Source organism: Engraulis encrasicolus, chromosome 8, assembly GCF_034702125.1.
Source record: "Engraulis encrasicolus isolate BLACKSEA-1 chromosome 8, IST_EnEncr_1.0, whole genome shotgun sequence".
NCBI lineage: Eukaryota > Metazoa > Chordata > Actinopteri > Clupeiformes > Engraulidae > Engraulis > Engraulis encrasicolus.
In genome coordinates this window covers 42,908,311-42,980,399 of record NC_085864.1, presented here as the reverse complement: position 1 = coordinate 42,980,399, position 72,089 = coordinate 42,908,311, and the positions used below count along the sequence as shown (strand labels likewise).

Below are 72,089 nucleotides of genomic sequence, written 5' to 3'. Positions count from 1 at the left end.
AAGGTGTGACTGAAATAATAATGATACTTAATGATGAAGTAATAATAATAATAATAATAATAATATTTATAGATTTTAATATAAGTAAAAAAAAATTTTAAAAAAAAAAAAACGATGCCTGGATTCCAGAACTGTTCTAATTGCAACAGTAGAATGCCAGTGAAAGATGGACATACACTGTGTGTGACATGTCTGAGCCCTGATCATGCACTAGCTTTAAGGGCAGGGAGAGCGGTCTCCCCTTCTCATCACATACTCTACTGAGTAAGGTGAATAAGGCTACATGAGATAATACACCATCCTCCCAGGCGTCCACGGACTCTGGTTCGATACCAGCTACTCAACCCTCTCCTCAGCAACTGTCTGAGACCTATGATGTTCTAGCAATAAAATGGCATCTCTGGTGAAGGGAAATTTGTCCTTGACATCCGGTCAACAGTGGTTGATGCAGCAGCTGGCTGAGCGCCATACAGCGCCACTAGGGCCTGGGCACCAGGCAGCCCCATTAGGGCCCGAGCACCAGGCTGCGCCATCAGGCACAGAGCGCCAGGTGGCCCCTTCAGTGCAGCCTGCAAGGGTGTCACCACAGCAGCTGTCCCCACAAGGTGCTGATAATAGTGTGGAGCTGCTATGAGTGCAAGCATCCGATAACCTTGATGCTGGATACATAGATGGCTTAACATCTCCCCATCATTCTGATTTGAGCTCAGACCTCTTCCCCCGGACTTTGTCAGGGACAAGACGACTGTGTGGGAGCAACCAGAGGCGGCTACCCCTATGCGACAGTGGGCACAGTTTGCCAACATCCACGGAGCAGATAACGTTGGTTTTTGGCAACTATTTCGCGATGGATGACTATTGCTGCTCTCGTCCTCCCTCCTACAGCTCTTGTGGGGAAGGTGGCCCTGCCGCACGTTTTCTCCCACACTCAATTGGAGGTGTGGGAAATGTGTTCTCCCAGTTCTTGGGTTGTTTCAACGGTACGGTTTGGTTACCGGCTACAGTTCAGGCGCCGCCCACCCATGTTCAAGGGTGTTCTTGTTTCTCATCAGCCAGACCCAGAGTGGCAGCTGGCCTTACAGAGGAGATAAATACTCTGTTAAGGAAAGGAGCAATAAGGGAGTTAAGTCGCAACGAACGGCGGAGTGGCTTTTATTTGAGCTACTTCCTAGTTCTGAAACTAGATGGTGGATTCCGTGCAATACTGGACCTAAGGCCACTAAACCAGTATTTACGCCCGTTGCATTTCAAATGCTGTCACTGAACCAAATCTGTCAATCGATTCAGTGCGGGGATTGCTTCACGAGTATAGGCCTCACGAGTATAGGCCTATTTCCACATTGCAGTCCACCCTGCTCATCGCCAGTTTCTCCGATTGCGTTGGAGGACAGAACTTTCGAGTTCAACGTCCTTCCCTTCGGCCTATCCCATTCACAAAATACATGGACACAGCCTTGAGCCCGCTGTGTCAGAGGGGCGTCAGAGTCAATTATCTATCTCAATTACGACTGGTTAAAATTTTCCCAGTAGAGTCAGCAGGCAGGGCAGGACACGGCAATGGTAATGGAATACTTGCAAATGTTGGGCCTGTCTCTCAATTCAGACAAGAGCCAACTGCCTCCCTCACAACAAATCATCTTCCTTGGAGTGAAACTGGACTCTGACGATGGTGGCATGTCTCTCGGATCAGAAGGTTATTGCCCTGAAACAATGCCGGTCACAGTTCATGGGACGGAGGAATGTGCATGCTCACCAGTGTCAGAGGCTGCTGGGCCTCATGGCTGCTGCATCCTAGGTGGTACGCCTTGGCCTTCTAGATATGGGTCCAGTGCAAAATGGTACCTGCCCAAGTACACCCAGTACTGGACAGGGGAAAATCTGTCCCTCTGCCACCTGTGTGCCTATGAGCCCTCCAATAGTGGGCCATACTCCAGAATTTGTGCAGAGGTGTACGACTAGGCAGAATCTACCAGCGCAAAGTTCTGACCACTGACGCATCACTGTCAGGCTTGAGGGCAGTCTTGAATGATGTAGGAACCAGAGGAGTGTGGCGCCCACCTTGGAAAACTGTCCACATAAATATTCTCGAGTTGAGACCGATATATCTTGCCCTCCGGCACTTTTTGCCAGTACTCCAGAACAAGAGTGTCTTAATTCGAACAGACAACATGTCGGCCATAGCATATGTGACCGCCAGGGAGGCCTGAGGTCCCAGGCGTTACGCAACATGGCCAGGGAACTCCTCCTCTAAGCAGGCACTCGACTCCACTCGATCAGAGCAGTGCACCTGCCGGGCACTCTGAACACAGCAGCATACCTGCTGTCAAGGGGTAAGCCACACCCAAGTGAATGGCGATTGCACCCGGAAACAGTGCATCTGATCTGGGGGCATTTTGGGAAGGCACACAGCAATCTTTTCGCCTCAAGGGAGTCGACCCACTGTCCACTCTGGTTTTCCTTAAACCAAGACGACGCACCACTGGGGGTGGACGATCTTCCCCCCCCTCTCTCCATGATTCCTGGAGAAGACCAGGAAGGAGAACCTGAGAGTTGTCTTAATGGCTCCATTTCGCCCCCAGGTGCCATGGTTTGCAGAGATTCAGACCCTCCTCTCGAGTACCCCATGGCAACTCCCATTGCGCAAGGGGAGAGTTGTGGCACCTGACACCAGCCGCCCTAAATTTGTGGGTCTGGCCGTTAGAAGGGACACCCTCCTCGCTCGGGGTTGTTATTCTCAGTTACAAGAACCTTGCAGTGTGCTAGGGCCCCATCGACAAGAGCCGTGTACTCTTAAAGATGGGCAGCCTTCAAAGCATTGTGCGAACAGTGGCATGAGTGCCCCCGGTCCTGCCCTCTAGCTTCAGTCCTGGAATTCTTGCAAAAGAAACTTGGTGAAGGCAAGTCCCCTTCGAAGCTAAAGGTTTTTCTCTCTGCAATATCCGCCTGCCATGAGCGAGTAGATGGCAAAACGCTCTGAGCTAATCCTCTGTCTATCCAATTCATGAGAGGAGCTCAAAGACTGGGCCCAAGGAGGCTTCAATCTGTGCCGCCATGGCAGTTCCACATTGTCCTCAGTGCTCTGGCGAAGCCCCCATTCGAGCCCGTTGGGAGTATCAACCTAAAATGGCTGTCTCAGAAGGCGATTTTTCTTCTCGCCATCACCTCAGCGAAGCGTATTGGAGAGCTACATGCGCTGTCCACTCATCCTGACTGCTTCCATGTTCAGCCAGAAGGCACCGGTGTGGTCCTACGCCCTAATACAGACTTATGCCGGAGATTCTTTCAACACAGAATCTCAACCAGGCGATTGTGTTGGACTGCTACCGCCCTCCTAACTCTGGGCCGCCTCATGGTCGCTCCTGAAGGGAGTCCTTTTACAAGAGGTTTGCCCGGTGGCCTGCTGGGCTTCACCAGGTTCTATAACCTCAACATGTTATCTCCCACATCCTTTGGGAATTCGGTTCTAAGCTTGTGACAGATGGTCACATATTCGACTGTGTTTAACTTGAGTTCTGTTAACCAGTCACTCTAGCCCTGTTGGCATGTGGACATTCAATAAGGGTTTTTAACTCTTGCATTGTCCAGTGTCTTTATTCAATTGTCGTATGGTTGTCCGCCGCGACGTTTGGGCATACATATTCCAGCCCCTTGGGCTAGCCGTCTGGCAGCCTTTCTTGAGTGAAACAGAACGTTGGGTTACGGATGTAACCTTGGTTCTGTGAAGGAAAGAAAGGCTGCCAGACTTCGTCGTCGCTCTGGACTTCGCGTTCAGGATTTTTATGAGGACGAAGTATGCCGCGCTGGGACTTATATACTGTGTACAGTAGCGCGGCATACTCACGTGATGAAGTTTTGATATAAGTGTACCTCAGAACTCGCGCATGCGCGGATTATATTCCAGCCCCTTGGGCTAGCCGTCTGGCAGCCTTTCTTTCCTTCACAGAACCAAGGTTACATTCGTAACCCAACGTTTTTGACACAGATGTTTGTGCTCGGAAAGAGGGGCGTTTGCATTGCCTAACGCTCCACGACATGGAACCGTAATTAGTTGACAGGCGACCCGCAGCGCATACAGCTCTTCCTCTAAACGTGGACCTGTAACATTTGGTTAGCTTTTCTCCTTTCATAACATTCACATTTTTCCTTTCTGCTTGGATAGAGGGGCGTTCGCATTACATAACGCTCCACGACATGGAACTGTAATTAGTTGACAGGCGACCCGCAGCGCAGCTCTTCCTCTAAACGTGGACCTGTAACATTTGGTTAGCTTTTTTTTCTTTCATAACATTCACATTTTCCTCCGCTTTTCTCCAGTCCACAAACTAGGATTCAGACGTCTGTGTGTAGCCTACGAGTCTCCCTTTTAATATTCTCAGCGAGTTTACTTCTGCCTTTTCAGTGAGTAGGCTAGTCAGTTTGTGCTGCGCACTGGAACATGGTGCTCAAACTACAAGTAGACAGCTGGGCCATTTGACATACGGTGTGTTACTCGTAGCCTACAGGGAGGTTCTTTCGTTGTCGGGCTCGTACCCCACAGGTGCTTTTCGTTGCGCTCAGAGAGAGCACAGGGGAGAACGCGTCTTTCGTAATTGCTTTGCAGTCGTGTGAATTTGGTAAACTCTGGCACGGAAGCTCACTGCTTTGTGCCTTGACTGTGAAGCTGGTATTGACAAATAAGCGCATAATTCACCTAAAGGGTGAACCCATAAGCGCATGATTCACCCAAACGGTTTTATTTATGTATTATTTGACAATGTTTAGATTCTTTCCCACATGCACATGATGCTGAAATGGTGTGATACTAAAGGTTGATACTAATAAATGTCTAGTAATTTGTAATGTAGCCAATTTGATAGCCTATGTGAAATTTGAAATCATGGTTCTTTTCCAAATCCAAGAATGATAAGCTTATTATAGCCTAAACTGCACAAAATAAAGCCATGTCTCGCCATTTTGCTGCCTGCCACATTATTTGGAGTGTCCATGATGACCAATAAACAAAAACTATATCCTCAGGAGGACGTTGACAGGAGGAGGCCAGGCGGCGTTTGGTGGGGGGGGGGTGGGGGGGGGGGGGGATGGCATAGTTGGAGCTGGCATAGAGGGACGCATCTGTTGTCCGCCTGTCTGCCTTGTTAAATGAAAAATGTGGGTATTTTACAGTGAAATTGACAAATTCTAATGCAAGAGGAGGGTCCTAGCTTTTAAATGCAACTTATTTCATGTTTTATGTGCTTCGGAGGCTGAGGCATTTAGGTTTTAATAGGCAGAGGACACCTTCTCCCCAAAAAGACTTAGGCCAGGTGCGTAGGAGTGGAACCACGGGGGGCCACCAACGTTGAAACATAAAATTGACCATTAGACAGTAACGTCGCAAATAAAACTCTGCAAAATGCGAACAGTGTGCGGGAGCGTTTTTTGTCCCTAAATGACTTAGGCATTCAGCTGCCATTTTTTTCAGGTGCCTTAGGCTAAAATGGATAATTCCATTCTATGATTGATGTCAGTTTGTAGCTAAGTAGTATTTCCAGTCTCAGAGAAGGCCTAGGGGAACCAGTGAAATGTAAAATTCAATTATTTAACTTAGGTGGAAAATGGGCATATTTCCTCAATGAAGCACACAATGTAATGGGGACCCAATTCTGGGCCCCTTCTCTCCCTGGGCCCAGGACAACTGACCCCTTTGTCAGCAATGCACCAGATGCGAAACTGTTGATATTCAAGGTCGCTTGGTGATGCTCCATGGAGGCTTTTACTCTGGGCTGTATCTTGCCTTTCATCTACAAAACAGTAAGTCTATAAAAAGGAAGGCAGAGGTAGACTATTAGTTAATAGTCAGTGCAATATTTTTGTGTAGTGGTGCTAAACAATATGAATGATTGGCAAAAGGACTCAGTGTATTGAGGTACTGTTGGCACTGTTGATTACTAAGTATAAGAAGTATTTCAAATATACTGGTGGGCATATGCTGTAGAGTCATTTCTGAATTTATCAATTGAAATGTCTTTATTTACAGTTTAGCATCCCATCAGAGATGAATGACTCTTCATTCCAAATGTCACACACTATGATTTTCACTTTGTATAAGGATTTTGGCTCACCCAAATATGTATTATTTGCTGCTGTTTTCTCAATATATACAGCATCTGTTATAGCAAATATTTCACTCTTGTTGGTGGTGTACTTTGATGCTTCTCTGCACAAGCCGATGTACATATTTTTATGTAGTTTGCTATTCAATGGATTGTTTGGAAGTACAGGTTTGTGGCCAAAAGTTTTGGCCATGCTCTTATCAGATATCAGAGCAGAATCCTATGTAAGTTGTCTGATTAACGTTGCCATCATTTCCATTTATGGAAGTTACAACTACGAGATTCTAACAGTGATGGCTTATGACAGACTAATCTCCATATTTCAACCATTACAATACCACGCCATCATGACCCCACTGAAAGTAAAGCAGCTCTTATCAATTGCACTGATTTGTCCACCATTTGTAGTGACAGGCCAGGTATTCCTGACTTCACGTATCCCCCTCTGTAGAAGGTCAATGTATAGACTGTTCTGTGATAATCTGACAGTATCTAATTTGGCATGTGGGGATACTGTTCAAGGACGTTTAAGTAACTTCTATGGAATAGTTGGTGTTATTGTACTCATGGTGGCACCAATGGTTTTGGTGTTAATCTCATATGTGAAAATTCTGAATTTAAGTTTAAGGTCCTCGAAGCGTGCGAGACAGAAAACCCTTGAGACCTGCTCTCCGCATATAATCATTTTTGTTAATTTCTCTGCTGCCACAATGTTCTCTGTGGGGTTCAACCGCTTTAATCAATATGTATCTGGAGAGATTCACACAATTATGACAGTGAATTATCTGCTTATTCCGCCATTGCTGCACCCAATTATATATGGAATTAAAAATAAGGAAATCAGGCAAAGTGTGTCAAGACTCAGAAAAAAGATTGTATTTGCTTGGTCTGGAGTATAACTTCAGGTAAAAGTGTTCCCCCATCTTGATTGTATACAGACAGTATTTTTTGAACCAGGAAACCAGAAAATTGTGCATGCCATGTGTGTAATCGCCTTGGAATATATGTCACTTGCTCACTGTATTTCATTCACACCTTAGCAAAATTTCTACTTCACATTATTGAGGACCTCTGTATCACATTAACATACAGGATTGTTTAAATAATAATCATTTTTAAAAATCCATCATGCTACCTGTTTTAACAACTAGCAGCTGTTTTCTGTCATCCCTGTCTATTAAAGAACGCTCTATTTAAGTCTCAAAATCACATCATGTCTTTTAAAAAAATACTTTTTAAGTGCTTTTTGCCTTTATTTATTGTTGACGCTGACGAAGTAACCCAGTGCCCTGTTGTTAGACCATGGCAGGGCCAAATCACATCACCTCTATACCATGTTTAGAAACAACACATTTTGAGTGCCTTACTTTGAGGACAGTAAAGTTATGTTAGAGGCTAAAGGGAATTAAATGAAGAGTATTGTTGCAAAATAATGTAAGCACCATTTTTTGACTGTCACATCATTCTTTTATTCGTTTCTTTGCTGTTCAGGTACAATAATGCAACTAGATAAGCATCTTGGTATGCTATTAGACAGCACTTGGGAATGTGTAGGGCTGCCCTATTGCTGCACTACAGTGTAGGGCTGCACAACAGTGAGTATAAAGTACTATAACAGTTTGTTAAGTCTACCAGTAGAGCTGTGCAGCCGTGGCCTAATGGATAAGGATTTAGTATATGCATCAGGTTTTACAGATTCAAGTCCCACACTAACCAATACAGTATGTATCCCTACACCTCCATAAGTGTATTTGAGAATAACCGCACAACCTTTAAAGGGACACTGTGTGAGATTTTTAGTTGTTTATTTCCAGAATTCATGCTGCCCATTCACTACCTTTTTCATGAATACTTACCACCAGCATCAAATTCTAAGTATTCATTATGACTGGAAAAATTGCGCTTTTCATACATGAAAAGGGGGATCTTCTCCATGGTCCGCCATTTTGAATTTCCAAAAATAGCCATTTTTAGCTGCAAAAATGACTGCACTTGGACCATACTAGAAAATATTTGTTTAATACTTAGTAAACTTTCATGTAAAGATCAAATTTGGCAATAGGCAGCCCAATTTCAATAAGCAAGCATAGTTGCAGTACCTTTTTCGACCATTTCCTGCACAGTGTCCCTTTAAGTAACTGTAATTCACGTTGGATCATCTTAGTTCAATACAATGCAATAAAAAAGCTTGCGTATTACAATGTAGCACTGTACTCTTTTCTGAGTACTGAACCCCATGCTGTTCCCTAGTTGTCTTATGACATCAGTCATGTCAAGAATTTGCAATATACTAGTTGTTACGGTAACTGTTCCAGTTCAGTATGTGTATCATGGATGTCACTATTTAATCGAGCAGCATGTCTGTGCACAGAAAACCTTCAAAAACACTGATACTTCCATTCAATTTGGTGGCCACCTTGAAAACTGGTGGCTATCTTCGATTTGAAGCTGGAAAACACACTTTTGTATCAAATTTGGTGCTTCGTGCTTGCATCACAAAATTAAATACTCTTGAGATGGAAACTGGAAAAAGTCATGGACACTACTACATCATTGTATGCTGGTCTTGATATCCATAGATACAATGCACACACATTTCAAACTTTTATCGGAAGAACCATTAATGACATGGGCATAATGTTTATGACTTATCTATGACTGTGTCATGACACTATTATGACACTGTAATGACATTGTTATGACACCGGCGTCAAGTAAAGTGTTACCTAGTTTTTCAATTTGTCTGTTTCAGGCACTCTTTATGAATGAAATGAAATGAGATATGGTTAGAGAACTAGCCTGGCTATCCTTACTTCACTGCTCTATGAGCATTTTGTCTGGCCTATTCAGCTGTCAACCCATTTCACCGAGGGATGTGCACGTTTCACAGAGGGATCGCCACGTTTCATTTTGTACAACAACTTTTGGATCGGTTTAATAGTCTTGAAGGGTTGTTTAAATGGGGAACGCGTGGAACAGGGACGTGCACAGGAATCTCAAAGGGCAGTTGCTCTAACCTGAAGAAAGGGCAACACCCCCCCCAAAAAAACAAAAAAACATCAACAATGAGCGGCCTTCAGAACTTTTAGGAAACTTCACCATGGGTATTATTATTTTTAGTAGTAGTAGTAGAAGTAGTATATTATTGTCATAATTATTATTTTATTGTATAGTATCTTGAATATGCGTACCATATGATCTTATAACATGCTAGTTTTTAAACATGTAGGCCTACCTATTAATCATATCAGAGATGATCAGCCTTGTGCCCACCTGCCCTAAATGTCTCCTGATCCACATTTCCTCATGTGTGGTATGTGGCTGCCCCTAAATTAAATTAAATTATGAGAAAAAGCCTTGATAGTTTTTAAACCTGTATCAGTCACAGAGATGATCAGTCTTATGCCTACCTGCCCTATGTGCAGAGGTCTGTGGCTCTGAGTCATCCTCATCTTAAATGAAATGAAATGATGAGTAAATGAATAGGCTAAATATGAGGATGCTTAATCAATTAACCCACTGTCATCTTTATAATCCTTGTAGCAGCCAAAGTAGACTTTAAGTTATAATAAATAGAAATAGCTTAAAAATGGTTAAAAAGATCATTTAATTTGAATTTGAAAGTTCATATTTGAAAGGCATATTCCATGATTAAAATGATGATTATATAGGAAAGCTAAAACAATAAGAATTCACAGGTTTAGGTCATTTGTTGGGTCTTTTGTACCCTATATTAAAAATGTGTACTGTCGCTTTAAGAATTGACGAGCCGGCTTTCATTTCAGATCGCAAAGAACCGTGGCGTGGGAGCGACCAGTTCTTATCTGTTGCTCTGAAGCTCCGAGCTTCTCGCAGACTTTATAACCTTTTATTTTCATTACAGATATTTTAGTTAGTTCATGCACATTTTGTAGGCCTAAGTGTCTTGAGAAGAACAGTAAACGTCAGTTATCATGTGGAGTGGATTTATTTCAATTCCATGGACATTGACAGTGGAAACAGTATCTTTGGGTCGGAGAATATATCAGCATAAGAAAAAGCACTTCCTATAACGGTCTCACCAAGATCAAACCTCTACAATCCTGAAAAAGATTCTCTGCCTCACCTGCACCTGTTCATTTTTTCGCAGCCAACTCTGCAGAGATGTGCTTCCTTTAGCTAGCCTACCCCCTTAAGTTCTCTCTTGCTTGATAAAAACGACATGTCATCTGCATGTTTCTTAGTTGGGTTAGCCTTCCACAAAACAACCTGAGCCATGTAAAACGTTGACTGCAAGCTAGCTGGCTGTCGTTTTCCCCCAATATCTGAACGTGGCACACCGGCTGTCAGATTATTTAGGATCAAACTCGAGATCGGCATTAAGAGTAATTGTGATCATGTAGTTTAATACCGTGTAGTCTGCTATGTTTCAGGCTCACCTCAGGCCGTCAGGGCAGTCGCTCTACTCCCACGACATCTTCAACATATTTTGCGTCTCTGCCCTGGTCGCATGCATGCTTGCTCCCCCCTCCCTCCCATGTAGAGCTGCGCGTGCCCCCCGCAACGCGCATGCTGCCCCTCCCTTTGCCCATCTCTCGAGGTGCAGGTGAATCTGAGTCTGAAAACGCAGTTTAGGAAGCTTCAATCAAAAATACGATTTACAAAGCAAATCAGTTGAAACATGGAATCAGCCTATTTTTCCGAGGCATAGCTATAGCTGGATGTCGGGGTTTTTTGCTACGTGGCGCTGGCTGGCTGTCAGATGTATGATAACTAAAAGTTCTAAACTCAACATTGTTGATAATAGAGAGGTTGATTGTGAGCATATTTTGTACCCTAGGCTAATATGTAGACTGTGTGTAGGGCTCTAGCCGACTCCCAGGCATCTTCAAAATCTTTCGTGTCTCTTATAGGCGCTCACGCGCCTGTCGCGTGCCTTCTCCCTCCCCACTGGAGTTGTTGCGTAGGCCTACCTCACATCGCTCGTGCCCATTCTCGATGGGTCTGATGAATTTGTATGACTGACTTAAGTCTTTATTGTACAAAACTTCAATCAAAATTATGAATTATAAAGAAATCAAATGATATTGAAATATGAAATTATAATTGCCATATTATTTTCCCCTCCCTTGGAAGGGCAACTTCAGCCAAGGTGGGCAAAAGGGCAGTTGCTCGGGCACCGCGGGCAACTATGCTGTGCACGTGCCTGGTGTGGAACAATTTGGTCACATCTAACTTCAAGCACTGAATGCGTCTGTCGGCAAAACTGAGCCAAGCTAATGCTAACAAGTTTGTGCCGCGCACGTTGCTGACTGGGGGCCCATCCAAAGACGAGGAAGGTCGAGTGGAATGTCATCTCAGTTCAGAGAAGAACATACTTTATTATTGAAACACGGTGGACTGTTCATTTAAACCACACCTTCGCAAACCTACACATATGACACAAGTCCAAATCCAAATGGCTAACCTGACTCTCCACAAAGGTTTGGAGCAAATATGGCGAAAGTCAAGTTAGCCACTTAGGCCTACCCTTCTGGACAACATCAGTGAGCGGGTTGATGAAGTCCTGCTGGCGGGTGGAAGGGCCTTCGATACAAGGAGGGGGTTGATCCTCCTCCTCATCACTGGCTTGTGAAAGTGACTATTGGATACAGTGGTGTAGTCTACTTTTTTATGGTGGGTATACTGTATATTTGAGCATTTTTGAATTGGGTATACTCTATATATTTGTGCCATTCAAAATAATGGATCAATCAATTTTAAGTGGGTATACTGAAATCCCTGAAATTTAGAAGTGGGTATACACCGTATACCCGCGTTCTACGTAGACTACACCACTGACTGGATACACAACAATGTGTGTAAACACACTGTGATTAATGAACTGTAGGCTAATACATATTAGGCCTATTTTTTTTTTTTTAACTTCATGGTTCTGGTTTATTTACCGTTTACAATTAAGCCTATGTGTATATTGTCTAGCCTGTATTTAAAACATATTAGTGTTACACATACATGTAAATAGACATCCAATTGAAAATTATAGTGACATTGAATCTGCGTCTCATATGAATTAAAACAAAAAACAAGCATGATGTGCTATTTGATTGACAGGAGCAATTTTGAAATAGCCTCTTTATTTGTTTCATTAATGATGAGGAGAGAGGTCTGCTGCGGCTGATTCTCAGCCAAAGACCCAGTGCTGTCCCTCAAGGGCTAATGTCTTTGCATGCAGGCTTGTTATTGCAAGGTGGCTGTCATCTGTCTCAGGGGGGCGGCTCTACAGTAAATTGCCCATCAAGGAATTGCACCATGAAGTGGACTAATGACCTCCCCCTTCCCTGTAGGCCTCACTGTTAACACAAACAGACTGATATGTCTAATTGCATCATGCTATCCTTGGCCGAGGTCCAAGAACCAGGGTGGCCGTTGCCTTGTCATGTAACCTGTGATGTCAACACCAAGAATAACTTAGAGAAAAGTGTTATTAAAGCAACGTTATGTATTACAATGTCAAAGGTTTAGGAGAGTTTGGAGAGAAGGAAGAGTTTGCAGGCTGCTATTCTCTTCCGTACTTTATAATATACACATATAAAATTATAATAGGCCTACATACTTCTCCAATGCATTGTCGTTAAAGTGTGCTAAACAGAAACATACCGGTAGTATCAAAATGTGCCCAACTACTGGATGACCTTTGTGAGCCAATTAAGAAAAAACATTGTGGCCTTTGGATATCAGGTCTTTGTTTCACAAATAATACAGTATATTATTGGGTCAGTCCTCTATTCTTCTCTTTTTGTATCATACCAGCAGTCTAAAACCTGTTGGACCCAACAAGCTTCACTGACTTGTCACTGTTGCTGATAAGTTCATGGGGGAACGTGAGGTTCATTGATGAACACAAATGTATGAAGCATAGTCAAATTGGGTAGGATAAGAGTAGAGTTAGCTAATGGTACCCTTGAGGGTGAAAAACATTTGACTTAACCGGAGGAAGTACCAGGTCCAGACCAAAGATCCTAACTCAGGGGTGTCAAACTCAATTCCCAGTGGGCCAAAATCAAAATCTGGGACAAAGTTGCAGACCAAACTCAATTTTTCTTTTATAAAAATGCACTGAAATTTTGCATACACTTGTACACGCGCAGATCCCTTGTATGCATTTGTACAGTCAGAACTGGGCACAAATACATAATAAATTATTCTGATAAAAAAATACAAATACTTGGTCATGAAATGTATCAAAATAAAATACAAAATACTGCGCTGGACTTTATTTTGTTAAAACATAGGCTACTGTCTGCAAGTATTTTTTTTAATTTTGAAAATACAGCAATACACACGAAATGGCAGTTGACACTCCATCACCTTTAAGATATTGCTCACAATACAAACTCTTGTGCAAACAGCCTCAATTTTGTCTGCTTGTACTGCAGAAAGAACAATGACTTTTCATATCAGATGAATACAATGTTGAATGAATATCAGATTAATAAAATTAATATAATTTGTCTGTGTATTTAAAACTGAGGCCCATACAAGAAATAAAAATGGAAAAATTGAACAGACAAAAAAAACAGAAATCACAGGGGCAGGAAAACCGCCCCGTTTGCACACCCCCTCGCCTATGGCCTGCAGGAGTCCACTAGTCCAGTGGTTCTCAAACTTTTCCCATCATTCCCCCCTTCGGTGGGTCTGGATGGATTTCTTTCTGGTGAAAGAAAAAAAAGGGGACCTGTGTTCATTTCATATGCTATTCAAATGTATAATATAATGTTGGTGAGGGATTGACATGTATTGCTTATTGGAGAGAAAAAACCCGAAATCAGATGTCACACGCTCCCCCCTGCGGTGCCTCCGCGCCCCCCCAGGAGGGCTTGCACCCCACTTTGATAAACACTGCACTAGTCAGTGAGTAAAACACATGTCATCAGAAAAAGATATAAAAGTATGGGAGAGGCAGGCACAGTACAGTAGGCCTACATGTCATGATATGAGACACAATGTACGTGTTTCAGGGAGATAGGGTCATAAACCATGACTGGCTACATGCAGCTTTACTTGAAGATGATTTGACATGATGATGGCTACACAACCACTCAGAAGACAGATTAAAGGAGTATATTATTTATCATTGTGGCCATGATTTCTGCCAACTGGACCAAATTTATGATTTTATGATCCAGGCAATAGAAATAAGAATGAATGACTCTACAGACAGTGTCATTTTGATCTTCACAGCCTACGACAACATGAATTTAACAGCCGTGCTCTTAACTGTGGTTTTCTTCATTTACATTGCATCTGTATTGACCAACATAACTTTGCTGTTGCTAATCTACTTCAACATATCTTTGCACAAGCCAATGTATATATTCCTTTTTTGCTTATTAGTAAATGGGCTGATCGGAAGTACAGCCATTTGGCCAAAGGTTATGGTCATCCTTCTGACAGGAGTGAACACAGCAACGTACGGCGGCTGTCTTGCGCAGGTCTTTCTCGCCGTCAGCTACGGGGCTTGTAACTACACCATGTTCACTGTAATGGCCTATGATAGACTGGTGTCCATATTTCAGCCTTTGCAATACCACTCAGTGATGACTCCAAGAAAAGTGAGAGAGTTGCTCTTAGCTGCTGAGGTTGTGCCTGTTGTCTGTGTTCTTGTTCAAGTGTGGCTGACATCTCGAATGACCCTGTGTGGAAAAAACATCCACCGCATCCATTGTGATAACCTATCTGTCACTGCCCTGTCGTGTGGTAATAGTCCTCATATTAATCAAGTTACCAACCTGTATGGGATATGTCTTATTCTTGGGTTTTTAGTCGTTCCCGTGGTCCTGGTTCTGTTGTCTTATGCCAAAATTATATTGTTTGTTTTAAAGAGCCCGAAAAAGACCAGACGCAAAGCATTTGAAACTTGCTCCCCACATGTGATTGTTTTCATCAATTTTTCATTTGCGTCCCTGTTTTCTGTTGTTTATAATCGTGTTAGTTCTTATTTACCTCGGGAGGCGAATGTGTTTCTGTCGGTGAACTACATCCTTTTCCCTCCACTTTTGCACCCAGTCATATATGGTATGAAAAATCAGGAAATTCGCCAATGTCTGTCAAAAATGTCAAAAAGAGCTGTTAGGATCATCTAATTACCATTTTAACTGCAGCTCAAACATCAGTATTTTCAATATTACAGTGTGTGACCATGAGGAAGGATTGATATCCCACTAATTCAGTATATTGTCTACCCCTATTATTAGTGAGTGCTTTCTGTTTCAAATAGCTTTTTTTCAAGATTTCTTGCTTTTTTGGCCTTTATTTTCTGTTAGGACAGTGTGAGAAAAGACAGGAAGTGAACGGGGGAGAGAAATGGGGGGGATTGGAAAATGACACAAGTCGCTGGCGTTGTAGCCGTGTGCCCTACTGTTAGAGCCACAATAGGGCCTTTGTTTCAATTGGCAGCCAATTCATAAGAGGTGGAATTGCCCAGAAAAGCGTAAATCAAAGCTTTTGGTGTAATTTTTAAGTCAACGTGAACAAGCTTTTCAAAGTGAACAAGTCAACATTTTATGTTACAAATTTTGCTATTTTTTTTCTCAAATAAATAGGCACTGCACACCTCTAGGACAAGACGGCCAATACCTTTTTAAAGGTAAAACATTGTGTATCATTGCATGTTTAGTGCAGGAAAGATTATGTGGTGCACACTCATGAGAGCCTTGTGCCATTAATATTTAGCTTGGATATCTAAGCCAAAAAGAGTTAATAAGTAGTTTTTATCCATGAAACTGAAAACAAGAGTTCTGCATTTGGAGAACACAAGTAACAGAGAAAGAACACAAGTGACAGAGAACTAGGCCTAAGACACGTTGATTTTCCATGCACTTGTAAAATATAGACTCATGATGAGATGACTTAGGGTTAAAGTTAATGACTTTTAGAAATGTGAATGAGCAAGTGTGAGCACAGCTGTACTTTTCACATGATGCACCCTTGTTTCCCCTCTAACTTACCAAGTGTGAATTTCCAATTACTTGTAATGCATTTCAACTTGACATGTGAATAATTATATATTTTAATGTGAATAAAACTACAATAAAAACCCACTTACAATGGCCGTTCATTATACCCACACCCATTCACGCATGTTAACAGAAATGTAATCTGATTTGCAACATGTTTTAATGTTATACTGTATCTGCTTGTCTGTAAGGAGATATTTTGTCCACAAGAGGGTGCTATACAGGCAGTGATTTTTACAGACTGATTTTTAGGGGTCAGTGAACTATGGGACCTAAAATACAGTTCACACAGTTCACACAGTCAAGACTTCTCTGACAATGCCTTTACCTAGTCAATATGTGAAGTGGTTTGTTTTATTCATTGAGAGTTCCCAAATCTGGCTTCAAAGCGTTGAATGGCAAATAGCGTTGATTTGGCCTCCATTCTATTTACTCTCAATGGTTTTATTTTATTAAAAAACCCAGGACAGGTCATCTCTCACTCTAACTGCCACTGTTTGTGACATCATCATTCTGAACATTCTACCATTCATTTCAATGAGGGTAAAGACAGGGCCTCTGCTTGCTCGCAAGCATACTAAATAATATTATCCTCTTCAAGTAGGCCTACTTAACTATTCTCCATGTGACAAATCTGTGTGCAATATTTTGAGCCAACATTTTATTAGGTGTGCACCATGTCGCAGTTTGACTCAGATCCATGACAAAATGGAGGGGTAACAACAACAACAAATCATTGTTATTATTATTTGTATTATTATTATCATTGTCACAAAATTAAGTATTAAATGAAACAAAAAGTCAGTCAATCAGCAACAGACTTTAGACAAAAATGAGGTCACTCACTTCTAACCTCTTCAGTCTCACATTACATACAGCAACAATATTCATGTCATGTGAAAACTGTATTTGCACATGTCCCTTTTTGTACAGTCTCTTTCTGTTTGAACACAAAATACCAGCTTATGAAATATACTCATTCTTTCTTTCGTTCTTGATTCATACCCTGTTGATATTGCCGATATTGCCTCATCATCCTCGACCACAATGTCACTGCTGACACCAGAGGCGACTCTAGGTTCAGCTGAGGGCCCAAGCGAAATGTCAAAGGGGTGTGTGTGGGTGTGTGGGTTTGTGTCCGTGTGTGTGTGTGTGTGTGTGTGTGCGTGTGTGCGTGTGCGTGTGTGTGTTGGGGGGGGGGGGGGGGGGGGGGGGGGGGGGGGGGGGGGGGGGGGGGGGGGGGGCATATTACACTGTCCATAAAGGTAAAGAGTGGGGAGGGACACTTCTAGAATGATCAGATGTCAGAGACTACTATTAGATGTGGTCTGACAGGACAAGATCCTCATTCATCAGGGGTCATGGCCCAAGGTGAGGTACTGTAGGAAATCTAGAAACACCAAAAAAAAAACATTTTAAAACTACATAGGTAATAAGAAATGGCAGTCCTTTTTGGTTAACTGGAACAAGTTCTGTTTGTATTTTGTTCTGCCAATTTCAATTTGTTTTGTGTCTGCTTTGTGGTAAAGCAGTACGAATCAGAACAAAGCATTTACAACATCCACTTGGCAAGTGTTTGTGCTTATTTTCTATAACATTTATCAACCAATCAATCAACCAATAAACCAATCAATCAGTCAATCAAATAATCAAGTTAAATTTATTTATGTAACTCGTTTTCACATATTAAAAAAATATACATTCAAACTGTCAAGGCCAGTCCAATTCATGACCTGACATCAATGTTCTAGCTTTGGCCTACATTACAAGTAGGTCAATGCATATTTTTAAAAATCTGTTTACGAATAAACACAGCATGTTGATAAAAATAAACACCATTGTGGCAGGTGCGCTCTAGGACCCTAAAACGGATATTGTAAAAAAATGGCAGCAGAGACTCTCTGACTGGAGTTTTAAGTGAAGATTCTGTGAAGTCTAAGGAAATGTGAATTACAGCCATTGGTTCTTTGCGTGGCCATTTTGTGCACCCTGTTTCATAAGAGACATAATTCAGAAGAGCACAACACCATAATTCAGGACACATTTGATATGAAGCACTTCCGTGTGTCCATCACAGAAAACGATTCCGTCTCCAGGAGCACAGAAGTTTGGCAAAATCTGTGAAACTGACACGGATTTCGTGTTCCAAAGATCCGTGTCCATCCAACGGAATTTTGAGAGATCATGTTGTTGTGGTTGCTTAGCTGCCATTTTAATACTGCTCACCCAACAATTGTTTTTCAATGGCATTATGGTGACCTATGCTTGTACAGAAACAGTGGATGTCTTTCTTTGCACCTGACATCCAATTCGTAGGAGGACAGATCTTGTGATTTTCGAGAAACGTTTTCTGATTTCCTGGTTCTTTATTCCATACACAAGGGGATGCAAGGCTGGAGGCAGAAGGACGTAAACGGATGTCATAAACACATGTCCGCCAACTGGTAGTTTGGCGTGAGCTCGATGGTACACCACAGCAAACAAGGAGCACAGGCTGAAGTTAAGGAAAGTGATCAGGTGGGGAGTGCATGTCACAAAAGCTTTCTTCCGTGCATCTCCAGACAGTTTATAAGTCAACACAATGATTCTGGAATAGGACACAAGCACCTGGGGCCTCATTTATCAAGCGTTCTTAGGCACAGATCTGTGCGTAAAGCGTGCGTGCGATCATTCCTGAGCAAAGTGTGGGATTTATGAACATGTACTTGAACGTAGAAATGTGCCTAAATCTACGCACACCTCAGACCATGCGTGCGAGTGGAAGAAACACGAAATTGCAAATAATATTGACCGTGCAAGCTACAGTTTGCTTTGAATGACAATGGAGTATGACACGGTGCTATTTTACAGTGTTTTCGTTCATGTGTGTCTCCTTCTTTTACTTATTTTGAAACACGGTCCTCCTCCTGTCGAGAGCACCTCCACTTCTGCCACAGAAATGGTTCTATCTCCGCACTTCCCGCCAGCGCTTCGACTGGCGCGTGTGTCCGCGTGAGTTTATGTGTGTCCGAACAGGGTGGCGCCTTCGAATTAACATGGCATTTGAATATATTTTAATACCATATATGGTTACTTGGAGGCGTTTCGGGATGCTAATTACCCCGAAAGCGCGCGTGCACAGTGATTTGGAAGGTGTGGGATTTATCATTACATTACATTACATTACATTACATTACATTACATTACATTACATTACACTTAGCTGACGCTTTCATTTTGTTCAAAGCGACTTACAACTATTATTTTTCAGGGTATTGGTTACAGTCCCTGGAGCAATGTAGGGGTTAGGTGCCTTGCTCAAGGGCACTTCAGCCATGGATGGAGGTGTAGGGAGAGGTCAAGGGGGATTTGAACCGGCAACCCCTAGATTGAAAGACCAACACTCTAACCACTAGGCCACGGCTGCCCCGTCATCCAGACGTGTGCGTAGGAGCAGCCAACGCACGTTTGATAAATCCCGATTTTTCTGTGCTTGCGAACATTCTAAATTTCACTCCTAAGACACAATTTAGAAGACATTTTACGAACTGATGATAAATGAGGCCCCAGAAGTATTGGGAGGACGATCAGTAGAAACACGAGACACAAAACGTAAATGTTGGCAATATGTGTGTGAGTGCTCTCGCGACAGGCCAGACTAGACACGGCCCAGTTGCTACAATAGACTTTATGGATGGAGTGGCTACACAAAGGCGTCCCTAATGCCAGAAGTATCTGACCCAGGACCACTAACGCAGGTATGAGGTTGGCACTCACCAGAAGTATTCTCACCTTGCGTGGGGTCATTATGGCGTGGTACTGCAAAGGCTGGAAGATGCACACATACCTGTCGTAGGCCATGACAGTGAGCGACATGTACACGCAAGCCCCATAGGCGGAGATGACGTAGGTCTGAACAAAACAGGCCACGTACGAGACCGAGTAGACGATGGTGGCTAGGTGGGCCAACACGCGTGGCCAAACGGATGTGCTGCCAATCAAGCCAACCAGCAGCAAGCCGAACAAAAATATATACATTGGTTTATGGAGTGTTGAGTCAAAATAAATCAAAAGCATGACGGAGATGTTGGCTATGACGGTGGCTAGATAGACCAAGAGGATGATAACAAAGCACACATCTTTGGCTGAGCCAATCTCCTGATAGGCTGTGAAAGTGAACACCATAGATGATCCATTCATGGTCAGCCAACGTTCCTGAAAGACACAGACAACATGGGCTACTCAGTAAGGCAAGGCAAGGCAAGTTCATTTGAATAGCACATTTAATACACAGAAGCACTAGCAGTTGAGTGCAACAAAAAATGGAAACATATGAAACAGCATGATAATATAAGGATGAACATCAACAAGGATAGAATGGACAAAAGTAGAGTAGGCCTATAGGTTAAAATCATACGTTAAAGTCAGTAAGTCAAAATAATTTAAAGAATGCATCCAAGTCTAGATTTTAAAATACCAACTGTAGTGACATTTATATATCGGACATTGGTTCCAAAGCTTAGCAGAGCTAATGGCAGCTTCAAAATTATTTGCTTTAAAAGTTTTTTTCCCTCCAACATCAGACAGTGCAATGAACAGAATAATTCATTTTTCCACAATGACTATGCACACATGTTAGTAAAGGGCAAACTTCTTAATACAGACATTAGTGTAACTTAGTAAAAATTGTATTGTCCTTTTTAAAACAACAAAAAGGACATTTCTTTATGCAGTCATTACCTTTTTTTTGTTTTGAAGAGTTCTCCACTGAGGTGCTGTTTCCACATAGCAGGATATTTTTTTCTCCTGTTAGGTGTAAACGCAACATGTGGATAAAAATAAATTCTCCATTGTAACAAATGTGTTTCAGCCCCCTAAATAGGATATTTTTTTTCTCCTGCTATTTTCTCCTGGATTTTAAATATCTGCTACGTGGAAACGAAAGGCCAAAACCAATGCAAAACCAATACAACCAGGAGAATATCCACATATAAAAATATCCAGCTACGTGTAAACAGCACCTGAGACATGCTATGCAGGGCCTTCCGTCATGTTCCAACTGATGTTCTTCTGATGACATTCAGGACTCATTGGGAGAATTCCTATTTATAGGTGTCCCACCCATCTGTTGTTGTATTTTGAGGTGTCAAATATCTTTTTAGTCCTCCGGGGAAAAATCCCATCAGGAATAGCTGGAAACTCGCTTGTTCTTTCACTATGACAAATTAGACACGATTTCCCTAGAGTAGTGGTTCTCAATTTTTTTGGAGAAGAAACGCCCCCTTGGCCTCATTGCAACCCTCCCAGCCCCCCCTTGACATCATGATAACACTGACAACGCCCACTTTAGTGTTAAAAAATTAAATGAACTAATGCCCCCCAATGCCAGCTAAGCAGCGGCCCCTCTCAGCTGTATCCTTCTCAACGCCCCCCTAGAGCTCCCCAACGCCCCCTGGGGGGCTGTACCGCCCCTGTTGAGAAACACTACCCTAGAGGCTGTAGCTTGGCTGAAACAAAGACAAAAGTGAGCTGCAAGGCGTGGCGTTATTTAACCAATTATATTTTCCTGTTTCAACTTCAACATTGGCCTGGTTCGTGATGAAGCAGTGATGCTTTTGCTATGCAGCGTGCATGCACACTTTGCCAGTTTGGATGCATCAAAGTGGCAAAGTGTGAATGCGCGCTGCCTAGCAAAAGCATCACTGCTTCGTCACGAACGAACCCATTGGCCTCTTTCGTGATGAAGCATTAGGTTCAATTGACTTTGTTGCCATCGGTTGACATTGACGAAGCAGGTGAGCGAGAACTTGGCGTCACAATGTGGGTGGTATTAAACGCAGTGCATTTAAAGACGACTACAAATGTGCACAAGACGATGAGCTTGCACTAGGTTGATTTACTAGAACATTATGTGTGAGGTGTGGGGGACAAGTGGGGAGGGGCAGTTGAAGTGGGGTGCAGAGCAAACCTTTGTAGGGGTGTGGCTCAACGCGCCTATATACACACTTGAGTGAACTGTTGGACAACCGGTTCAGGGGTACGTCCCCTCAGAGGTGGCATGTAGATGAGCATCAACGGGGATAAGCAACTGCGGGAGTTGCAAGGTCCGTCTGCAGTCGCATTGATCCTGCTATAGTTTGACACCATGTGACGTGACCTCGTGGGCGCAACGTTCACAGCCTGGCTAAGGAAATCTAACCATCATGCAACATTTTCATCCAGAATGCATTGCTGCCTACATACGCATGCAGATATTACGGAATCTCGAATTAGCCTAGTGATGCTTTTGCTATTTAGCGCGCATGCACACTTAGTCAGTTTGATGCATTCTTAACCAGAATGCATCAGACTGGCAAGGTGCATGCACTCTGCCTAGCAAAAGCATCCCTGCTTCATCATGAACGAAACCATATTGTGAATTCATGCTTATTATAGTTCACCAGACTCGAGAGTTTGACTTAAATAACTTCCTGTAGCTTATTACAAGTACAAACATTATACATACATGCATAGCATACCATATACAAATACACATACAGTCAATCCGGAAAGAAACAAATTTGCTTTAGATGGCGTCAAGCATGTGTGGTGGTAAACAAGTGAGTTTTACACAAAAAGTGCATCATCTGGCTAGTCAAGCATGGTTGTGGGACTGACATGGTTTGGCGATGTATGGATGCCGTCAACATTGGAAATCTGAATTACACCTAAAGAAGCATGCATGTCAACATGCACTGTGACTACAGAAGCAGATCATGATACTCTCCATAGGATTTCATTCAAAACTCACACCCATCTATTTTAGCCAGGTGCAGACTCAAAATGCACAATTTCAATGTACTGAAAGGTTGAAACACACACCGATGACCTCCCTTTTAATCCCTTTTCATTTCGAAATGAAAAAATGAATGTAGTTGCTGCCAAAGGTGGTTCTACAAAGTATTAAGCAAAGGCTGTGAATACTTTTGTAAAAATGATTTCTTTGTTTTTTATTTTTATAAATTTTCAAAACTGTCAAGACAACTTGTTTTTCACATGGTCATAATGGAATAATTTGTGTAGGATTTTGACAACAGAGATTCATTTGTAGCATTTGGAATAAGGCTGTAAGATAATAAAACGTGAAAAAAGTGAAGCGCTGTGAGTACTTTCCGGATTGACTGTACATACATACATACATAGCCTACATAGCCTACATTCATACATAGCCTATACATACATACAGTACATGCATGCATACATACACATACTAGAGCATGACACGGGAGTGGATTTTCAGTCACGTCCCATCCCGTACCATCCAGGACTGGAGTAAAAGAAACAAATACCATCCCGTCCACTCCTGAAAAGAATGTCTCCCAATCCTGCCCACTCCCACTCAAAATCAACCCCAATCCCGTTTCATCAAAAAAACTAGGCTTTTTTTGTTTGCTTTTAAAAGAAAAAATAAGCGCCATTCCCGCTCTTGTTCATCTTTATTCCCGGTCCTGCCCGCTCCCGTTCATCTTTATTCCCGCTCATGCCCTCTCCCGTTCATCTTTAAAATGTTGACTCCCATCCCGCAGGAATCCCTCAGGAATCCCGCAGGACCCGCAGGAATCCCGCAGGACCCGCGGGTCCCACGAAAAATGTCATCCTCTAACACAAACATACTGTACATACATTACATGTGGTGCACTCTTTATGTGTAGGCTAATGCCCCTTCGCTAATGCCCTATGCTGGGACATACAGTCGGCCTACGACTAGGTTCTTTTAACTAAGTGGTTCTCAACCTTTTTTGAATAAACACCCCCTGGACCTCATCATAAGCCTTCTAACGCCCCCCCTGACCTCATCTTAGCCTTCCAACTTTCTGTAAAAGTAAAGCATTCGTGTGCAACTAATGTTCACTATTGAAGAAAGTAATCCATCAAACTTAAATCTATCTATCTATCCATCTGTCTGTCTGTCTGTCTATCTATCTATCTATATATCTATCTGTCTGTCTGTCTGTCTGTCTGTCTGTCTGTCTATCTGCAACATTTAAGCAGTTGCATGTTAGCACTGCAATAAAGAATCCTTTGTGTTTCTGATAGGGTGTTACTGCAATCTACTAGCTGGCCTTTCCCGGTATAAGCGCTTTTTATAATCTTGACACTATATGGGTATTTTTTGAAAACACATCTGTTTCAGCCTCTTGTTTCCTAATGCTTGCCAAAAACCCACATTTGATAAAAGTAAATTGTACTATTTACTAAGAAGAAAACACATACAACCACATCATGTAATTTGAGACAAGTGTCCTATGGACAAGGGGCCCAAAATTTGGTTTCATTGGTTTGTTTATTGTTTGTTTGTGGGTGGGGGGTTACCACCGATAAGATATAAACACTACTTTCACCTCTGGGTAAATCGGAAAGTAGAGGAGGGATGAGAGTACCACTGGCAGGGCTGGATTAATGCACAGGCTAGATATGGCTGCAGCCTAGGGCCTCCTATCTGGCAGGGGGCCCCTGATTGGCCAAAAGTGAAAACTGACAGAATTGTTACAGGATGCAATATTGAAACAATCATGTGTCATGTTGAGTACAGTTGGTAAACATTCTGTGAGTAAAATTACTATATCACCTTAACAATTTCACTGTATTACCTTATCAAATTGACCTGAAAGAACACACACAGGAGACAGAGGTAGCATTTAAAATCTGCGAGCGACGATGGGTTATCTGCCCTTACAGATGGTACATTGAAAATGGCAGCCCACTCCACCCGAGACGTAGCCAAGCTTTTATTGGTCCTAAAAGCTAACGTCATCTTTCAAAGTTATCAATCTTCATGTCAACCTGGAAACATCTGGCTATCTGCCAGGACAATTGTAGGAAAAGTCCCCCTGACTTGGAAAGCAGGAAGGGCCAGCATCGCAGGGCCAGGAAACCCACAGACGCAGAGTCAGACAGAAATACAGAGAGGAAAAGCAGACAAGACAGAAAACAACTTAAGTAATAGGACCTATATGTATAAATTCAAATGGATATATTTTCATAAAATGTATAAATGCAGTCAATTTATTCACACATTCTTAACTTGTATAATTATGACACTGTTTATGTAAATCTGTCATGAAATTTGCCTTCCGGGGGGGTGGCAGAGCAGCCTGTAGCCTAGACCGCCCCAGACCATCTTAATCCGGCCCTGGCCACTGGTGTTTACAGTAATAGTAGGCCTATACTACAATAGGCCTGTTCTATATGCCGAAAATATGTATGGTTTGATTCGAATGCATGTGCTTTTGTAGACTGTTCGGTTGTGGCCGGCCGCAACAAAATGTAGGTCAGTGGGTCAGGTGTCCGACTTCATGAAGTAGGCGACCTCTGATAGGTTGGCCAAAACGTTGATCCAGGACGACTAATTACTTCCGCTGAGTTCACCCTTCTCACCAGTAATATTTTTCAGTGCCATTGGTCATCCCTGAGAGACAGGGCTCGGCTGGTTATCATACAGAGCATTTTCCCTGTGGGCTGTGGGGAGGTGTGCAGTTTAAGCTAAAAAGGCCCAGGTGGCTTTTGAGTCCCTCCAGACCCATGGGAAAATAAGATCAGTGGTTCTCAACCCCTTGACCTCATCATAAGCCTCCCAACGCCCCATATTGAAAAATAAAATAGGCTAATGCCTCTCAGCTGTAGCTGTAGTGCCCCTGTTGAGAAGCACTAGATTAGATGGAATCCTGATGAAGTTCGTTTATATGTCAGTGATCGATGTTGCATTCCAGTTGCATAGTTTTTAAAAGTAAGTGCATTGATAACATTAATATTTCATTTATTTTGAGAAGTTGTTGAAGTTGAAGTATTACAATAAGATTAATATTTTTAGGTTTATGTAGATAAAGAGCCAGGGTGCTTTATGGTAGGCCTATATTATGTACTGTACAGTGGCTTGCAGGTTAATTCCGGTACAGCAGTAAAAAAAAGATGGGTTTATGAAAATGTATAATTACATTAGCTTTGTTAAGTGAAAATCTTTCATCCTTTTCATAGGACAGTGTTTTAGCTATTGCATCTCTACATGACTAAATGGAAATAGGTTGGCAAACTATAGTCTCATGCATATGTTTTGACATCTCATTGCCAGGTCAAGAAATTACATGCGACAAACTTACTTGCAGGTTATTTATTTATTTTTAAATATAGGCCTATGTTTGGCAACTCAAAACTTCAAGTGTCCGTCCAATCATACAATTCATGTTAATCCAGCCACTTCCTCTTTAAAATATAAAATAATAAAATGTAAATATATAAAATAATAAAATATTCCTGTACAGATTGTCCAATGACTATTTGGTCTGTTCATACTGTCCAAAAGTATGCAACCATCTTGCTTACCTACTCAGATAACAATACACAACAAATAGATTAAACATCAGCATATACAGTAGGCCTATATGGTCTGTCATACAACACTTATTTTTTTTTTTTCATTAGACACAGTATCACATACGTAGTCAGATACATCTGTGTTAAAGATAATCTTTAAAAAAAAACATATATATATAAAACATTGTCATTAGCTGAGGTAAACAAAAAACTGTCCATCTGCAAGCATTGCATGGCTAACACTGTCAGAATGATCTGCAGCCAATTTCCCCTCATGTTTTGCAATGAGTGGGCACACAGACTGCTCAGAAAAATAATCCGGAGCCCTTTCATGCACATAGGATTGCTTAACAACATGATAACAACATGTTACTAATCTCAGGTAACAAATTAAGACATGGTCATTACCTTTTGGTGGCAATAAGGTTAGAACAGAGACTCGGCATGAAAGGGTTAACATGTCTGTTTCATGGTAAGAAGTGCAGAAACAGATGATTTCTTTGGCTTAGGTAAATCCAACAGCAGACTCCCAGACCCTACACATTTTCGATAAGCTTTTTCTGATGTCCTGGTTTTTCATTCCGTACACAATAGGGTGGAGTAGTGGAGGTACGAGAACATAAAGGGACACGAAACATATATTAACCCCAACGGGTACAAAGTGAGCCACGCGATTGTAAATCAGAGCAAACAACCCAGACACGGAGAAGTTCACAAATATAATGATGTGCGGGGCGCAGGTGGCGAAGGCCTTTCTCCGCGCGTCGGATGAGATCTTGGAACTGAGCAGCATGAGCTTGAAGTACGACAGTAGGATGAGGAACACCGGAAGCACAATCAAGAAAACGAGACCGCACAAACCGTATACATCAGTCACCATAGCATACATAGTCCGACGACTGCAGCCCAGATTAGACACAGACAAGTTATCGCAGAACAGTTTATGAATAACATGGCGGCACAAAGGTATCCCTGACGTGAGAACGATCTGACCCAGCACCAGTAAGGCAGGGAAGACGTAAGCGGCCACCAGGAGTGCTCTCACCTTGCGCGGGGTCATTATGGCGTGGTACTGCAGAGGCTGGAAGATGCAGACATACCGGTCGTAGGCCATGGCCGTGAGCATCGTGCACGTGCAACCCCCGTAGATCATGATGAAGTATGTCTGAACAAGACAGGCTTTGTACGACATGGAGTGGTCGTTGGTTGCCAGGTGGGTCATCACGGCTGGCCAAACAGCTGTGCTGCCAATCAGACCAACCAGCATCAAGGCGAACAGAAATATGTACATCGGTTTATGGAGAGTCGGGTCAAAGTAAATTAAAAGCATTAGGCCGACACTGGTGAATAAAGAGGCCATGTAAAATAAGAATATGATAGCAAAGAATACATATTTGGCAGGACCAATTTCCTCATAGACAGTGAAAGTCAAAATGACTATTGATTCATTCATTGTCTTTGGTTAGTCCGAACTGACACACCTAACAGACACAGGCAAACTACTCAATACAGCAACAAGAATACAATCTTTTGCATTACAGAGTAAACTGGGCATCATTCATGTACCATATCAAAATAAGCGCAAACACACACAGCACATGAATGCATGAAATAAACATAGACATGGAAAACAGAATAATCTCAGACATTTGTGAATTCACCAACACTACAAAGTAATATTCGTGTACAAATTGGTTTAGGACAATTGGTTTAGTAAGTGTGTCTGACCAAACCACGTGGACCTGGAATAAAAGAAACAGTATGAGAATCATACAGTACAAAAAAACACATATTCAATGATAGAAAAACAATCTTATGAACTGATGTGAAATAATCATCACTAAATATTCAAAGGAAAGAGGGGAATCTTTTCTTGCACATTATATTGTATTATATCATCTACTTACAGTACAGTTCTACAGCAGCAGCGTTATACTGGGACCAATGTTTGCCGAACATACTATAGTTACCGTACATTCGTCAACCCTAAGTGGCTAAAAATGATCTTCCTTGTCACCCCCCTTTTATACTGGTCCGAGTGTCTGTTGTTTGTCCAAGATTTGTGTTGTCCAGAGAGGGTCCTTATGGGCAGAAACCCTCTGGAGATTGGCCTTGTTTTGGACGGTTGTTCATAGATTTTGTTTTGACTGGTTGTTCATGGACACACTTTGGCAGGGATATACAAATTCCCTACGGTAGGCTTATGTTTTTTGCAGGACACATTGAACAGTGTATGTTTGTGTGACTTCTCGTACTTCAGCATCAGAAGTGATGGTATAGTTAGGTTTCAGTGAAAAACTGACGTAACGCAGAGGAAAGGATATTTATCTTTGTATGAGACAGCTCAATTTGTGCAGGCTACACATTCTGTCACTTTTCAGTAGCTACGTATAGCAACTGCTTTAATTTTTGCTCGCAAGAGAGCAAACCATTCATCAACTCTACTGTACACATTGAACCCCCGACTGGCTGCTAGTATCCAGTCCCTTTGAGTCAATTGTGTTTTAGAATAGATAATTAACTAAATACATCAGAAATAATGTTTCCTCTCCAGTGGCTGATGGCTGTCAGAGCAAGCCCTGCACCACAAATATTTCACCTGAGCTACTATAGATGATGTCAGTCTTATATTGACCAGGACAGCGAGGAAGAGTAGTCTTCCCGAGTTCGTCTGTTCTTGATGCTAATGATTTCAAATCAAACTATTTAGTGGGGTGATGTGGTGCATTACACTAATGTGCTGCACCATGGATGGCCTCACATTCCCTTGGGTCCAAGGCCTCTGGCCTGGTCATATCCTGGGTGAGGTCAGTTCCCAACCCTATATGACCTAAAAGTCCTTAAAGGGACACTGTGTGAGATTTTTAGTTGTTTATTTCCAGAATTCATGCTACCCATTCAATAATGTTACCTTTTTCATGAATACTTACCACCACCATCAAATTCTAAGTATTCATTATGACTGGAAAAAAAATGCATTTTTCATACATGAAAAGGGGGATCTTCTCCATGGTCCGCCATTTTGAATTTCCAGAAATAACCATTTTTAGCTGCAAAAATGACTGTACTTGGGAAATACTAGAAAATATAAATATTAGTGTATTACTTAGTAAACTTTCATGAAGAGGTCAAATTTGGCAATAGGCAGTCCAGTTTCAATGAGCAGCATAGTTGCAGTACCTTTTTTGACCATTTCGCACAGTGTCCCTTTAATGGCCTTTTTGTCTTCATTATGGACAAGATAGTGAAGATCATGACAGGAAGAGAGCAAGAGAGTGAGGACCAGACCGATATCAAGATGAGACACGGATATGAATCATTATAAGTCACTGCACTGAGACTGTATATAACACCTGGTGTATATACTGTAAATAGCAGTGTAGTCATGTAGTAACAGTTGAATAGAATGTGTGACCTATCACCTCCACAGTCACCTGGGGCCGGTTGCACCAAGTGGTCTTACAACCAGGCAACAACCAGTTGGTGCAACCGCCCCCTGAGGACCTTTTATATGGTTGTGAAAGATGATTCCCTCTCCTGGCAAAATTTTGAAATAAAGTCACTCGAGAACTATTAGAGAGAATATCTCTTCAGTATTAGTAACATAGTAATAGTAATACAGTAACAGTAATATAATATACAGTATAATATACAGTAATCAGTAATAGTAATATACAGAATGCTTTGGGACATTGAAACGCAGGAGTACACCTATTTGAGCATAGTTGCTCAAAGGGTTGCAGGTTTGACTCCCAGCATTTTCCTGGTGGGTGGGTCCTCCTGCATAGACACAATCTGATTGTAAATGAGGGAAAATATGGAAGCTCATGGAAAAATGGACGAAAACGATCAGGAGCACAGGTCAAAATGGCCTTCCTCTGAGTGTCAGTTGTCACTTTTACACTCATGTTATTATGCCGATGTAGGACAGAAGAACAAAAAAAGGGTATGAAGACAGCAGGCAGCACAAAACTGACACACCCAGGGTTCCCATGCGGGTGCTTGAATTCCTTGAAGATGCTTGAATTTCAATTAAGTGCTTTCAAGGTTGTGAAAAAGCTTGCATTTTTGGTGAAGTGCTTGAAAATGCTTGAAATTTGAGTCAAGACAAACCCAATAAACCAAATACAAACCCCAACTCCGGTGAAGTTGGGACGTTTGGTAAACAGTGAATAAAATCAAAATGCTATCATTTTCAAAACATTCAATCTATTCATTAGATGGAGACTAGTGAAAAGACAACATATTAAGTGTTAAAACCGAGAAAAAATATTGTTTTGGGGGACATATGTACTCATTTCTAATTTGATAAATCCAACACGTCTCAAATAAGTTGGGACGGGGATCAGTGAAATTTAGTAAACATCCAAATAAGATAAAATAACAAAGAAGAACATTTCAAAATGAATTGTACTGACGGACAATATAGGTGTCCAGGTATAAGATCATCACAGAGAGGCTGAGTCACTCAGAATTAAAGATGCAAAGGGAATAATTACCATAGTTATTACATACATTTTTGAATTCCCTTTGATTTACCACGATTGAGTGTATATAAGACATATTTTTGTTACAAAAATCATTGTATAGGTTCATGACATCATGAAATATATATTGGCTGTAGTCTCACTCTAATTCCTGGAGTGCTAGAGCTATTGAAAATTGACCATATTAAGAATGCTTAATGCGTGCAAATGATACAGGGGTGTAACATTCTCCTAAGCACCTGAGCTCACTTGAAATAGACCCAGAAGACATGGGAAACTGTCCTTTGCTTACAGAAGTCAGCAGAAGTTGTAGAAGTCCATTCTTTTTGACAATAATAGAGCATTGCACATTCTGTGCTACAGTGAAAATGGACCATCCAACTTGTGTTAGTGCTAACTTCAAAAGTCAGCCTCCATGATGGCATGCGGGTGCAGTAGTGCATTGGTTAAGATGTTCTCACTCATCTGTAGAGTTAAATACAGTGCTGAATGGTATAAATGGGTTTTAAACAGCATGAAAAGCCACTCATGCATTATATTTTGAAGGGAGATCTTCAATTACTGCCACACAGTAAGGTCAAATTGCATGTTTTAATTAAATTAATTTATTTAATACAACAAATTAATGTTTTAACAGTTTGGCTCCATCATAAGGACCAGCAGGTGATAAAATGGTGGGCTTTTGGTCAAGACCTGTCACACTGTAAGCACTACAGAAAGGAAAACATTGCAAAACATGACAAGGAATACACCCACCATTTAAGCTGGTGAAATCATGTCCAAGATAGGAATTAACACTTTTTTATATAAAATCATCTCATCGGTTAATGTATTTAACTGTTAAGTGTTGTCTTTTGTTTTGTTTTTAGTCTTCCTCGACATTTGCTGCCATTTATTGTCCCCGTCCCAACTCTTTTGAGACATGTTGGATTTATCAAATTAGAAATGAGTACATATGTCCCCCAAAACAATATTTTTTCTCGGTTTTAACACTTAATATGTTGTCTTTTCACTATTTTCCATCTAATGAATAGATTGAATGTTTTGAAAATGATAGCATTTTGATTTTATTCACTGTTTACCAAACGTCCCAACTTCACCGGAGTTTGTAATAGAAATAAATTGTTAAGGTACATACAACATCTGAGGGAATAAGATGTCAGGTGGGATTTGCCATTCGACACCCTAAAATGTATTAGAATGCAGAAAATTGCATCTTAAAAACACATTTTTTTCCACACCCCCCTCCCACTGTGCTTCCCATGACTATCATCCTGACATGGGCCAACACAACTAGTAGGCGACCTATTTGAAGGTGCTGGAAAATTTTACATTTATTGCTTGGAGGTGCTTGAAAAGTGCTTGAATTTGTTAATGAAAAAGGGGTGGGAACCCTGCACACCGTAAAGACTACTAACACTGTACTGAGAACCAGTCATGGAAGAGAGATTAGAAACAGAGAGGTTTTCACAGAAAAACAAAAACATATGGATGGTTTCAGTATACAGAGGCAGTCGTGATATTAGAACATCTGTCCAGACACAGAACATAGTCGGACAAGATTGCTCACCAACAGCAGCTGTTTCACTTCACGTAGTATCATGCTTGTATGCTACATCAAAAGGTTGATGACCTGTGCAGAGTTTTTTGTCCCAGCCCAGCCCTGTTTATATAGGTCATCACAGTTGCCATCAGAGAGAGTAGAGAGAGAGAGGTTCCATTGGCCCATTGTTTCCTGGTTCTATTATTGGGGGGGAAATCCCCCTTTAGGCAGACCTAGGCAGACCTGAGGACTGTTCTATTCAATGCTAGGAGCATTGTGACACGACCCTTTAGGCAGACCGGAACCTGGTCACATTAGGTGCCCATAGAAACCTATTATGCTGGCATATCTCTATACTTATAGAATCTCTGGTTGCCATGGCTGAAGTGCCCTTGAGCAAGGCATCCAACCCCACATTGCTCTGTAAGCAAAGTAGGCTACCTCCTATAACCATATTTCCTGTAAACCAGGGGTCGGGAACCTATGTCTCGAGGGCTCTATGAGGCCCTTGAGGCCTTTTTATCCGGCCCCCGATATAATTTTAATGTTATTCAGCTTCACATGAAATATGGCATGTTTTGTAAAGAAATCTTAGAAAATGCATTTGCAATACAATTAAGTTATATTCTGGGAACCTAGAGATGCCGGTGTTTGTTTAAAATGTGGCTGCCTTCAATATAGGCTAAAGTGAAGGCCAGAAATCCTGGTTTGTGTTCATAGTACGGCCATCAGAGGACTTTTACGGCCCGTGGATGGATTTGAAGTGGCCCTTCAAATGAAAAAGGTTCCCCACCCCGGCTGTAAACAACTATAACCAATGCCCTGTAAATAACGGTGAGTTGCTTTGGATAAAAGCGTCAGATCAGTGTAATGTAATAAAATATAATATAATATAAAATAGCCTATACATAAGTTATACTTCTGGGGCCCCGTAGATTGATAAGCAGTGAAAAAAATGACATAGATATTGTGTGAGTGATTAATTTCCCCCCTTTACCTGAGAAATAAAAATAATATGAACATGGAACACAGCATTATGAGTGAATTATTGGTAATAATGAGTCAGTAAGGTGGGCACAGCAGTGCCATTGGACATGGAAAAGAGGAACAGTCTCCCCTTGCTGAGGCTTGATGGTAACCAACAATGATCATTATCTTTCAACTTCGAATAGGCCTATAGGTTTACAGAATTAAAAGAAAAAGAAATTCACTCGAGATAAAGTTTTATTCTTACAAATACATTATGGTGGTAAAGTCTCATCACTCACTAGTGGGCCTTTGTAAATGCGCTGTCAACGCCTTTGGGGCTTTTAAAGTGGTAGTTTGCTATTTTAGACATTAAGCCCTGTTTGTGTGACTTCTGGGGTGAAGTAGAGATGTTCTCATCACAATTTTGACATTTGGTGCTGAACGGAGCATTTGGGTATTCAAGACTGCAGCCCCCACATTGACTCCAATGAAGCACTCAAGCAATCGATCATAAAATGGCATTAAACTTTCGTTTGCAGAGACATGAAACTCACCGAGTGGTCAGAGGTGGGCAGCGATACGTTGGCTCGAAAATCACCGCGAAATACGCTTCCAGAGAAGATATATTCATTATTGTCCGTCTTCATTGATTGTATTGGTTTGACTAGTATTACTCTGCGCGACCGGAAATGGGGGTGCGTTTGTTTACGTTACTATCTATGGTTTGTATGCAAGCTGTAGTTTTTGTAGCCAGTCCCGCTCAAAGATAGCCGTTCTACCTCGCTCCTTGATGTCTACATAAACAACACACTATCGCTACCTACTGGCTGGATGTCTACTGCTATTCAACGGCGTCTGGGGAAAAATAGGTCCGCCAAATGCTAAACAACAGTTAGAAGGCATATTTCGCTGCAATTTTCGGGTCAATTTATCGCTGTCTACCACTGACCACACAGTGAGTTCCATGTCTTCTCAAACAAAAGTTTAATGCCATTTTATAATCGATTGCTTGAGTGCTCTATTGGAGTCAATGTAAAGGTGGGGGGGCTGCAGTCTTGGATACCCAAATGCTCCGTTCAGCACCAAATGTCAAAATTGTGATGAGAACATCTCTACTTCACCCCAGAAGTCACACAAACANGGCTTGCTGTCTAAAATAGCGAACTACCACTTTAAGCTTCAGACGAGAATGCCAAAGTCCGCGTTGCCATCTTGTGGCAAAAAACATGAACTGCAACAGCCAGGTAGTTAAGATGTCAATAGTTCACTTGGGGTAATCACTTTCCTTTCCGCCTAAGTATTCTTCCTGCACTCACAATTAGTGGGGAGGATCTCAGCCAGACTAACAAAACGGTTTGTTTGACAAGAATTAAACAGATTGGAGACGATTGGCTATTGTAATCTAACTGTCAGGCTATAGGGACAAAGGTGCCTTCTTATTAATAAACTTGTGTTTAAGCTATAGCCTAACATTTTTTCTGATTCGTCTTGAATTGCTCTACAGACCTGTAAACTATATCTGAACTTTCCCGTGCAAGATCGTGCCCATTATAGGAAAGGATGACATTTCAGTTATTAATAGGCTACAGTGCGTAAAGTGATTACGCCGAACTAATTGTCAGGGCTCGCACTCTGACAGCGAGGTACACCTGAGCCTCCAGACTTCTGTAGAAACAGACAAACAGGCTTTGCTCGCTTGCCCGTTGGCAGTGGTTTTCAGAAACGTCACTGCATATTACAAGCTACTGACAGGCAAACCGAGCACCGCTTGCGCTCTACCAACAGATCTTCTTTACCACTTCAGTTGGTGATTGCATTTATTTTCTTCTCGCTTCTGACATATATATTTGTATTTGAACGAAATGACCATTGTGTTCATGTCAACAAGGCCGCCATTAACCTACTCTAGTCTGATTTTTGACACAGGGTATAAGCTTAAACTTTCTTAACCCCCAGGAGACTTCGCTTTCACTGGATGCGGGAATAGACCACACAGGCAGGCGCATACGTAACGAGTGGGCTAAAACTGTCCGTGGTTACCTAGTTAATCCTCTTTGCTGTGATGATCAGCGCGCTGTCCATGAGACACTTGTAGAAAGCCGCCGGGCGTTGAGGCAAGGAGAACGGCTAGTTCAAGCTCAACTGCTGTCGGACATGTAACTCCAACGGCCCTATCGGTTGATGGTCGGATATGCTGCATCCTGTCCATCATGCGTAAGTGACAACCGTATTTTGTTCTGCTTGGAGGATATGCTGTTAACATCACCATAAAAATGTATGGAATGCGCAGCACTTCAGGCACATGCGATCGAGGAATCTCTCTACCTGTTGTTAGACGCACGTGATAACGCCATGCATAGGTTTGTTTGATGAAAGTTTGGCCATGCCATTTCACTTCCACGGGTTCTTGCTTTTTCATCTTCATCATACCTCGCTTTTTGTGCGACTCCTATAATTTTTGTGTAATTGGAAAGATTGTACAGGCTGTGGATAGCCCACGTGCCATTGGACAGAAGGCCATTACATAACAAGTCTCTCTGGATTCTTAAGCAATTCAATTAGTTTAGATAACACGCCATTTCACACTCTGTTTATGTGCGTATTATCCTGCTGAAATGTTTTTTTCATTCGTGGAAGTAATGTAATGCATTTAGTTAATCCAACAAGTTGATTGATGCAGCATAGTATCAGGCTGCATGCAGATTCAAACAGAACTTCAATCTCAGCCAGCCTGCAGTTTCTCGTGAGGCCTGTGTATGTTTTTGCACTACAGACAATCCAATATCCAATACTTGTCTGAATTTTTGTCCTCAGGTGTGCCATGCCAGTTCCACTCACCCTCCAACCACCACTGCTTTGTAGCATAATGGACACCTCTCATCACTCCTAAGCCAAACACCCACCCATCCACCCAAGCACATGAGGCAAACACAGCACAACAACATCCATCACTGACCTGACAGACAGCCTGGTGACTCGCGGTGGGTATTGGCAAGGAATTCATGATACAATGTGCATCACGACACGCATGCCACGATACAATATTTACACAATGTATTATGATACATGTATATTGAGATCTATTGCAATATTCAACATACCTCAGGAGGATAAATGTGTAAAAAACAGTCTAATTATCAGTTGCTATTGTACAATCTAGTCTACATCTCATCACAGCAGAATGAAAACCAGCAGGTCTGGAGGTTGTTTTTGTTTTGGCGGATGCTCACGGAACATTCAAGCAATAGCTTTACCTATTTGTATCTTCTTTAGAATAGTTTTTTTTGTGGGTGGTATGAATAGTATCGCGGTGAATGGGCAGCCACGGCCTAATTGTTAGGAAGGCGGTCTTAAGATTAGAGGGTTGCAGGTTCAAATCCCACCCTCACCTCCTCCCACATCTCCATCCAATAGCTGAAGGCAAGGCACCTAACCCCACATTGCTCCAAGGGCTGTTACCAAACATCTTCTATTAGAGTAAGATAGCCCAAACTCCGTCCACCCAATGCAAAGGAGTGTGCTCAAGTTTGGTCTCCTAAATCTAGATTTATGCTTCGGACGCATAGCCTCTGCGTCTGTCCGTTTGCTGTCTATGCGAGTCCACGCCCCCCTCTCAGAGGCTCTGCGCCCGTCGTCGAGTGCCTCGAAAAAATTCTAACTATCCGTCGGACGGACGCGGAGTACGCAGACAAAAGGGCGCTATGATTGGTCGTCTCGCTACTTCCTTGTTCTGTTCTTGTGGCAGCGCAATGCCAGTAGTTCGCGAGAGCAGAGCTGTATTCTGTTAAAAACTTTATTAATGCCTTGTGTGTAAATATGTGTAATTACATGAAGCTACAAGCTAAGTAACAAACAATGCATCAGTTGAACACTCGTGGCACAATGCCTGCGGTTTTACTACTGCTCCTCCACCGAATGTAAACACATCGGCAGAATCAACTGTCTTTACATGCTTGCATTTTCTGCTCGTGAAAACAGACTGGGTAGGCTATGTCAAATAATGATACCAGTGCATTGCCTTTGCGATTTGTGTGAAAATACCTAGCTAACCGGGATAGAAAGCAACATTGCTTAATAATGACCGCAGTGCTTACAATGTAGTGAAAGTAGCCTAATCGCGCAATTTCAAATGTGGCTCGCGACGAGACCTCGGACCTCGCAGAACTCGCAGATGCATGAATACAATGTTGGTATTAAAAAAAGGTTGAGAAACACTATCCTAACCGAAGGTCTCCTAAAGGGGCATTCACCCTGACATTACGTGGATCCAGGAAATGCATGTACTTGAAGTATCTTACTCTAATATAAGATGTTTGGCTGTTACCAATAGCCTACCTTGTAAAAATACCTAAGTTGCTCTGGATAAAAGGCGTCAGCTTTTGAAATGTAAACGTTGAAATGAAATGTGATGTAACAACTATTACTATATATCGTCGTGTCAATTTGTTTTACACACCATTGGCATTTCAGCCACCATGATAAACGCCGACAGCTGTGCGGAGCTCTGCGACCTGGAACTCGATGATGACTGTGCGGAACTGGCCGACATGGTGGCGGCCATCAACGTGTCGGGCAGTCGCATCACGCCGCCCAATGGCCACCGCCACAAGCTCACCCTGTCGGACAGGAAGCTCTCGCTGCAGGAGCGCAGCACCTACCAGGGCAGCACGGGCCGCATGGCGCGCCGGCCCACCATCGAGTCCAAACGTGTGTCTATATCAGACGGAGAGGTGGGTTGGGAGGGAGTGGGTGTGTGTTTATGTGTGTGTGTGTGGGTGTGTGTGTGTGTGTGTGGGTGGGTTGGTGCGTTCAGCATATAGCTCAGCACTATTGGGGGCAGGGGAGTAGTCCTAAATCATGGGCCCTATGCACAAACCCATCCTGGGCCCTCAATAAAAAATCCGGTAACACTTTATTTTAGGGATACATCTATTAGCAGTAATACATACAATGTGTCTGTATAAGTAACTTGTAGGCTAAGGCATATATAAAGCAAAATCAAGCATTTGTTAGGCATGTATTCGCAAATGTCTTGTTCATGCACAACAAGGGATTTATTACCAATTTAACCTTAGTAAGGACCTAGTAGGCCTTAGCGTTTGCTTAGTACATGCCTTACTAGTTACTTATGCAGGCATTAACATTGTATGTATTAGTGCTTATAGATGTATCCCTAAAATAAAGTGTTACCAAAAATCCTCCTTGTGGGCCCTGCCTTGTACTGTATTATTCTGGGGGCGCTGGTCTCCTTTGGCCCCCAATCCCCACCCCTGTGGACAAATGAAAAATATTGTGAAGCACTGTTCCACCTCACCGCAGAAATACACCAGTGGCGATGCGATTCAAGCGACAGAGTGTAGCAGCAAGCGATACAAGCGATTGAGGAGACAAGAGTATGTCCGTACAGGCAGAAGGCAAAGCATTCAAGCATTTCCATTGGCTGTGGTCACTGACCTCTATACAGTCATTGGCTGTCGCGGCTTGTCGCCGAACCGCGTCATAGAAAGTTGAAAAGATTTCAACTTCAAATTGTCGCGCTCGTCGCGCAAATCGCTCTAGTCTCCAGAATCGCTTTTGTCTCTCGACTCAATACAAAGTCAATTACTTCCGTCGCTCGACTCGCTCAGATCGCCGCTGGTGTATTTCTGCGGTCAAGAGGCCTCACTGTCAAAACAGTAAAATTGTCAGTGAAATCAGGATTTCACTTTCACATTCATCCATATCCGCCATTGACACACACGGACTATTGCAAGTCTGTCTTGCCTTTAGATCTTAAAGGAACCATCCACCCTTTTTAATTTTCACATATTTGCAGTATTTCCAGGCATTATTCATGAATGTGCATATCAGAATAACCTGCATAGCTTAGCATAATCACTGGAGGTAACTGGGCCACAAGTGATCAGAGGACAGGATTAAATAGTTGTTTTGCACTCTGGTGAATTTTACATTCATTTTAGAGTAGTTTATACGTAAATTTGATGATGTTTTGTTTGCTCCCACAGACTTGCATCGCTACACTTTATTTGACTATAATTTGGTTAAACTAGGCAATGCAAACACATAGACGAAATACCCTATGTATTCTCCTATTTCACTGGGACTTACCTACATATGAGCAGATTCTTTAAATGATGTGGACTGTTCCTTTAACAGAAGGTTAATTGTTTTAGGGATACAGTCTTGGTTTGGTGTTTGGTGTTGGTCAAGGTTGTGAATATAACACAGAGTTTTGTCTGGATTTGCAGGACTGTGTACAGCTTAACCAGTACAAGCTGAAAGATGAGATTGGAAAGGTATGTTTAAACAATGTGACAAAAAAATATACAGTATACAGTATATATATATCTGACAACCTGTGAGCCATACCTGTGTGAGCATGTTTGTGCTGTTTTTGAACCGACCTTGTTTCTCTTGCACAGGGCTCCTATGGTGTGGTTAAGCTGGCCTACAATCAAGATGATGAACAATATTATGTAAGCCAGTCCATTCCTAAATTGTATTGAATTATGAAGGCTTTCTAGCCATCCTGCCCTATCTGATAAAAAGGCTTGAAAACCTGTAATGCTGATTTAGCAGAGAGCCTTAACAGGGATAGACAGTGTTAATTCACCGTGTGTATTCAATACTTAGAGAGTTGATTTCACATCCTCTAGAGTGTATTTGGTACCAGAGTACTCTCTAAGTGTTGAAATAACACTGCAATTTTCACTTTGTTGTGGGGAAGCTAAATGAGAGGTAATACAAATATGGAATAGCCTATAGGAATAAAAAAGACTGCTTTCAGGGAACGTACAGGACAGGTGCATGCTTTCAGGGAACTTACAGGTGCACCGTGTAGCATTTTAACCGTTTATTTCCAGAATTCATGCTGCCCATTCACAAATGTTACCTTTGTCATGAATACTTACCAAAACCATAAGATTCTACATATTCATTAGGACTGCACTTTTCATACATGATCTTTTGAATTTCCAAAAATAGAAATATTTAGCTACAAAACTCACTGTAATTTGGTCATACTAATAAATATGAGTTAATAACTAGTAAATATTCATGAAAAGATACAATTTGGAAATAGACAGCAAAGTTTCATTGCGCAGCATAGTTACAATAACTTACGTTCTCTGGCCACCATCCTACGCAGTGCACCTTTGAAGAACATGATTTTGATTTCTCTGTTTCTGCATTTGTACAGGCAATGAAAATGGTTTCTAAAAAGAAGATCTTGAAGCAACATGGGTTTCCACGTGAGTTTGGATGACCATTCTTGTAATGTCAAGAAACAAACCCCTAAGACGAGTGATCTTGTTTAACAAGGCATAGTTTGACCATTTGTCCCACACAGTGACCAATGCATGTAAAACCTTCTAATACAGGTAAATAAAGTAGGTTCTACGATGGCCAGACTCTTAACTGCTATAAAGTACTTTTGTATTCAGAGTATTTTAAATATTATTTTATATGACATTACATTACATTAAAGGGGTATGCCACTATTGTGGGGCTTAATACATTTAAAACCGTAGACTGGGGTTTATAAAGGTGGTAAAGTGTCTTATTTTTCATGTTAAGCGTTGTCACTTAAAAGAAGGAATATGTCGCTAAGCTAGTGAAAGTCAATGGATCCGTGTAGCATTGTAGCATTTTTATCCAAAGTGACTTACAGTTATTATTTTTCAGGGTATTGCTTAAAATCTCTGGAGCAAGGTGGGGTTAGGTGCCTTGCTCAAGGGTATTTCAAGCATGGGTGGAGGTGTAGGGAGGTCAGGGGGAGTTTGAACCTGCAACCTGAGGCGCCAGTTCAGTTAACATGTGAGTGTAGGATTCGGAATGGATGCTGTAATCGATTGAATCTTCAAGCAGTCACATACAGAGGCATTGTATGAACGTGATCAAGACACTCCCTTTGCATCTGGATCCAGATTATAGTCTTGAATAGACTTGCTGTCATGAAAGCCAGGCTATCACAATAGTTTCCTTTGAAAGTAGCTAATAGTGTGTGTGTGTGTGTGTGTGTGTGTGTGTGTGTGTGTGTGTGTGTGTGTGTGTGTGTGTGTGTGTGTGTGTGTGTGTGTGTGTGTGTGTGTGTGTGTGTGTGTGTTTTGCCAGGCCGTCCTCCACCTCGAGGGCCCAATGAGAAGAAGCCAAAGACATTTGGCCCTCTGGATCGCGTCTACCAGGAAATAGCCATCCTCAAGAAGCTTGATCACCTGAACATCGTCAAACTAGTGGAGGTAAGGGAAATAGTTACTAAATACAGAATACAGCCTTCGAAAGAAATGAATGTAGTCTGATGTGTTCTACTGACTTAGTACTGCTTGGTTAGGCATAACCTGCCAGATGTGTATAAAATAGAAGTAGAAGTACTCTTGCGGGTGTAATTACAACACTACATAATCCGACATGGTCTATTTACCAGTTATTCCATTAGTGGAGATAAAGGAAAGGGTCACTAAATACAGATTGCAGCATTAGAAATAAACTTATTTACAGTATAGTGTGTATCTGTATATACACCATTTTCCCAATTGGACCTCATGTTATGGTACCCCTGTAATCCACAATAATTATGCAACAGTGAAATATAACACTGTAATTAATGTAGTCTGATTTCTTCGTCTGACTGAGTACTGCTTGGTTAGGCATAACCTGCCAGATATGTATAATATAGAAGTAGAAATACTTTTATAATTTCAACACTAGTACATAATCTTACATTGTGTATTCACCCGTTATTCCACTGTACCTGATGACTCTGAGACCACTATTACTTTATACACTGTTGTAACCTGTCATGTTGTAAGGCTTTTATCCAATAAGATATGTGCTTTAATTTCTAGGTACTTGATGATCCTGATGAAGACAGTCTACTAATGGGTCAGTCTTTTATTTTCACCTACAGCTCGGACCGCTCTTCATTACTTAACTATCCCTTATTTCGCACCGAACTTTAACTCCATATCTAAATGAAAAAAAAGAAAAAGACTTTGTGACATTATTTATGAGTTGGAAGAAAGAAAGTATTGCACAGCAATGTAATCTTGCTGAGGTGCTCCTGGCCACCTATGGAGTCACACATCAATAAAATAAGATGTTGCACACTCTGAAACGTCAGTTCATCCCGTAAAACATGGAGCAGAGTGTGCGGTGCGGCATATTTATTATTTTATTAACATTTTGTGAGTTGGCCAAAGTAATTTTATACATTTCTCATTTCTTTTTTTCCCTTTTTTTTGCAGTATTCGAGCTTGTGAGACAAGGGTGAGTACTTTGTGTCTTTAGTGCACTATTTTACACAGCCTGTTCATTTTATTGTACACCACATCAGTGGCTTCTACCTATAAAACTGCATAAATCACGATGTGTTTGTTTATTAGGCCGGTAATGGAGGTCCCCACAGATATCCCCTTCATTGAAGAGCAGTGTCGCTACTACTTCAGAGACATTGTCCTTGGCATCGAGTACTGTAAGTGCCCTTCCACACAGAGCTCACTGACATTTACAATCTAATACAAATTATGATCTTATACAAATCCCCAATTTACAAATCCTCCACATTTGCACCATTAAATAGCTCAGGTGTGTTTCATGAAGGATAGGCTACATGTCTTTAGGAATATATTAGCAATATCTCTCACTCAATATCTGAATTCCAACAATAATATCACACACATACAGCACAGTACTACACAGTAAAAATACAATGTTAATTCAAAGAGAGTATTCATGGACCAAATGCAATCTAGACTATATTAAATCAACAACTCTGTATGTGTTGAATAACACTGCATTTTTTGCTGTGAAAAACCTGAGCTACTTGAAATACTACCCATGTGTTGTTTGGTTATCAAGCATTTTAGTCTAATTACACTTACTTACACGCAGTAAAATATGCAGTGTTCATTCAAAATGTACAGACTACCATTGGATTAACACTTATGTTTTAACTTGTCCTTAGTGCACTACCAGAAGATCATCCACAGGGACATCAAGCCCTCCAACCTGCTCCTGGGAGATGACGGCCACATCAAGATCGCCGATTTTGGCGTGAGCAACGTCTTCGAGGGCACAGACGCCCTCCTGTCCAGCACGGCAGGAACCCCAGCCTTCATGGCCCCAGAGACCCTCATCGACCAGGACGAGAGCTTCAGCGGCAAGGTAGACAGCAGGGCTGATAGTATTCAGGCTCCATGCCTGATTTCAGGCTTGACAGAGTTTGCAAAAATAAAAACATTGATAATTATTAGCCATTATGTTATTCTTATCTCAGAAAGTGTTACAGGTTCAGGGTTTTCTTCTACTCTCAGGCTTGAATAATGGTCATACACTATTAAATGTTTGAATAATTTGTCAAAATAGGCCTATGGTACGTCACTATGCAGTATCTTGTCGTCGTCGTTAGAGCAGGGGAAAAAGTTCAGGCTCAGGATTTTTTTTCACTATCACCCCTTGGTAGAGTAGGAAGGACTGCACCAGAAACTATCTGTAGCCAATATAAGGAGATGGAACATTTCAGATCGCTTCCATAGGAATGAACGAGGGCAGTTCGTTACGCTGCATGCTTGCACATATCCCACCTGACCGGCAACAATAGCCAATTGCTTGCTACGCTGCGTTGTCATTTATCCAATCATCTCGCCGCCTCGACTCACCTGCTCTGACTAATCTGAAATTGCGCCCCAAATTGCACCCCTGAGGCGTAGCTAAGATGGCCGCCGAGTGAAAGGAGTTATTCTAAATGAGTTTGACTGCACTTTGTAGAATATCAAAGATTCTCAATATGGTAGCAAAGGTATTATATGGTATCTGTGTGATTCACGCAATAAAATATGATCAAGTCATCCATCACAAGGAGAGCTTCAGTGGCAAGGTAGAGTACATGGTGGAAAATGTAGTGTTTATTTAACACTTAGTGGGTGCTCTGGGTTCAAATGCACTCTAGAAAGTAGAGATGCACCGGGTCCTGATTTTTTGGATCCTGCCGGATACCCGGATACCAGATCCACTGCTTAAGATCCTGCCGGAACCGGATACCGGATCCTATGAAAGGGTTGAAACACATAGCCTACTCGCACACGTGGGCCCTTTTTATTACGCTGGCTCAAACTATTTTTTAGACTCATTGGCTTACTGCCACACTGCCTGCACTGGCCGCTTCCAAAGTTCTTTCACTCCATGCAGCAATTGGGGTTGTGAAAGACTGACTGAAAAACCTAGGCTAGAAATCTTGGATCTTGGATCCTGTACATCTCTGCTAGAAAGTGTTTAAGTTGACTCTCTAAGTGTTGAATTAACACTGAAACTTTTAATTTGTAGAAAGGACTGCACTTTGTAGAATGAAATATTTTCAATTTGGTAGCCAAATCTTTGTACGCGTCACCAATGCCACAACGTGTGGTCGATTCTCCTAAATGGGCGTGAATTCTCACATGTTCCTCACTGACCTCCAGTCATTCTGATCTGAACCCCGACTAGTTTCCTACGGGGGCATGGTAGCTCATAGACATGGCAGCTTGGAACCTATATCGTACTGATTCTGGAAGAAACTCCGGTAACACTTTATTTTAGGGATACATCTATTAGTAGGCTACTAATACACACAACGTGCCTGTATAAGTAACTTGTAAGGCATGTACAAAGCAAAATCAAACATTTGTTAGGCATGTATTCGCAAATGTCTTGTTCATGCACAATAAGAGATTTATTACCAATTTAACCTTAGTAAGGGGACCTAGTAGGCCTTAGCGTTTGCTTAGTACATGCCTTACAAGTTACTTATACAGGCATTACCATTGTATATATTGGTGCTAATAGATGTATCCCTAAAATAAAGCGTTACCGAAACTCCTTATGAAGCCCTATCAATCGTCTTTTGTAGATTGACATTTATGAGGAGAAGCAGTGGCGTACTGCACTACTGTACTATATCTTGAATGGGCCACTCATCCATGAGGACCCAGGTTCACTTCAAATCCTGCCTGTGTTTTTTCCTTTCCTGGTTAGCACCAGATCTAATCACAAGTTAGACGCACCCTGTCTCTCAATCCATGCACTTGAGCACTTCGGGCACTGTGTTTCAGTGTGTAGGGTGCTCACGCTGAAAATTTCGGTTGAACCAGTGCACTGAAAGCGCCCGGATGATCCCCTAACAAGGGCGAAAACGCAGTACTTGAACAATGGACACTGCACACACTAAACAGTCGCCATGTTGACAAAGACACGGAGGAAACGTGGCGTTTAGTTCTGTAGAAGAATTTGGTCAACAGTCTCATAATTCTGTAAGTAATGTTGCTGAGACACCAACCAATGCCAAGCCAAGTATTGTATGTGTGACAGTTGCCCTTTGGGATGAAGGAAATGTAAATACAAGCACGAGACGCTGTGCAATGTAAACAGTAGCCAACCGATACTATGCACTAACCGCCAGTGCACTGACACAAGTGCGTGGATTGAGACACAGGGACAGTCTGGAGACCTGCCTACTGCAAATCCCATAGGGGGTGTGTGGTTTACGATTGATGATGGCTATTTATTGGGTGTTATGAACGTCTATCATTTGGCAGTCATAGCCAATCGTGTCAGGTGTATCTATTCAAACCAGAGCCATACAGAGGGGAGAGTCGGGCAATCTCCACTGTGTCCAAGGGCCGACTTCCGCATTAGCAAAATTAGCTGTTTAGCGTCTCAGAACTGCTTAATCGTTGCGAATGTTAGTGCCTAGAAGTGGGCGTAGCACACAGCAAATGCGATGCGATGCAATGCAGGGAATTTGACAAGACTTGCTGTTCGTAGTAATAACTTCAGATAAACATCACAGATGGTAAAACTGTTGTGATTATCATTACCGAGACAGTTGATAGTTTACATATTTGTGGTGATTACCCCGCAGTATAGTTCGTTAGTCCTTATTTTTGGCTTTTTATGTGGTGGTTCTATGTTGAGTCTATGGAAAGACAGCCGCTTTAGGCACGACCTCGATCTCGTTGAAAGGCGGGGCTGCAATTTATTTCCTGGTCCTCCATAACTCTCCCTCTGTATGGCTCTGATTCAAACAAACTGCAGTCATCACCTGTCCACGCCTCCCTGCTCTCTGATTGGAGAGAGACCATGATCTGGAACTCTCTTTTAGATCAGAACGATTGTGCAAAGCGGCATGGGATTTCCCGGGCTATCATTTCCCAAACCAAACATACCTCATATCTCTCTCTACCACTTGCTTCCTGTCATCATCTTTACTTTCCTATCAAAGGGAAATTAAGCTCAAAATTATGCTTATAAAAGAATGACATCTTTGAATATTTGACGAAGCTGAAGAAGCATGCGTCGATGCCACAGCTAGATAACAGATCCAGTCGGGAAAATCTATGTCATTTAAATCCAACAGCCTCGTCTACAGGGACTTACCGTACCACGACAATAGACTAACAGGATTGACAATAATGATGTAACTGACAACATGGGACCAACACGTGATGTCATTTCTTGAGCAATGTTACTGGCCAAACCAGCGGTGTAGTCTACTTATTTGAAGTGGGTATACTGTACTGTATATCCTAGCATTTTCTGAAGTGGGTATACTGTATATATTTATACTATTCTAAATAATGGATCAATCAATTTTAAGTGGGTATACTGAAGAAAATTTAGAAGTGGGTATACTCCGTATACCTGCGTTCTACGTAGACTACACCAGTGGTTCCCAACCTTTTTCTTAAGGGACCCATGTTTTTACTATTGTAAGCTTTGGTGACCCAACCACGTGAGCGCCCGCACGAGACACAAGTCACAAGTCACAAGACCTCTGCTTCCTGCGAAAACTAATTTTAGTTATTTTATTCCTCAATTCGTCTTTGGTCAAATATAGAATAAATGTTTAATGTAGCACTTACAATTTGTTGCTTCTATGCATTTATTAGTTCAATGCTTTGTCTTTTATCCCCTTAAGACACGGCATTATAAATAAGCTGTTACCAGAATGGCAATGACCAACTCGTATTTCATCACTAAAGGCCCTGTGCACTGTCATAGTAGTGTAGTGCTATAGTAATTAACTTTCAATGACTATTACAGCGTGCCTCAGGAGGTACAGCGTTCAATAAGGGGTTAATCAACATGGGTTATATATATTTAAAATGAAACCCCTTAAAATCAAGAGGGCTCCGCGACCCCCTGTAGAGCTTTGGCGACCCATAAGGTGGGTCCCGACCCATAGGTTGGGAACCACTGGACTACACCACTGGTCCAAACGTCTTAATTGTCTTGTTTTTTCTCCTCTTCTTTTCAGGCTCTAGATGTGTGGGCCATGGGTGTCACTCTATACTGTTTCGCCTTTGGAAAGGTTTGTCCTGTTAAAGAACTATATCTGTGTTCTGGAGCTAAAACCTACCTTTCAGAATGGTGTTTTTATTTTTGTCCACATGCTGCATTTATGTATACGGTATGCAAATAGTTAAAAAATCAACCACATACGTATAATTAAGACCTAGTTATTGCCAGCTCTGCCTGACTGAATACTGTTGTCACATTTGGGGTTATTGTCTCATTTGGTTTGAGGGTGCATCAAACACAGTTGGGGATGGGGGCGGGGGGTCAACAAACATCAATGGCTGTCTCACAGACACTGTGTGCATTTCCGCCCTCTGCCTGGCAGTGCCCTTTCGTGGACGAGTACATCCTGGCTCTGCACACCAAGATCAAGAGCAGCCCTGTGGAGTTCCCCGACACGTAACTATCCTCTCCTCTCTGCTCTGCTCTGCACACATCTCATTAGGCCTGCCAGGGACAGTGTTGCCAGATTGGGCTGTTTCCCGCCCAATTGGGCTGCTTAGGATGGCCGTGTGCGGGTAAAAATGGCATTTATCAGAAAAACCCGCCCACTTTTTGCCATAGACATTAATAGAATTGGGCGGGATTTTGTGCTTCTAGGTGGGTTTTGAACATTTTTTGGGCTGGAAATCATCAGCCTCATCTGGCAACCCTGGCCAGGGAGGAGGACACCTACCATATGGGCTCAAATATATTACATGACACCACACTACATTATGAATTACATTACATTACATTACATTACATTACATTACATTACACTGCATTGCCCTAGGCACATGGAGCAACATAGATGCAGCATTCAGGCTCATGAGAATTGAGATTTCTTATTAATAAAAAATGTGGGTATGTTAGAGCTGAATGATCACAATATAATGCAATAGGGTTTTCTTAGCTTTTATATGCAACTCATGGCGTGTTTGTATATGCTTCAAAGGCTGAGATATTTAGGTTTTTATAGGCTTAGGGCACCTTTTCTCAAAAAGGGCTTGGGCATTTAGCAGGCATTTCTTGCAGGTGCCCTGGCCTAAAATTGGTTAAAGAGGGCATACACAAGACACACGTGTGTGGAGGGATAGAGAATAAGCAAGAGTTGAAAAATTCAGCGCAGCAATGGTGCAGCACAATGTTGTTGAGGGCCGTTGTGAGGAAAAGCACTTACAGGAAAGAATAGCCTTCACAATGATTGAGAGGGGTACAACTCTTGTATAGAAACTGGTAGCTTTACTATTTTGAGATATTGACGGTGAACAGTTTGGACTTCTATATGTACTATGTTCATTATGTCTAACAGTTAAGCCAAGTGTTACGTTTTTCTTTAGTTTCAGACAAGTAAAAGTTTTATCCTTTACCTGTTTCAACGGTGTAACGTTTTCATCAGAGGTTACATCGTCAAAACATGTCAGGTGAAAGACAGAACTTTCTACTTCTATCAGGGTAGGCTGCTATGGCTTTCTTGTTTTGGGACACACCAGTAGAACTTACAAGGAATGGGTTTAGTCAGATTATGCATTTAGACAGACCTTTTAAACATATTTTGGGCTGGTATTGCCTTTATTGGATAGAATAGTGAGAAATAGTGACAGGAAATGAGTGTGAGAAATGAGGAAATGAGGTGAGGAAATGACGTGCGGAAATGACGTCGGGTCGGAATCGAACCCAGGTCCCCGGATTTATGGTACGGTGGCACCTTAGTCCACTGAGTCACAGCGCCCCTTGATCTGCTCAGAAGTGCCAAACACACTTAAGGAATCACAATGAAACTTGATGTGGCAGCGTGTTTGATCTGCAATTGTGGTTTCATGTTGTCTATTCTTATTCTCTCGACTTGTCCAGGGCTATTATCAGCGAAGGCTTACAAGACCTCCTCCTGCGGATGCTGGACAAAAATCCAGAGTCCAGAATCTCCATACCAGAGATCAAGGTGATAAACACAGACAGAAATGATAGTAATCACATCTAGGATGGCCACTAACTCACCATAATGTTTCTTTTGGATTATGCTTATCATTGGTACAGCCCGCATTGGTTTTCGCTTCTAAGCGGCTCTGGACACGAGTGTTGTTTATGCTTCACTCATGGTAAACCCTTTAAATACTGTGTAGGCCTTTCTTAAAATTCAAGGATACATTTTTTTATGGAAAAGGAAAACTCAGACCAAAATGGACTTAAACTTTGGTAAGGCTATTAGTTTTCTTGCTTTAGGGAAGGGAATATGCTTTTTATTAGAGTGAACACTTTTGCTGTTGTGTACATACTGTATTTAAAGACTACATCAATTCAATTCAAACTCAGAAATGATGATACAGTGCTCATAGCTGCAGTCAATTCATGTCAATGGACTGTATATCGATAACGAGATGTATTAGGAAGTTGTGCCCAGCTACAACGCTACAAATTGCTCTCTCTCTCTCTCTCTCTCTCTCTCTCTGTACGTGCATGTGTGTGCATGTGTGCGCCACAGGTGCACGGGTGGGTGACGCTGTGTGGCACGGACCCCCTGCCCTTGGAGGAGGACCACTGCACGGTGATAGAGGTCACTGAGGAGGAGGTGTTCAACTCAGTCAAGCTCGTCCCCAGCCTCTCCACTGTGGTATGCAACAGCGACCTCTACTGGCAGTATGCGAGATGACATGCGCTACCCCTGTCAGGCCATGGCACAGTAGCAAAGAGAGCATTTTTTTGAATTAAGGAATGCTGGCAAGTAGTGAATATGAAAAATGTACATTTTTAAATCAGACAAACCAGATATAAAAGAAAGATGTTGAAGGAAACACTGCTTGTACTGAACTGACGACAGTGTACTGTAGTGTAAGGAAAGATATTGGCTTTTTTTTTTTTTTTTTACAATTAACTACATTGAGATTCAGATATTTTTTCATCTTTTAGTTTTAATTGTTGGTGCTGGAGTTTGACCAATGATTAGCAGTATTTGGAATCCCAAATTTGGTCACATGTCTTGCCTCCATAAAAATCTTACAATAACCCCACAAAAATGTTTGTTTTGATTAAGTGAAGTGTTAAGGCCACCATTCTGGTGGATTCAACACAGGATGTGACGAGTTGCGTTTATAGCAAGGGAGGGGAACCTATGGCCCGAGGGATGTCTACTTATCTTATTAGGCCCCAATATAGTTTTAATGCTATGCAGTTAACAATTACCTGTTTTGTAAAGCAATCTTAAAAATTACATTTCCAGTACAATTAAGTTATATATTCAAGGGACCTAGTGAAGGTGGGGTCTGTTGTACAGGTGGCCACCTTCATTATGGGCCTAAAATGCAGGGGGAAAGCTCCTCACCCCTGGATTATAACAATGAATTTCATTGTTATAATTCAGGAGTGGGGAACTTTCCCCCAGCACTGTTGGCACTGCATTGCACTGCTCTGCACTTTCAAAACCAATGTATGTTGGACTTTACGCTCTGAGGATGTTTTTTGGGTCTGGGAGTAGCTACAGAGAATCGCTTCTGTGCAGCAGGAAGCGATACAAGCGATTGAAGCGACTAGAGTATGTCCGTTACAAGAAGAACGCAAGCATTCAAACATTCCCATTGGCTGTGGTCACTGACTTCTATACAGTCATTGGCTGTCGCGTCCTGTCGCTGAACCGTGTCATAGCTCATTAGCATAACATAGCCAGGAGTTCAACTACAAACTGTCGCTCTCGGCGTGCGAATCGCCTCTAGTCTCCAGAATCGCTTTTGTCGCGCGACTCAATACAATACTCGCTCCTGTTGCGGCCTGTGTACTTGCCCGGTAAGACAACACTTTTCTGTTCACAGATTCTGGTGAAGGCGATGCTGAGGAAGCGCTCCTTCAGCAATCCCTTCGAGATCCCTGGCAGGAGACAGGGACGATCTATGTCTGCCCCGAGCAACTTGTTATCGTGAGTATTTATTACACTTTCAGCTTTTGTCATAAGTGTTCAGGAATGCTGCACGGCTTTCCACAGACATTTTCAAAATTCATAACAATTTCACTGTCATTCTAGGCAACATTAATATGGTTCCCATTCACAAACTTGAAACAGTAATTTACCAACACCATGAAATAGTATTTACTTATATTTATATAGTATTACATTTTACTTTTGCATATACAGTACATTAAAGGGCGCCAACTGCCATGTCCATGTGCCATTTGAATGATGTTACTTAATTAAGGACATGAACAGTTCTGAAATTATCATTGCCCTCTCATTATGACCATATAAACTCACAATGGCTATGGGTGTTTAGTATGATATACATTGTGGCCCTGGCCAGTTTGTAGAACATATGGGAAGATCTTTTACATTGAGCAGCTTGGCTTTGTTACTTGGAGACAAGTGCATCCTAAGAAGACCATGTATTTAGCCATGGCCTTCAGCTCACAAAATCAGTGTTTTAACTTTGTTTTCCCTAAAAATGTTTTTGCTTGGATTGCTTTCTCCAGTGAAATGATCAAAACAGGTGGCTTGAGGCCCAAATCAAGGCAAGTGTTCTTCCTTTGTTTCCTAATAATGACCCTGATTAACTCTGAATTGTAATATTGTAATACCCATAGTCTGCTGTCACAGGGTAAAATAGGCAATGTTAAGCAATGTTAAACATTACGTAATGGGACTGATTTAACATCTTCTAGAGTGTATTCGGCCCCAGAATCTGTGAGTGTTGAATTAACACTGCATTTGTACTGTGTACATATCACAGTAAAAAGAAATAAACATACGTTCCTATAAGAAAGTTATTTCAGAGCTTGCACTGCATGCATGATCTGCATGTAACGCCTGCAGTCTGTCATGTTTGTTTTCCCCTCAGATTCAGCAGCAGTGGAAGTAGGGACGGGGAGCTGCAGGAGGTGAATGAGGGGACTGATGATGCCTTCCTCTGAAGAACTCACTGCACAGTTAGGCCGACCGCACACTGGCTCCGACAGCACTGCGGCGTACTTTTGCTTCCGACAGAATTCGGACCCCCAAACCCAATTTCACACGAACATTGCATTGATAGTCAATGGGCGGCGCCGACAAAATAGAACTTGTCTTAATTGCTATCCGACATCGGCGAATGTCCGCGGACATCGGCGGCAGTGTGCGTGGTTCTATTGAAAACAATGGATTTCGATCGAATTTTAGCTGAGCAGTGCTCAGCACTTTTTCGGAGCCGGTGTGCGGAAGCCCTTAGTAGGACCACTGTGGAAACTCCCTGGTGGAAAGACAGTGCGACAATCCGATGACCAAGATTTATGTTACGTAAAGACCAAAAAAACACCTGTGTGTGAGAAACGGATGAAAAACACACTGGTGTATGGGAAGCATCTCAATGAGGATACGGACACTTTGAAGACTTTATTTGTGTCACAGTGACAAGTCTCTGAGCACTGCTGAGCTGTGGCAGGAAACTGACCTGTGAGATGTTCGTAGGTACATTTCCCTCTTCCCTGCGCATCCATTCGGCTTCTTTACATGCTGACACATTTATGCAAACGTCTCCCTAAGCCACAAGTACTGTATGTAGCACGTGTGGTGCATTTTGAGCTTCTGAGAAAAAAATGTGTGTAGGTTCACATTCTACATTTTGTATTTGTGTCCTCTGGTTTCAAAGCGTGAACTCAAGCGGCATGTCAGATGTAGTGTTCTTCTACAGCAGCAATGAGATGTAGATCTGTTTTCACTGTGTCCAACACTATAGCTAGCCCGATCAGGGTTGCCAGATGAGGCTGATGATTTCCAGCCTAAAAAATGCTCAAAACCTGCCTAGAAGCACAAAATCCCGCCCAATTCCATTGATTTCTGTGGCAAAAATTGGGCGGGTTTTTCTGCTAAATGCCATTTTTACCCGCACACGGCCATCCTAAGTAGCCCAATCGGGCGGGAGACAGCCCAATCTGGCAACACTGAGCCCGATTCGCGCGGGATAAATATTACCCATGGACCACTTATACTACGCAATTACCCCCGCACCTCTGTGTTATTTTGTTTAAGGTAATAAAAGTCCTGTGCGAATCGGGACCCAGAGGGGGGTCCCTGTATCCCAAGGTTGAGAACCATTGCTGTAAATTACGAATTGGGAACAAGTTCTAATGCTGAACTTTTCAGAGTGCTATAGATTAGAAAATACATTATTAAAGGACAGTGCACTATTTTGAAAACCTAGCGCCTTTTCTCAATTGTCTCAAAATGTTTGCTGCTCTCTCTCTCTGTTATTTGGTTAATTTGGATTTTGTCTTAACTAGCTTTATAATGGCGATCTAAGGGCATTCAAAATAGTGCACATATCCTTTAAGAAGATGTGGAGATGTACTGTTCAATTAGGACAGGGTCAACTGGACGAGGTGCCATATACAGACGATACAATGTACCTGATTGTAGCATTTCAGTTGTTTTAATTACATGGCTTAACACTACCTGAGTGTTGATGTTTGACTGCTAAATACTTTTTATATAATTACAATGTTGTGAAAGCTGCACAGAACGTCTGTAACAGGGATTGACGATTTGTGACATACAGTAGGCCCTATGGGCAGATTTTTTCTTTGTACAACAGTATGTCTTAACAACACAACTTCCAGACGCTATTGTGTCTTGGTGCAATTGGAGACCAAGAAGTGACTGAATGTATGTGCATGCTTCGCAAGAAAAGACCTTGAAGATGTTCAAAACTGTTTTGTCTTGAACTTGACAGGACTAATTGATCATGTAACATCATGAATTATTGCACTTTAATTTTGTCAGTTGCAGCAACAAAGCTAAATAAATGTTGTGTAATTTTAACTGAACGTGTCAACATTTGTAATTCTGCTGGCTACTACAGCTTCTCTCCCCTCCTGCATATTCGTTACATTGTTACGTTACGTTACGTTACGTTACGTCACGTTACGTTACGTTACATTGCATTAACTGACGCTTTAATTTATTCAAAGCGAATTACAACTGTTATTTTTCAGGGTATTGGTTACAGTCCCTGGAGCAATGTGGGGTTAGGTGCCTTGCTCAAGGGCACTTCAGCCATGTAGGGAGAGGTCAGGGGGGATTTGAACCGGCAACCCCTAGATTGAAAGACCAACTCTCTAACCACTAGGCCACGGCTGCCCAAATATTCTGTTCTTTTCCTGCCTGTGAATTTCAAGGTGGTGGTGCAGGTTAACCACCACTGATAATTAATAGGTACTTCAAGCACTCAAGATATGTATCACTTATTCTTGAGAAAGTGGCTAAAACAGGTTGTAATCTTGAAAGAAAAAAACGAAGTGAATTACAAAATAATATGGTATATCCTCGTAGACAAAGGTCTTGGCTTTTCAGAAATGCACAAGGCCAATCTCCCCATTTTCCATTTTTTCCAGAAATCAGGTTTTTCTCCGATCATACCTTGTTTTTTGTCAACACCGTCAGACACAATTAAAAGCAATAAAAAGTGTATTGATTTGGTTGCATATGTATCTGGAGTTTTTAAGTGATTGTGTGTGTTTTTTGGTTCACACATACGCCTTTAAATGTTGAAAATTCACTTTCATTCTATTTTAATACTGCTTCATGTGTTCTAATTTAAAAATATGTGCTGTTAGACAAGACTTACTTAATGGCTAAATAGATCAAACATTTTTTTGTAATTTCACAAATATTCGTGTAGGCTTAAATTTGCTATTACTTTGATAATTCAACAACTACAAAGGAACATTTTGTAAGCACATTCATTTCAAATGTCCAAAACTCCTTCTTACGGTGGTGACTTAAGAACTGACGGTGGTGACAGTAATCTGAAGGTGGTGAAAGTGACCTAATTATTACCTACATTTAGCAAAATAAATAGCCCTCTCAAGTCAATGACATCTAGCATTAACACTTTATTTTTGTGTGTGCACAGTATGTTTGTGCATGTGTTTTTTCTTAATTTGTTAGATACTCTAGGAAGTAGGCCTAGATTATTGAAAATGTGGCATAAACAGGTTTTAAGTTGTTCAAATCCAAAATATAGAGGTGTATTATCATAGATGAACGTCTTGGCTGTGCAGTGAATGTATTGGCCAAGCTCCCCATGTTTTACATTTTTCATAAAATGGGCTCTTTCTTGGTTTTGTCACCAGCGTCAGACAGAATTAGAAGTAAAAAAAATAAGTTTACTGTATTTAAGTGAATTACTTTTACAATTCAACATAATTGTAGATACTTATTGGAAGCATATTCTTAAAACTTGTCAAAAACATGTAAAACACATGCTTTTTTGTGAACTACATCAGATGTCACCACCGTCAGGTTTTGTGACAAAAAACCCTCCAAATGCACCTCAGTGGAGGCTGGAGTATAAGTTTGGGTCACAATTATTACTAACATGTCTGGTAATGTTTCATTAACCAGCACAATTTAGTAAAATATGGAACAAGATGATGAGCAGAACAAAATCTGACGGTTGTGACATCTGACGGTGTGAGACAGAAAAAAACAATCTTTTACATATTGTGCATTTTTTGCTCACATTAGCCACTTCGTTTTCGCTCTGTTTCTTATGGGCTTCATGACGCTTCTGAAATGTAACAATTAATGTAACAATAATACTATTAAAACCCCCGACGGTGTTGACAGTTTATGGTTGGGACAGTACCAGTGTCCAAACAAATTATCAAATTGAGGAGAAATTAGTAAACTTACAGGAGCTTCAGTGATGGTGAAGTACTCAGTAGATCTAAAGGTTTGAAAAGGGGTCCTAAGTAATGACAATGACCTTGCGCATACCTGATTTTATTGTCTTTTAAAAAAAATCTGACAGTGGTGACTAATATGCTGGACACACTTTGAGCAATCAGAAAATAGTACTAAATATTGCTTTACACACACTATGTGCATATCTGCAGAACCACTTCAATATGGACTTTCACATCATGGTGATATTATTCAATAATATCAGTGATTTTTACATTTTAAGTCAATTGAAATGATGATGTCTGTCCTCAGGACAGCTTTTTTTACAGGGTGTGGGCGGGATTATAGCCTTTAAAAGTAAAACACTTACACTTAAATCTTTCACACAACTGTACATTTGTGTAACAGACCGCCTGGTCATTACCTGGATTCATTTTGTTCATGAAAATGTAGTTTATTTTCAACAGAATTGGCAGTTTATTGCAGAGACATGTTTTAGCCGCTTTCTCAAGAATCAGTGGTATACCATTTCACTGGCCATGTTTAAGCAACACCTTAAGACACATCTCTTCCTGGAGGCTTGTGGCTGCTAGTTCCACAAGCACTTTCACTTACATGCATTCACACACACGCTCACACACTGACGCGCACACACACTCACACTTTCCAACACAACACTCTGTGAAGCGTCCTTGGGTGTTTTGAAAGGCGCTATATAAAACGAAAGTATTATTATTATTATTATTATTATTATTATTATTATTATTATTTTAAAAATCTCTGAAATTTTGTCAGAGTCCATGTATTAATGTTTATTTTTTAAACATAATTTAGTGTTGTCACCAGAGAAGCTATAGCATCATGGGTCTCCAGTCCCCAACATGATGTCATGCACTGCTGTGTGGGGAAAGAATAATATGTTGTTGTCAGTGGTGTAGTCTACGTAGAACGCAGGTATATGGAGTATACCCACTTCCAAATTTCAGGGATTTCAGTATACACTTAAATTGATTGATCCATTATTTAGAATAGCACAAATGTAAACAGTATACCCACTTCAAAAAATGTTCAAATATACAGTATACCACAAAAAAAGTAGACTACACCACTGTTTGTGGTGATAGTTTAAATGTGCACTACCAAGAAGAAAGTGGTGAAAATTAAAAAGTCACGTAACGTGCACCACCACCTTTAAACAGAACATTTAAAGTGAAAGTGAAAGCCCAATTGGGAAACTCCAACTCCCATTGTGACACAGCACTCCACAGCACAGCACACAAGTGAACACTCCACTCTGCGAAATTGCATTTATGCCTCACCCATGCAAGGGGGCAGCCCTCAATGGCGTCCCAAGGGAGTAGTGCAGCGGGACGGTACCATGGTCAGGGTAGCTCAGTCATGGAGGAGGATGGGGGGAGAGCACTGGTTGATTACTCCCCCCGCCAACCTGACGGGTCGGGAGTTGAACCGGCAACCTTAAGGCTACTAGCCTGATGTCCTAACCACTTACCCATGACTACCCATTTTTTTTTCCCGAGGTGTAGTTGGGGAACAGGGTATTGGGCCAGGGCCCCAGGACACTGAAAGGCATCAGAAGGCTGGTGATCTAAAAACAAACCAAGAAATCAGCAGTTCTAAAAATGCGGGGGGCCCTTTTGGATTGTTTTTCTGGTATTTATCATGGCTGGGCTGACTGCTGGGGGCCTCTACAGAGGACAGATTTGGTGGGGCTGTCGTGCCGAAAAGCGAGTCCCTGCCAGAACACGAGTGCCCTCATTGAAACCAATGACATTTTTGGAGAGAAAATTACACTCATTTTTGCAGCATTATGGTACAGATACAGCTCTTATGAGGAGCTATTTGAATGCATAACATTTGTTATGACAATTCTTCGATTATTTTATGAAATTACATACTGAAATTGTAACCATGTATTGTGGTACTTCCAGAATAGCGAATATGTCACCATCTCTCATTGAACTCCATTGATCTTAAATTGTGTCGGATTTGTCTGCAAAAATGGGTAAAAAGTATCTGAAAAATTGGTCATTGGTTTCCATTGGTTTCAATGAGGGCACTCGTGTTCTGGCAGGGACTCGCTTTTCGGCACGACAGGGCCTTAGGCAATTGCCTAGTCTGCTTAGTGGTAAAACTGGCTCTGGAGGACTGAGGTGTAAAGACTTCATTTGAAGCATGCGAGGGATGGGTCTGCATCAATATCCCTCCTCCAGTTAGTTTATATGTCCTCTGGCCTTGGGCCTCAAGGTTCGATGGCATCAAAGATGTGTCAATACAGGAAAGGTGAGAGAACGAATGGCGATGGATGAGAGGAACGAGATGCTGGAGACGAGAGGCTACAAATGGTGCAAATGGAGTCGACTCTTCCATCCTCCTTTTATGTTATTCCTTCTTCAGAAATGGGGGAATCGAGGATGTAGACCAGGAGTGGATAACCTATGTCTCGAGGGCCGTTTGCGGCCCTTGAGGCTGTTTTATCCGGCCCCGATGTAGTTTTAATGTAATCCAGCTTCATAACAAATATGACCTATTTTGTAAAGGAAACTTAATACATACATTTGCAATACAATTAAGTTATATTCAGGGGGGCTAGAGAAGGTGGGGTCTGTTTTAAAGCTGTCTCTCTCTCTCTCTCTCTCTCTCTCTCTCTCTCTCTCTCTCTCTCTCTCTCTCTCTCTCTCAGTCTCAGCACTCTCCCCTTCATCTCTGACCTGCTGGTGCTGTAGGTGTAGAGGTGCATGTCTGTGTACGACAGCAATAGGCAATAGAGCCTAACTAGAGTACCTGATGCATCTCATACCCGTGCAATATTGGTTCCAAAGCTGATTCAGTGGATCATCACCAAAAAAATCCTCACAAACCTCTGACACATTGCTGTAGCCTATACTGTTCTCCATGCATGGAGTGTAAATATGCTTGGAGGATTACAAAAAAAATCCATGTTTTCTTCAACCAAAGATGCAAACTACTTTGTATTCCTTTAACATGGTTTGACTGGCTCACCTGGATTTTTCACGGGGGTTCTTTAAGCTCCAGAATGTAATTACTTGTTTATTTTCCTAATAATATGCTACCCATTCACATATTTGATCATTTCATGAATATTTAACAACCAAATAATACACTAATTTTTACTGGTATGACCAAAATACAAGTTTTGCAGCCAAAGATGTCTGTGATTGGTAATTCAAAATGGAGAACATGGAGAAGATCCACCTATTCTTGTATGAAAAGTGTAATTTTCCCAAGTCGTATGCCAAGTGAATAGGCCTACTTAGAATAAGATGGTGGTGGTAAATATGCATGATAAGGGTAACATTTGTGAAGATAGCATTTCGAAATCTCTCTCTCGCTCCCTCCCTCCCTCTCTCTCTCTCTCTGTATATAACACTCAGTCATTTCTCATCTCTCTCTTGAGATGCATTTGAATTCAGTTATGCCCCCTCTCAAGGTCTTTTGAGGGCATATGTTTACTTTTACAGAAATAGTGCCTTGTGTACAGTCAGAGGTGAAGAGCTTAGATTTTAGAGCTGATTTTGGGGTGCCTGTAAATGTAGTACACTTTGTAAGCATACCATAGGCTGTTATGTTTTTTTTAGATACCAATTTTTATTTGTTTTCTTTTTTCGAAGCAAATGTCAGAATGCAGGTATTTATCAGACAGTCAGATGCATCGATTAAGACAAATGGATCATGTAATACAATCTTTTTTAAAAGTCCTAAGTCCTCTATTCCCCCACCCACTGCATGGTCAGCTGGCATGCAGCTGCAGGGACTGGACTATTCAATTCCAGCCTGTGGGAAGGAAGGGGAAGAAACAAGGATTGGATAAGCAATAAGACCATTTCACTAATATCTTGGTATAAATTGTTCAAGTTCCAGTACACATAATAATAATAATAATAATAATAATAAAAATAATAATAATAATAATAATAATAATAATAATAGGCCTAATAACAATATTAATAATAAATCATCTAGTCCATCATCACAGCTTGGGCATGTTTTCATTCATCCATCATCCATCTGCACCTGAATTGTTTTTTTTTTGTGCCATTTTTCTCCACCCATCCTTAACGCGGAGTATACGACCTTTTAAGTGTACTTTCAGCAGGTCAGATCTGATGCTTGTGGATGTAAGTGATTTTGCAGTTAGAGCCCGCCTTGTGCTGCTCGCGAGGAATGGATTTTATTTGCAGCAGGTAGCGCGCGCCGATGCACTGTGACACATGGAGCCGCTGTAAGCGCAGCGTGGAAACCCTGGAAATTGAAGCCACATTTTAACAGCCCAGTTGGATTTATTGAATCCGAACTGTTTCGCACTTTGAAATGATATCTGTGCAACTGTGCAGTGGAGCAGCAAGACGGTGCGGGTGTGTGCGTGGCTGGCTGCGCGCGCGCCCTGCCGTGTAGGCTGCACTTGTACGTGCGCGCGCTGCGTCCGGCGCTATCCTGCTAGGGCCCACAGGGATATATTCCTGCTGTCTGATCTCCTTGACAATGTGGAGGGAGTTAAAGGCTGTATGTGGGTTGTGGTATTCTCTCCGTGTTATATGTCACAGACTGAATACGTTGTCTAATCTATATCCTCTCACTATAGCACTATATTATGCAAGTATTTCACCTTTGGTTTTGGAGAATCCTTTTGGGGGTAGAACGTAATACTCGTCAGATCTGACTTTCTGCCATGTCTAATAACACTTTGCAGACAGATACGTACAAGCTCTAATGGGTCCTTGCGATTTTGCAAACGCTGCACATTGTTTGTTAACCCTGGCTGGGGTCTAGAGGAGTTGAGAGGCACGCTTGTCAAGATCACTGTGTGGGGTTGAAACTGGGCAAGGAGATACGGATGGATGTAAAAAAAAAAAAAAATCCAAGGCTCGTCGGTCGTTATTTTATTTTTTTGTGTGAAAAGTAGGCATTTCGACTGCTTTGTTAACGCGAAGTTACAGGGTTATTTGAGTAGAAACACATTACAAATTAGACAGCATTCCCAACCTGGCAACTAATTAATTATATTAGGCAACGATTATGGACCATTCATCCCAATAAAGACTAGTCGTCGTGCTTGTTCCATGTTTGCATGTTCTCTTGTGAAATGCTTGGCTGGCATCTCCAAACTCACCCAAGTATTTTCAACGAGAGAAGCCAATTAAAGGAATTAACACACAGTTATACCTCGTGGTCAAAATGAACTTGTGCACTGCTACCGTACGCAGGCTGTCAGGGAGGAACTGCAATGCAGACGAGACGGGCATTCATTAAGACGGGCATAGGCCGGGAACTGACGCGCATCCTACTGTCCGTTCTTACTGGAAATCGCCGTAATTCTTCCTGATCGAGTGTCCAAATCGATTAGTCGTCAGATATCTTCTTGCTTGAGGAGCGGCGTGCGATGGGAAAGTCGATGGCAATGGATGAGCCGCACATGTGCGGGGGCCTAAACCGACTAGACGACCCTGCCTCTCGTCCGTGCTCCGGGATAAAGTACTACCAGTTAGAGCGCTCCTGGCCACTCAAAGAGCCGTAAATATGTCGGCGGATTGTCTCGAGAGCGCATCGTAATCTCCCGCTGTTCAGCAGACTGCCGGGAATCACGGCTGCAAATGGCCTCTTCTCTGTAGATTCATGCCAATCAACTCCAGTTGATTACACACTGGCCAGCAGAATGCAACAGTTGTCTCCCTGTCTCCAACACAGACAGCATCCTACGCTCTTGTTTGATTAACTCTGCCTTCTCAAAGCGCCATTCTCAGAAGATACTCATTTATATGGATCAAACCACCCAATCCAACACAACCATTGCAGTCTTTCATAATTGTATAAATATGTCTGGACCCAGTCAACACTCCTTTTGCATCATAAGAGCACCAACAAGAATCTCGAGAATGGCTAGTTCTATACGCGTGACGCTAGATGGCAGTAAAACACAATTGATTCCACGTGGCGTTTTGGTTCACCAGAGCACTTGGAACAGCAGAGAAGTTAAGGTCCGAGGTGTGCACAATGCCATAGCATGTCTAGTTTTCAAACCGGGGTGTTATGATATAAGTCAAACATATTATGAACAATTATTTCAGAGTAGCCTACCACACCTTTTGGCTGACATGGCTGGCATATCATCCACACTTTGCTAGCTCTTTTTTGTCAGATGCAGTCGTCTTACATCGGGGGATATTTCAGGGCCATTCACATGTTGAAAAGATTAAAATTCAAGTTACATTATTTTACAACACATATTATATTATTTTATGAAAACATACAAAAAATGTTGTCCACGTTTACAGGCTCTGGGGACAGCTGTTTGCCTCGCGCACATGTGCGCGCCGCGCTCTTGCCACGGGCCGTCTTCCACTTCAACTTCTGCTGTTTTATTGCTCTCCATTAACATTGCAGAGAACAGACCAAAAGTCTAGGCCTGATTCAAGACCATGATGTAAAACAGGGGTATCCTGCTAAACATTTAACTTTCACTTGACCGCCCAAAGACACAAGGAGGCGTGCAGAATATGCTACTTTCATAGTCGCTACTTTCAGTGTCATTTTTAATGTTCCAAACTTATCCGGTGGCATAGAACCATCCATCCATCCGTCCATCTAAACATCACTGTGCAACTCCAGAAAGGGGAAGCTGAATTCTTTCAGTCAGACAGTCAGTCTGTCAGTCTGTCACTGACGAGGATTTATGACTATTTTTTTCCGGAAAGAACTGGTATTGTCGACGCTGTGCTTCTCCGCCAGTCCCTTGCTTCATCAGAATCATGCTCCATGATGTGAGAACGTTAATGGGAGTCGAATGCTCTCCCCGGGAGTCCGCTGCATGCGTCGGCCAGGCTTGGCATCTCCTCTGCTCCAGCGGCTCGGTGGCTTCGTTCATCTATTCAAGAAGAGAGCTACACGCAACCCCATCCCAGTTTTTCTTCCCTGTGACTCAAATAGGCTAGGCACTAAACCTTATGCATGCCAGACGCTAAACTGCTTAAAAAATAACAGAACTGCCAAAACTATAATGCATTTGAAACAGTTGTCTCTTTCAATAAAACGACATGGGAAAATGTTGATTTAGCTTATATATTACGTATTCATGAGCATGTTGCCTGCATTGCATGGCTGAATGTGAAAGCCTGTGAGTTCTGTTCAGGCTTTCAGTCAACAGTCAGCACGTTTTAAATAGTAAATCCATAACAGTGTTATTACACTTTGCTTGTAACAAATTCAGAAATTATGACGCAAAGCTTTTTTAACGTTGAATGTGGACATATCGGTCACAGCCATGCGGCACTGTTCAAGTTCTCTTGCATTCTTGCAATAAGACTGATTACATGCATGCTAGAAGCAGAGTTCCACCCAGAGGGAGAAATGTAGGCGAAGTAGTCTAAGCAGCCTCGGCGAATATAGGCCTATTCTCATCGCAGGCAGGCTGATGGCCCTTGGATGGGCACTCGACACTTTAATATTGAACTTCGGTAGAAAAGTAAACAGTGGTCAGCGACCAGAGATGATTTCTGTTTTCTGGAGTAAAAACCCTAATAAGTATTGTATGAGCTGTATGTACTTTGCCCGTGACCACAGCGCCTGCGGTTTTCGGAATGTTTCCGCTTGTTTCAAAACGAACAGGCAGCAGGAGGAGAGACGGGGAGGGAGAGCGCAGAGGAGAAGTGAAAAAAGGGGAAGGCGAGAGAGAGAGAGAGAGAGAGAGAGAGAGAGAGAGAGAGAGAGAGAGAGGTCTGTTGGCAGCTCCCTCGGCTGTTTTAAAATGTGCCTGGTCTGTGTACGGGTCCTTTCTCTCTTGGCTCTCCAGAGAGGGGCACCCTCTCGCAGGACTATGTTCGCTCACTATAGCCATGGTCGGCCGGGCTGCCTGCGGTCCTGGAATCCTGCTCAGTCTCTTGACACAATATTTTCACTCCAGGCATTATGAATTATGAACAATTGAATAATGGCAGGAAATGATGCCAATATAATTATATTAATTAAATAGTCGGGGTGAAAGAACGGTCGTAAAAACGAAGTTTAGTGTAGAATTGCTCTCTTGAATGCTCTTGGCGGGATATTTTTCCCCCAAACGCGAAAGGATGTGACAGAACCACTTACATTCAAACTGTAGGGGTGTAAGTGCTTTTAGAAATTACAAGGTGCAGCACCAAGCTACTGTTAGTCAGGCTATGGTTTTATTTGATATTGTTGCAAATTAATAAGGAATGATTAAGAAACTATAATAAGCACACCTTTGCTCTCATATTATCTATTGCACTTAAGATAATGTGAACAGTAGGCCAAGTCTGTTTCTTTCAGCTCAGCAGACGACATGTAGGGCTAGTACACTACACTTCCTCACGGTTTGGTTATTACACATAATTTACCAAAGGTAAAACATGTCAATACCAAACTATTTGTGCTATCGTTAGATGATCTGTCAGCATCTCCATTTTGGACATCGTCTGGTCTGGCTGTGTGAGCGTTTTTTTGTGTGGCGTGGCTGCATGGCTGGACACGGTCCGGTGAGAAATATCCCCGTTGATCACTTGATTGATTACCTCGCGCAAAGGTCACGCGGGCGCGGCGTAATTTCCTTGCGCCTCCAGGCTCTCTTTTCACTCTCGGTCTGGCTCGCGAGCCCCCCGAGTTTACAAATTATGTTTTTATTTTAACCCTTGCAGCGCCACTCAAACATAAGGGGCCGATGTACCTACAGACTGTAAAGCAACCCCCCCCCCCCACACACACACACACACTCACTCGCACACACACACACACACGCACGCGCACAGAAAACACACAATTGTTTTATGACTGTTATTAATAGTGGCCAACTCACGACTCGCAAAACAAGTAATGAATATAATTAGGGTAAAGATAATAACGGCGCGCTGTGTAAATTGCCTGGCCCCTCCGTTTGATAGGGGTTCATTTTAAACTCGGGGATGGACTCATAATTTAGCGGTGCCACCAAAAGGGTCTTGAACCCAATTAATATCCACCGTAATTACAGCCTACGGGTTCAACCCATGATGCTCTCACGGTGCACCGCTGTCTTCATTCGGACCCACCGGGGGTCGGAGGGCGAACATCAGTGTGTGCGTGTGTGTGTGTGTGTGTGTGTGTGTGTGTGTGTGTGTGTGTGTGTGTGTGTGTGTGTGTGTGTGTGCGTGTGTGTGTGTAAGAGAGAGAGAGCGAGAGAGAGAGAGAGAGAGAGAGAGAGAGAGAGAGAGAGAGAGAGAGATTTGGAAAGGGGAGGGCCAGGGGTAGGTGCAGTTTGAGTTATATAGTGCGAAATAAGCGAGGGGAGTGAATGGAATACCTCCTTCTCTATTTAGGCAAATTGGACAGCGGTGGCGGTCTGTCGGAGCCATGCACGCGCCGGCCCGCGCTGCCAGCCTCGAAGCTGTGGCAGCAGTGGAGCTCCCGCTCGCTCATATATTTTTCCTCCCCTCTCTTCTCTTGATTTCTCTGGAAAAGTTAGAGAACGGAGTGCAGAGGCTGTGCAAGATTGTGTTCCTTCTGTGATGTTTTGCATTCCATTTGTCCGTTAACATGTGATGGGCATAACAAAGATGTGGTTAGCCTATGTGTGCGTATTATAGCCAACTATGTTTATCATTTCCATATAGGCCTAGATAGCAACCCGCTTTTTAAATGGAAAAGGTTCTAGTCCTTCAACAGTTGACGTGTGAATAGGTGCTACCTTCTGACTTTTATTATTACAAACCAGGATCACGTCCAGTTGCACAGTTTTTTTCTTTTCATTAATACCAGCCTTCGTGGAAAAAACGAGAAGAGTTGCACAAAGTATAAAACGATCCAATAAAAATAGAACTGTTTATCGCATTATTTTCCCCGCATGTTAAGGAAACCCTCTAAAACGTTTAAGGTGTGTCCACGCGACCCTCACTGGAGCTCCGGCCAAAGGGTGGCGTGATGATGTCATGACGTTATTGAGTCCATTTACAAAAAATAGCCTACTTTCGAATCGATGGGCTACACTGCTCAGGGCACGCGACCCCTAAGAGGTTCACGGGCAAGGTCAACATGATGTCACGCGGCCCTAATTAATGAACATTTAACTTAAAGACCCTCCGTGGCTAATAAATACCCGTGCATGGGCTGCTGAAATGACAAAAAAAAAAAGACTGACGTTCGCAAAACACCAAAAATGCGATAGAAATACTACACGACTATGAGTGGCATAATAATAATAATAATAATAATAATAATAATAATAATAATAATAATAATAATAATGGTAATGATATTATTATTATTATTATTATTATTAATAATAATGATGATGATGATGATGATGATGATGGTAATGATGATGATGGTTATGATGATGATGATGATGATGATGATGATGATGATCTAGACTATAGTTATAAGGTTGTAATAATAGAATAAAATTGCAGCGAAAATAAAATAGAGGATGTCGCAGTTGCTCCTCATCTTTTGTACAGTCTAAATTGTTTATTATTACTATTATTCTTTTATTTAGGCTACTTTTTAAAGCTTTGCTTGACATTTCTCACGCACTTTGGCGGGTGGAGGGAGGTATCACCCAGCCGTGACTCATTCATCAGGCCTTTTTTCCCCCCATGAAGCACTTTTTCCCACCTCCGATTATCACACCTTATTAGTGCGCTGTTTTAAACGCCGAAGAGATCATTTATTAGGATCCAGGGACATTTCAGGGGGATTGCAATTTCGCCCGCGAGTAATGGAGCCGCTGCGTGCAGTCTACCCCGCGCACGGCAGTGGGCATTAATTCGGGGGTTGCTACTTAACAGATTAATAATTGTCACCGCTGCCAAAAAGGGTAAAGTAAAAAAAAAAAAAAAAAAAAAAAGAGTGGAAAAAAAATCCTCGAGTCTGACTGCACACGCGCTTGAGATGGGAGGAGGGTGGTGTAATGGTGGGGGTGTGCACTTTCACTTTTCATTCAATTGGGATTATTCATAATGATGGTCAAATCACAATTAAAATGTGTATAAGTTAAATAAAACGGATTTTCTTTTACATGTGGTTGGTTTGCCCGAACAATGATTAATGTCTTGCAATAGGCATGGCTGAAAGTCCGGCGTGCTCGTGCCTGGAGAGTGCTCCATTATAATTAATGCCTCCGGTTTCCTCGTGGACTCGGGGTCGCAAACGGGCTCCGAATCGCGCTCAGTGATCTTTGAAGATCTTACTCTGAAAAGAAGGATCTTTTGTCGCGATTGCCATCTGAGAAGATCAGTAATAGGCGAGAGTGATAAATCGGTGCAAACTTTTTGGCGGCGCCTGCCAGTTTGAGGAGAGGGGGGCTGTGCGCATGTGCGAAGGTGTCCAAACTGACAATGCAGGAGAGATAGCGAGTCCGGATTGAGAATCAGACAGTAAAGAAGGACATAGGAGAAAAAAATCAAAAAGGAAGAAAAAAGATCCAAGAGGAAAAAAAATAACCTACTCCAAACAAACCAACCCGCGCCGAAAGAGCCGGCACCATGAGGTCCAAAGGCAGGGCTCGGAAGCTGGCTACGGGTAGGTCCAAATATCCCCTTTCTTTTCCATTTTCACTCTGCCATCTTGTGCATGTGGGTCTCGAATCTAAGGCACTGTCGGCACTTGATAAGGTAGCAGGCGACACTCTTTGGGGTGCTGTCAGCGACAACTTGCCTGCAGTGTACAACTACTTTCAGGCATTGTTGAGACAAGTCCGGGTCGGGCTATCGGACTCATGCCGTATGTTACGTTGCGGCGTGAAGCAGCATAAAGTCACGCACAAACAAGCTTACGCACGCTTTACAATCACTCACTCTCTCGCTCCCTCACCAGCTTACTCAGTCTCATGCACGCTCTCCGTATTTCTAATATATTTTTATTCAGCCACCGAAATGACATGAAGTTGCGCAGACAAGTTGTCAACAGTTTTACCCGGACCGAATTTGTGGCGAACCTTCTGGTCCTGCGAAGGACTGTCTCTCCGCTCTCGCGTGCACAAGTTTCGATACGCTCCTGGAGTAGGCTACGACTGTTCCCCCCATCAGTTTGCGACGATAACATTACCAGGTTTAGCGTGAAATTGACGGCTGGGTCGTAAGTCGCCCCCACAAAAAAAGCCATGTCTCATTGTGAACATGCAGCCTGCCTATTGACGTTGGCTAGGGATAACTGTCAGTTGCACCCCCTCTTGCTCAGAACGAATTGCCACATTGGAGTGAATTTTCCTCAAAGTGTGTAGTCCAAAACAAATCAAGTGTTTGCCATCACCCTGTTATCTCTGCGCTGCCTTATTCCATCTCTTTTATTTTCTCTCTTTAAATCAAATTTAAACATCATTGCTGACGTGCAACAAGTGACTTAATCTGCTCACAGACCGCACGAAATCGCCGTGCCCTAGAGAAATGTGTGATTTGTTTGTGTGTTCGAGTGTGTGGGTGGGAGGGTGGCGATATTATTGCAGGCAATGGGCAGTAATAGCTGCTTCTTGATGCAGTAATGCCTCCAGCTATCTTCTGAAGTGTTGTTTGATGAAGAGGCTTGTATGTGTGTTTCCCCATCTTATGCCACACGCAAATGTACGTCAGAATAAGTTTTTATTCTCTTTACACTTGTAATGTATTATGTCAAATTAATTATAGGCAGGTCTGCACGCCATTCGGCCCCCATGCCGCGCGCCTGGGGGCAACAAACTCATAGGAAATTTGAGCAATTCCCCCCTTTATCCGTTTTTTTCTTTTGCAGCAAAATTAGGCTATTGAAATAATTTCACAATTTACCAACAGCAAATTGAAAAAAGTAGTCCATAACTCTTACACCCCCCCCCACCCCCACCCCCCAAACACACACACACACACACACACCACCTCTCTTTAGATGGGAGGCAGGATATAGTTTATATAAGGGTGCAGCATGAAGGGTTTTTTTTAAATTATTTTTTTAATATGTGTATTAAGTAGAAGTAGCCTACTATTGTGGATGTAATGAGAACACTCATGATAGATAGATATTACTTGATATTAGGCTATATAGATGCAACATTTTTAGTATCATACTAGCCTACAAGTGTTGTAATTACTTTCACAACAGTACTCGTAGGTTACTTTTACTTTATAGGTCTATGTTTTGTATTGTCATACATTTTTCATTTTAACAACACATCTGAAATTTTGTCACATGAAATGAAACAATATTAAGAAAACAGTAGGCCTACTTAAAACAAAGGGAGACAATTATCGGTTATAGAAGACACAAGATAGTTATCCCAGGGGGTCCCATAAAGTACATAAAGAATGAAACCAGAGCCATGGTTTAAAAAAATGTAGCCTGTGTGTGTGTGTGTGTGTGTGTGTGTGTGTGTGGTCAGGTAAGATACCACAGGTATCTGATACTGCAGCTGGCAAGCGATTCTCTCTCTCTCTCTCTCTCTCTCTCTCTCTCTCTCTCTCTCTCTCTCTCTCACACACACACACACACACACGCACACACACACGCACACACGTCGCACACACACACTCACACACACACACACACACACACACACACACACACACACACACACACACACACACACACACACACACACACACACACACACACACACACACAAACACACACACACACTCACACACACACACACACACACACACACACACACACACACACACACACACACACACACACACACACACACACACACAAAGCACTAGCATACACATACTTAATCATGCATATGCAAGCACATACAAACACACAAACATACTTGCACACTCACTTTACAGATCTCAAATTGTACTACAGAGTATGCAAAGGCTCTGCAGAGAATAGAACAATTTGCCATTTGAAGTACACAGAACACACGTTCAAATACAAAGTGCTTGCCATAAGATGTAGATACAGGCATGGAAAAGCATCTTCCAAATCAGTCATTATTTGAGTGTGGGTTATTTATACTCTGTTTGCTCTGCCATTCTTATTTTCGGTTATCTTGTAGGCTTATGTCCACCTGGTTGTAAAAAGTGTTTTTCAGGTAGAGGTATAAACAGTAGAAGCAGTAGTAAACATAAAGACCTTCATTAGGTACAGTGTAATAACTGGTGCACCTGTAGGCTATTGGCATGACCTGTAGGCTACTGGTCTGTGGCCTACACCATACATTTACTTTTACCTTTACTTCATACACCTCTATCAGCAATACTAACCAACAAAACTCAGTGAGTCTGTGAGACCTATCATATTTTATTGGAAACAATGGCACATCCCATTATTTTCCTTTCCAATTCATTTCGCAATCGCTGGTTAGATAAGAACAATATTCGGTCATATGCAAAGGCCAAAACGTGTGCTCCAAATAGGCGAAGGGGAGGCTGTGAAGTGGGCTTGCTTTCTTGTCGGGCTCGACCCTGGTTCTGTGTCTTGTGGTCCCTTTGGCCCTTTTTGTTACTCCGAGCACCATTTCTCCCCAAACCGCAGCGCTGCGCCCCGACTGCAGCTGAATTGTGTCGGGTCAGGCCACAACGCCAAGTGCACGCACACAATAGAGTCATGCACAGGACATGGGTAAAACGACAACTGATATGCATATTTTTCAATTATCGGGGTAATTTGGCAAAGCCCATCGGGCGCGCGGGCACACACACGCACACACGCACGCGCGCACACACACACACACACACACACACACACACACACACACACACACACACACACACACAGACACACACAACCACACACACAACAGAGAGAGAGAGAGAGAGAGAGAGAGAGAGAGAGAGAGAGAGAGAGAGAGAGAGAGAGAGAGAGAGAGAGAGAGAGAGAGAGAGAGAGAGAGATTCCTTTCCTCTCTGACGAAATATTAACTGCAGCCCCAAAAAGAGGTTTAGGATTCCCAGATCGTAGCCATCACGTTAAAGCTAAAAATAATATCACAGGGAGAGGGGGAAAAAAGCAAGGAATTGGCCTGGGCCTCACCGACCCTCTGGGCAGAACCAGCAGTCATTACTTAGGCTGCTCCCCGAGAATGTGGATAATTTGAGGCGTATTTAAAGATTATTATTTATCCAAGATGTAAGGAGAAGATTTCTACCTATTAACTGAATAGGAGAGAATGTTCCGGACGCTCTCCCGAGACCCACTCGGCTCTGGCCGCGCGCCAGGCACTGCACAATGTCAACATTGAATATTCAAATTCCCAGACTCCTCATAACAGCATGCCTCGCTCCCTGGCCGGTCGGTAAAGCGCCGTTCACTGTGCCACCAGTGCGCAAGAGGGGATAAAGAAACGCGAGCTGCAGCAGCCCGTCAAGTTCACCACAGTAGCCTCTGTCTGTGTTGAGCTCGTGTGAGGTGAAGTGTGAATGGCACGAGGTTGGCTGAACAATTTTTGAAAAGACGTTGAGCCTCAGCTCACATCGGCATAGCCTATCTGGTGATACAAGACACATTGTCTTAAATGTTAAGGTAAATGCAAAGCTCAGAGATTACACTCAGAATGTGTCTCAGTGAACGTAAATCCAAATAGTCGTGAATTTCTAAAATAGGAAAAAAAAATACATATTTTGCTTTTTTAAAAAAATCCTATTTTTCAACTGCTCCCCTGAGTACACAGAAGGCCGCTTGAATGCACACCTCACCACTGAAAGAAAAGGCGCCTCCTCCGAAGTGGTCCAAACCTCGCATCCTACGAGTAATTGTAAAGGCCAGTTCACATCAAAGATTCGC

The 72,089-nt window shown here is 42.2% G+C and overlaps 4 protein-coding genes across 4 annotated transcripts; 2 read left to right on the top strand and 2 right to left on the bottom strand.

Moving 5' to 3' along the window:
• The first annotated feature begins 14,326 nt into the window (after positions 1-14,326).
• Positions 14,327-15,217, top strand: LOC134453887 (olfactory receptor 52E4-like). Its single transcript, XM_063204636.1, has one exon. It carries the CDS (start codon positions 14,327-14,329, stop codon positions 15,215-15,217), a length of 891 nt encoding a protein of 296 aa, XP_063060706.1.
• Positions 15,218-17,442: 2,225 nt separating this feature from the next.
• Positions 17,443-20,269, bottom strand: LOC134453886 (olfactory receptor 10H2-like). The gene is made up of 3 exons (XM_063204635.1): positions 19,824-20,269; positions 18,394-18,677; positions 17,443-17,480 (listed from the first exon to the last, which is right to left on the bottom strand). Exons 1-3 carry the CDS (start codon positions 20,267-20,269, stop codon positions 17,443-17,445), a joined length of 768 nt encoding a protein of 255 aa, XP_063060705.1.
• A 6,629-nt stretch (positions 20,270-26,898) lies between these two features.
• LOC134453885 (olfactory receptor 52E2-like) lies at positions 26,899-27,641 on the bottom strand. The gene has a single exon (XM_063204634.1). It carries the CDS (start codon positions 27,639-27,641, stop codon positions 26,925-26,927), a length of 717 nt encoding a protein of 238 aa, XP_063060704.1. The 3' UTR covers positions 26,899-26,924.
• Positions 27,642-37,893: 10,252 nt separating this feature from the next.
• On the top strand, positions 37,894-52,621 carry camkk1b (calcium/calmodulin-dependent protein kinase kinase 1, alpha b). Its single transcript, XM_063204633.1, has 16 exons — positions 37,894-38,148; positions 39,667-39,714; positions 39,841-39,894; positions 40,617-40,668; positions 41,531-41,655; positions 42,262-42,298; positions 42,661-42,682; positions 42,799-42,887; positions 43,380-43,579; positions 47,706-47,759; positions 48,072-48,145; positions 49,583-49,670; positions 50,211-50,339; positions 51,532-51,635; positions 52,184-52,222; positions 52,549-52,621. The coding sequence occupies exons 1-16, from the start codon at positions 37,894-37,896 to the stop codon at positions 52,619-52,621; spliced, it is 1,443 nt and encodes a 480-aa protein (XP_063060703.1).
• The last annotated feature ends 19,468 nt before the right edge of the window (positions 52,622-72,089 follow it).

What these genes read in the sequence shown, in the direction of transcription:
- LOC134453887 (XM_063204636.1), top strand. Translation starts at nt 14,327, where the DNA reads ATGAATTTAACAGCCGTGCTCTTAACTGTGGTTTTCTTCATTTACATT.
- LOC134453886 (XM_063204635.1), bottom strand. Translation starts at nt 20,269, where the DNA reads ATGAATGGATCATCTATGGTGTTCACTTTCACAGCCTATCAGGAGATT. An exon ending in AGTGCCAACCTCATACCTGC is followed by an intron (nt 18,678 to 19,823) that starts GTTAGTGGTCCT and finishes GTCCTATTCCAG; the next exon opens with AATCATTGTGTTGACTTATA. An exon ending in TGTCCTCCTACGAATTGGAT is followed by an intron (nt 17,481 to 18,393) that starts GTCAGGTGCAAA and finishes TGGTGTTTCTAG; the next exon opens with ATTTCCTACAGTACCTCACC.
- LOC134453885 (XM_063204634.1), bottom strand. Translation starts at nt 27,641, where the DNA reads ATGACCCACCTGGCAACCAACGACCACTCCATGTCGTACAAAGCCTGT.
- camkk1b (XM_063204633.1), top strand. Translation starts at nt 37,894, where the DNA reads ATGATAAACGCCGACAGCTGTGCGGAGCTCTGCGACCTGGAACTCGAT. An exon ending in TTCGAGCTTGTGAGACAAGG is followed by an intron (nt 42,683 to 42,798) that starts GTGAGTACTTTG and finishes TTTGTTTATTAG; the next exon opens with GCCGGTAATGGAGGTCCCCA. An exon ending in ACTGTTTCGCCTTTGGAAAG is followed by an intron (nt 47,760 to 48,071) that starts GTTTGTCCTGTT and finishes TCTGCCTGGCAG; the next exon opens with TGCCCTTTCGTGGACGAGTA.